The sequence below is a fragment of the Pieris napi genome, chromosome 6, assembly GCF_905475465.1.
Source record: "Pieris napi chromosome 6, ilPieNapi1.2, whole genome shotgun sequence".
Lineage (NCBI taxonomy): Eukaryota > Metazoa > Arthropoda > Insecta > Lepidoptera > Pieridae > Pieris > Pieris napi.
Window position 1 is genome coordinate 6,151,606 of NC_062239.1, and position 72,089 is coordinate 6,223,694.

Genomic DNA, 72,089 nt, shown 5'->3' on the forward strand with positions numbered 1-72,089 from the left:
TCAAAATCGAGTCCGAAGGAGTCGGTTACATACACACATACATACAGGTGAAGCTAATATAAAGCGTGTAAAAAGGTACATTTTATAAGGAAAATCTTCGTTGATGCTCGCGTGGTACAGAAGCGTGCATTCAAATTTGGAATCTGCGCACGCGTTGATCAAATGATCCCTGGTGGCTATCGTCAGCCTCGGCTTCCGTGAGAATTTCGCGTGATTCGACTCCCGGCTTAGCCTTTAATATTTATAATGGGTTTTGAAATTTTGATTGAGCACGAATTTTTAAGTATGGGTTTCGTTTCTAGAAGTTCGATTATTTCTTCCTGGTGGTTCAGATTATCTAGATTTATATATACCTATATATACCTAAGTATAGGCTGGTATAGTCTAGGTATACCTACGTACTTTTTAACTTAACATAACTAAATCAATTTATTCTACAAGGCTATCTAAGTACCTATGTAAGATCACAGTGCCAAAAAACCGTGGGAAACGAGTAATACCTATCTAGGTACTTGATGGTATGGTACCTACCTACCTACTGGGTTCGGTTCCTGGTAAAGGAATAATTGTTTACTTTTTTAAAAAAAATATTTTTCTGTATATCCACCCCTTAATATTAAAAGTATTATTGTGTATGAAATATATCTCAATAAAACAGACGCTTAAATATATCTGTGCCATGCTTCAATTTCCCGTAAATCACTTACAGACATTGAATATTATCATAATCACTATGGTTATTTAATTCATGACAAATTTAAATCTTGTGGCATCAGCCACTTAAAGATTAGATAGGTACTAATATATACAGGTATTTTTAAATTTTTATTTTATAAAATTCCAAAGGCGTGAGAATCAAATAACGTGACTTTCTTTTTAAATTTTCAGAATGCTTACCGAATTTTAAATTATTGAAATTTGAATGGAATGCAACTGAATTTAGCAAATTTAATAATAGCTCCGAGCAATTTGTCATTATTCGGTTTTATATGCATTTATTCAAAAAATTCATTCCATATTCAAAATAGTTCGAATTTTGAATTCCTTAGTGACAAACCGTGAGAGAGAAATGTCGTGATTCGATATTTAAATTTTTGAGCGCATTTTTAGCATTTTTAGCATATTTATTATAAACCTTTCATTAAAACATGACTAAGAATTTAACATTTATTTTTGGTTTCATTCGATATGATATTAAAAACCATTAATTTGCTTTTTGCAAGATTTCAATTATTTTCTGAAGATTTTCGATACTTCTTTAATTTCTATTTAGATTAGAATAGGTAAAATACCTAAACTTTTAAACAGGCATATTTTTTATCAGTATTATTTATGACATAATTTCTTACTTTTGTATAAAACTAAATTACATTACCTAATAGGTGGGTAGACAAAGCAACTTCTTACTACTGTAATGTTGATAGCACCTACATGCAATATCGAGTTTAAAAGTCTTTAAAAAAATCAACCCATAACAATATAAATAACCCTTCTACAATTACAGTCAATCAATAAAATATCGAGTCTATTCATGTTATTTCAATTTCAGAACGCGTCGCGTGCAATATGGCGGCATCGCTCGCGGTGACGCTTCCAAATTCAAAAGTCGAGTTGTCTGAATTGGATTGTTCCTTTTTTAAGTCCTCGGGCGAAGTTTGCGTGATCGAGTCTGTGCCAAAAGTGGCCCGTGCTTTATGGTTCTTATGAGTTCGAAATACGAATTATGACTTTTTGTTGAAGTGGCCTATTTTTTAAATTATCAATGACATGCAATGACTGTAGATTATACGACATACATTGTACTGTAAAGTTAAAGACACAAAAGTTGTAAGATGTCAGGTTAGAAGGCTTCGCAAATTTCAGTTCACCGTAAGGTTGTCAGATTCTTATTCTATTATTAAAAACAATATGGAAAAGTATAATTTTTTGGATTTGCATACCCAGCAATACCGAACCATAAAATATATTTTGTAGGTATTTATTAGGTCTAATGCGAGACAGTTATTAGTAGGTCCTAGTTATTTAGGACCATTTCCCCAGGGCCCTAATAACGGGTCACAAATAACGGCCTATATAGATTTAGAAAGTAAGACTTCTTTATTCAAATGTGGTAAAGGCGCGATTAGAAGGGATTTTCTTGTAAGTACATATACGATATTTAAGTTTTGGATTGTAAGAGGGCAAATACTCCTGGATTTTCGTATTTAAGTTTGTACTTTCAGGGTATCAATTTAAAAACATATAGGTTCCTACGCTTTTAATATTTATAGATAAATATGTGAGAGCCACTTCAGAGTATGGTGTGGGAATCTATGCAAAAAAAGTGTCTTTTTATATATGGAAAATCACTTCAGACTTAATTGTATAACGAAACTCCTTACTTAATTAGCGTAGTTAGTGTGCTTGGTAAAAGAAAAAACTAAACAACAAACTAAAGGCGGGCTTATCAAAATATTGCATTGTATTTGATTAATTTTATTTTATTTGAAATTTTTTATAAGCAGCGATATGAATACGCCCTTAAAAGATCGCGTGACGGAACACTAAAACATAGGAGCGTTCTTTGTGAGTTAGAAGAGCGTCTTCAAAACAAATTGCTGACAAGTTCGTTCGAATTCTTATTTTGAATTTGAATATCGAATTCGATTGGCCACTAATAAAATAAGCCCTAACTATTTAAAATAGGAACTAAATTTGTTTGCAGTAAAATTGCAACATTTTCAGCCAGTATTTTGGCAGTAAATTAAGGGTTCGGCTACATTGTCAGATTTAAATGTCGAAATTCCGGTCGGTGCCAACTTTGAGCTATAATTACTAGGTAATTAAATGTGTGTTGAGTTACAAACGCTTTCTATTTAACAATGGAAGAAATATTAACTAGTTACTGCCAGCAGGTTACCTCTTTAGACTACGGTTTCAAAACTATGTTATATATTAAAAAAATATTGATTAAATGAAATAAATTGTTTAGGATAAAAGTTTATTAAAATTAATCGTCCATAGCACATGTATTTACGGCCTTATTATTTAAATTGTGTAACGTTCCAAATTCAAAATGTATTTGATGAGAGTGTATTATGTAAATGAAAGGACTGACGCTTTGCGAACATTCGAGGGATTGCTATGGCTACTGCTCTTCATAATATTGTGGGATTTACGTACGGATGACTTTTGTTCCATATCCGTTTTGGATTCAAAATTATATTCCAATTCCATTTTATTTCCAAGTCACATTACGGGATTGTTATGATAATTAATTATCTTAGAACCTTCTATCATTTCTGTGTGGAACACTCGTAGTTGACTCGAAGCCTTAGGCTGTTTCCAATCAATCCAATAAGTTTTTGACATAATAAACGCTAGAAAAGTATGCTTCCTTAAATAAGTCCTTAAATTTGCTGAATTGCAACATTCTTTAGATAAAATCTAATATGTATATAACATTCTCGTGTCGCGGTGTTTGTGGTTAAACTCCTCCGAAACGGCTCGACCGATTCTCATGAAATTTTGTGTGCATATTGGGTATCTGAGAATCGGACAAAATTCATGCCCCTAAATATATATTTTTTTTAATTTTTAGATAAATTTTATTTTTTTTATTTTTTTATGATAGGTACAGCATTAAAAAATACATACAGCCCCTAATTTTCACCCCTCTACGATCAACCCCTATTTTTTATTATAAATGGTATTAGGACATGGCAAAACGACGTTTGCCGGATCAGCTAGTTGTTCATATAAAATTAAATTTCACAACCGGGATTCAAACACACGACCACATTTTTGAGAATGTCTTAACCACTACTGGTCATACAAAACCTGTGGCGATATTTAATTCATAATATCGATTGTGTATCAAGTGTCACGTGTCACGTTGGGGCGCCGTGACATTTCGCTGTCGCTTCACTTGTCACATCGCGTGCGTGTTCCATTTTTAAACATCCTATTATCGTTGGACTTTAATTAATTGTTGACTCAGCTTTAACTTAAAACCCAAACAAAGGTTTAAAAAATTATTTGATCTTGATGAAACTGCCCTAGGTTGTAAATGTCAGTTTCATAATTAATCTCCATATATTATTTAGAAATTTTACATATAATCTTGGAATGTAGGAATCTATATAGATCACACTCATATGATTAATTCCATAAATAAATAAGTCAAACTCATTATCTTCCTTTTTGAAGTCGGTTAAAAACACTCAGTATCTAGAAGGCATTACGATTATAACAAACTAGATATCTTTTTATAATTGACCAGAAAGTTTACCACTTGATTTGAATATCAAGATGTCGTAGGTACCACATAAGCTTGTGTTATCAACTCTACGCCTACGTATCTATTTAATCTATATCGTAATTGCTTTGTCGTTACGACGTCATTAATGTTCTCTATTAGAATTCTATCTATTCAGGTATTTAATTATCTAAGTAGTGCTAGTTGCTTCAGCGTGTGACTCACATCCCTGAGGTGGTAGGTTCGATCCCCGATACAACGATTGAATTTCTGTTTACGTGTTTATTTAACACTGGAAACTTTTGTCAGGCACAGAAGGCTGATCATCGAATTGTCTATAAAAAAATAATTGATCAAGAAACAGTTACAGAAATGAGACGTAGACCTAAAAAGTTATAGCCCCATTAACTTTTATTAATTTAAATAACTATTAGCTATTACCAACATGGATAAGATGTCCAATATTATATTCAAGTCTATAGAAAAAGGAGACTTTAAAATTCATTCTATATACAACACTACGACTCGTAGCAATTACGGTTGGTATTTAAAAGGTATATAGGAACCGAGCCGTCCACGTGTTGCTCCATCCTCCTTTAATTAATTATAATGGGTAAAATTCAGGGTAACGTGTTGGTGGAAGGAAAAAAACTAATGGCTGCAGAAGAGTTCTTGCATCCAGACAATCTTCATGACTGTCGGCCTCCAGTAATGGAGAGAAACCAAAAGAAGAAGGAACCGAGAATATATATGTTACCCCACCCTCAACTTCTTTGGTGTATATTTCTTATATATCGTATAGTTTCAGACTGTAAGTGATTTAATTCAAATTAATTTTACAAATATTGTAAATTTTCCATTTACAATACATATTTCTACTGGGTGTATCAATTACCATTATCACATATTTTTGTCGTAAATAAAACGAGAACATAGGAAACTTGAAACTATTTATTATGCACTATTTGGCAAAGAAGTATTTTAATATACACAATAACCTCACAATTAATAATACTTTTTGGTTCTTATGATTAATAATTACATCAAAGCTTTACAATACAATTTACTGATGAATTTATTGAATAATACACGTTAGCACCAACTTTAAATAGAAGAAATTTTATATAATTCAATTTATTTACTATATTTACAAATTTATTGCACAACATGGAATGTTACATAAGAACGTTAAATAACGGTTATTGAATTTAAAATACATTTTTACATAGACTAAACTTAAAATATCATCACAAATGCATAGAATCTGTACAGTCAAAATATACGGGAATCACAATGTAATCTTTTCGGATCTCTGTGGGTAGTGAGATTCAGTATGGGAATTTCTCTTTGTCCGCGAAAAGAACGCTGCGTTGCATCCATTTACCGAGCATCGATGCAATAGGTGCGCATGGGCCGATTCACAATGCGCCTTCAAACCCATCAGATCTTTGAAGCTCTCTCTACATCCCCGACATGGATAATACCCATCTCTATTCGGCCGAGGTGCTTCCTCGTCTATGTAATAATTCAGTTTCGGTGGCGGGGAATAATTCTGAGCGAACGTACTTATGTTCGGTGGCAAGAAACTAAATGGCAAAGGAGCGAAATTTGGTAACATGCCAAATGGTGTGAATAGAAATGGATTTTGATTGAACAAGTCTCGATTTAAATACGCTTCCGGTAGCAGCGGTGGGTAAGTGGCACTTAGAGGTATATGATTCAAATTTTTTGGTTTTATATCTTTAACTCGGTAGTACTTCGAGGATTCTATGTAGGGTATAGGTCGCTCGTCTTCGCTGTATTTCGTCATAAGTTCTATCTGCTCTCGTGTTTTTTCTACTATGTTGTAATCATCAGATCTTACGTCAGATAAAACTCGTTTATGTAAATTGGTGTTTGCGCTGTGTCTGTCTCTGCTTCGTCGTGTTGAAAATGCAGCTTTGCATCTGTCATTATTACACTTGTACATGACTTTTAAGTGCGCATTTTGGTAATGCGTTTTTATGATGAATATGTTTTGAAATAATTTGTCACATACTTTACATTTCAATGGATTTTCAGCGTCGATGGGAATGTCTGTTGTTGTAATGAAGAACCCATCATCAAAATGGCCGTAGATTTGGCCTTGGTTATCTTCTGTGTTGTAATCGTAACTTGAGACAGATGAGGATGGGGATCTATCAGAGAAGTCAGTGAAGTCGTTCACGCAGAGGTTGTAAGGGCCCACTGGATTCTGTAAGTCAGCTTTCTTTGGGGTATTAGGAAAATTGCCTTTGGATAAACTTTCTAGCTTTTTCAGAGAATTCTCAGATGAAAAATGATTAGATGAATAAGAGATGTCCTTATTACTTTCAATGTCAACAGGTTCCTTTTTAATACATGGTTTTTCAGTTATGGATTCGTTGTCAATTGGCTCCTGTTTGATTTTTAAACGTTTTTGAGATGGGGAGCCACTATCTAATGAATTACGAGTTTCATTTTTTCTACCTTCCGAGTCATCGTACTTTACTTTCTTTAAATTAAGAGCTTCATTTTCATTCTTCTCATCAGTGTCATCTCTTGCAAGTTCATTTGAAGAAAAATTATGAGGTAAACGAATAGGATTTAAATTTTTTCTCTTCCTCTTCATAACTTCTTGGTTGGTATTTTCATCTTTCTTGCCATCGCTATTTTCAAAACTATCATTATTATCACTAATACTCCCATGATCATAATCTGTTTCAGAATCGTCATGGGTTTTACTTGTTTTATTCAATTGAGAATAATAACCGTCCTGATTTATATTATTATCGTTGTCATATTCATCATCATCACCTGCTACGACAACGATTCCGTCATCTTCATCAGATTCACCTTGCATTTCGTGATCTTTCATTTCAACTGAGCTTGATTCTCTTCGTGAAATATGAGTGTGTTCTAATGTAGGAAAGTTCACACTTATATTGTTTTTATAATCCACATGCATATGATGCGAAAACTGCCTCATATTTTGTGAAGAATTAAGAAGTGGATACGAGTTAAAGGTGTGCATAGGATTCATTACAGGTGGTATATTTAATCCCGTAGTATGTGGTGATATTAACATTGGGTGGGATTGAGCACTTCGACCATCATGTGGAGAAATTTTTCTTCTTAAATGCGGCGAGTGTAACTTCGGATTAGGGTTGGCACTGTGTCTATTTCTTGATCTTCTAGAACTAAACATCATACTGCAACCCTCAACAGTACATTTATGCATTTCTCGAAGATGGACAGCAGAGAAATGTATTTTCAAAGCTCCCTTGTCGCAAAAGGTTTTGAGGCAAACATTGCATTGAACTCTTTTCTTTCCCGTAGTAGGATTGATAAAGTGAGTCCCTAAATTTAAGGGTAAGTGTGATGAATTCCATTGACGCTTTGGTGGGCTTAAGCATTTGTTTATCATCATATCTCTTGTTTGCTGAGCTTCGGTGTATGCATCTTTGCTAAGATTCAAAACGTTTTCATCATCAGACCTATCTTTGGTTACGTTCGACTTGCTTTCAGTGCGGTCACTTGGTTTTGCAGACATTTGTGGCAACAGAGCCTGTAATGATGCTAATCCCATAGGATTTTGACTAAGTGCCGCTACCATCGCTGCTGGGTGCGAAAACGTAGACGGCATGTTCATGTTGGGAATTGGTAAGTTGGATGGAAGTTGGAAGTTAAAAAATTGACTTCTCATGAGATCTGCTGCCTCTTGGTGGCTATGAATTTCTTTGCTTGGCGTAGCACCGTTTGCATTGTGAGATGGGTTATTATGACTATGTTTTCGAAAGTCAAAAGGCTGCATGTTTTGAAGATGGTTCAATGGAGAGGATGTGACAGGATTGATTATAGACTCAGGGCTGGATGAGGTAGATTGGTGACCGGGTCCAGAGGTTTCGGTGGGAGAACTTCTTTGGGGAGAGTGTTGTTCAGGGCTGTAGCGGTTTGATTCTGGGGATAAAGTCTCTTTCTTGACACTGGCTGCATTGCTTTCGATAGAATTATTACGTAATTCTTTCTTTTGAATGCTGTTTAAGTAGTCTATATTTTGCTTCATTTCCAACATATGCTGGAAATATTTGAGGGATTCTTCATTTCGTACATCATTTCCGGTTCTCTCTATAAGTTTACGGAATTCGGCTTCTAACTTCAGTTGTTCAAATGCTCGTACGTCTGCGTTGTCTACATGGTTGTTTCTCATTTCTTCGTAATTTTGACTAGGAGGTGATGGCATATCATTCTTCTTATAAATAGGAAGCAAAGAGGTTTTATGCAAGGCTCTTGCTTCCTGAAGTTTAAGTATCTGTTGCAGGGCCATATTGTGCTCTGGCCCTCGCCCGCTCCATCGTTCTGAGGCACTTGATTGCGATTCCTGGAAAAAAGAAAAACAGCGTTTAGTACAGATGCAATAATAATGAATAGTTTAGACACTTTGATTAGAATTCAATTTGTATTTCAAAAAATTCAAAAATCATTTATTCACGTAGGTAACACAATGTACACTTGTGATTCGTCATTAAAGAAATAAATATTAATGCTTCTAATTTTACATTTACTGCCAGTTCTCAAATCAAGGGCGTAGAACGGAAGAGAAGAACTGGCAATAAACTCTCCGCCACTCTTTTTAATCGCCATTACATAGGTTCTTATAATAACATTCTCCGTACTACATAGTGTTTCAGAAATTTCTTGAATATCAAAGCAGATTGCAGAATTTCTGGAAACTTACAGCTGGATAGTTCCTAAAATAGCTTCTCTTCATTTTCCATAATTCAGAGTAATGTATTTCATACAATCTAAGTATTTAAGCATAATTGCACGTTAGCGATTCTAACAATCGAGTCCACACCTTGCGTTCAACCTAATATCAAATTAATTCCAAGAACCAAGAGCAATTGGGTAAAATTGTGTAAAATGAAGGTTTCGAGTCGACTCGAAGAATAGAAAAGTGGTTTGTGTCGCGTGTTTGAAACGATTTAATCAAAAAACTAAATTACTATTAATTTGTTAAGTATTTAGGGCTGGTTCTGCTGTCAAAGTCTTTCTGTTTACCGCTCCTACGTTTTCAACTGGGTAATAAATGTCTAATTTGTTTTATTAAATATTCATCGATAGCCGCTTTGATTGTACATATAATTATCAATTTATTGCGACTAATTAAGTATTGGTATGTTCACTGCTTATAATGTGTTACACAAGTCAGCTGCCTGTTTATTACGATAATACTAATACCCATAGACTATGTCAAATATCTTAAAACCAAAAAAACAATCATAGATTAAAAACTAGCTGAAATATCTTCAAATCCCTTGTCTATGTTTTGTCTACATTCCATAAAGTATAGAACCTCTATTTATTTAAAATGCCACCCTATTCGAAATTTAAAACCGTTTGTCACTCGATTATAGCATGTAATACACCGGCGCAGCCATATTATTATGTCCTTGAGGAAAATTAAATAGTCATTTGGCCGACGCGTCAGGCAATTTCAAGACATTTTTAAATTTTCTTTCTAATCTCACAAATTATATAATAAATTGTCGTTTATTATAAGTATACCCTTGATCTGCATGAAATGATGGGGTTTTTAATGTTTAGAATTTATATTTTCGTGTTTGTCATTATGCCGTATGAAAGGGTTTTAGACGTTTTAGAAAGATTGTTATTATCTTATTAGGATCGTTTCTAAGAGTTTAAATAACAACAAATGATTGGATGTTTATGATAGCGAATAGTTTTGTTGAGTTTTTATAAAGCTTTTTTTGAACTTCAAAGTTGCTTATTATATCAAACTTCTAAACAAAGTTACTTAGTATTAAGTAAAAAAAAATCCGCTTGGGAATTAGATTGAGATGCGAGTTATGCGAACATATCTAAACCATTTCAACAAAATTTAATATGCAACATAAAAATTTACGTCAGTCGAAATATGGATATACAAACTTGTATCTTACAAAAAATCGAGTAATGTCAGTGTAGGGTCGGTGACCGGTTACTTCTTATTACCTTGTAATAAACGTCATTTCTCCATAACAAGCTAAAAATATTCGCAGCCCACGCCTACGAGCATATATCACAGTTTTTTGTCCAGAGGACACTGAGCATAATTACATAGGCATACAGCCTATATTGGCGCGTATTTATCATAACATGGTGCATGTAAACAAAATTGAATCGCAAAATGCGGTGCCATTTCACGTAATCGTTTGAGCCGGAGTGTCGTGTGGGAAAATTGAACAAGTGTATCAATAGCATAATTTAAAGGCTGTATGCTCAGGTTGCATGGGTTAATGCGAGGTCTTGGGTGCGAATTTCAAGCTTCGGTAAAAATGCTGGATTTAGACATAAATGAAAATGTCTATTTCGTTTATGTATTTGTTTTTCAATTTAGGCATGTCAAAATGCAAATCTCATCTAAAGATTGTATTTGTTTGTTATTGTTAAAACCTTTCGAAACATTATAACATTAGTTTTATCAATTTTATAAGTTTTTAAAAAAGCATAATAGCTGTAAAAACGTGTCTAGTTGTAAGTTTGTTACATTCCAGGAAATAATGTACACTGGATATTTAGCACTATAAACTTTTGTGAAACAAAATAAAGAATTTTTGAAATTGAATTATTTCGTTTATGAAAAAAAATCAGATGCGCCACAACCTCTTAAGGTCTGAGCCTCCGATTTCTGATTCTGTTTCATGAGCATTTTTTTAATCTAATAGGCAAGTAGGTGATCAGCCTCCAGTGCCTGACACAAGCCGTCGACTTTTTTGGTCTAAGACATGTCGGTTTCCTCATGATGTTTTCCTTCACCGCTCGAGCAAATGTTAGATGCACATAGAAAGAACGTCCAATTCCATCAATGGATTAGAAAGAAAACTTTACTTAAAGTAAAGGGTAATGTTATTTAAATATCGAACATCAAGAAGGTAAATCTAAATTCTAATTTCAATATTATTTGGGTAGTAGTCTACCTCCCTAAATCTCAACTCCCGAACCCTAAATCTTTTGACTAGTAATAGGTCTACATTTATAATGAAACTAGCTGACCGGGCAAACGTCGTTTTGCCATGTATATCATTTATAATAAAAAAATAGGGGTTGATCGTAGAGGGGTAAAGGTAAGGGGTTGTATGTATTTTTTTTAATGCATAAAAAACAGAAAAAAATATCAAAAAATAAACTACCCTTAACATTTAGGGGGTTGAAAAATAGATGTTGTCCGATTCTCAGACATAATCAATATGCACACAAAATTTCATGAGAATCGGTCGAGCCGTTTCGGAGGAGTTTAACCACAAACACTGCGACACGAGAATGTTATATATTAGATATTTAGCATTTGGAAATATAATCGATTTGGAAGGCAATTTTCAAGAAAAGGTTTTAGCTTATTACTTATAGGACAACGTGTACAATCATAAATATTTATTATTTTTGAAATATATACGCGAATCTGTAACATTCTTCAAATACTATTATTTTTACTATACAGATATTATATTAGGTACGTAAGTGTATGCGAAGACGCAAGCACTTACTTACATTTTTTGCAGTGGGTAAAAATCTTTTGGCTAGTCGATGTATTTATTACTTTTGAATAATGAAATAAGACGTGGTAATGTCGACATTAAACACTGAGAGTAAATATTTGTCGTTGGTTTAAGAATAGCCACCGTGGGTGGGTTGTTTGCTAGTTTTAATTCAATTAGCTAAGGTTTTAGATCAATCTATCGTTTATTTATTCCAGAGACTAGAGAGAATTTTACCCAGTTTGTTTTTATATAAAAAATACTTCTACTGCTAATCAAAACTAAACAAAGCATACACTAAACGATCGATTTTAGTCCTAATTTATTAGAAATATTTATTTATGAACACTTCGTCGCATGTACAGAAACATAATACAATGGGCAATAATTGGATAAAAAAGAGGGCAATTGGCCGCCTTATCTTTTCAAGGCAACCACATTAAATATTTAAAAGAAATGAATAAGGTAAACAAGAAGTGCATATGTATTGAAACATAGATTAATATAATTTAGGAAAGGAATGTTTGTCACGGATGTCTTCTAATGTAGTTTGTTTTCAGAGATATTTTACTTACAAACATTTTCTACGAATTAGATGTTTTTGAGATTATTGAGGTTATAAAGAGTTGTATTTTGTTTTCCAATAGAATACAATTCTTTAAGTGCGAAACCTCTATCTATATAATAAATAGCGGTAAAATATATTATTGTTCCTATACATTGAAGTCACCGCTTTTGAATAATGGGAGAGAGAGAGACTATGACCGCAAGCAGGTATGTATGACCAAATATGTATCTAGTCCTTGTGTAATTTGTATATACATATATCTCTAAGCTGTTAAAAACACCGTATCGATCTCGTATATGTCTAATATTATGTCTAAGTAAATCTGTCGATCACTGTTCCAATGTGAAATATTTTTTTGGAAATTGTTGCATAAAATAAACGTTAAATTGTTATAAAGTACCTATTACTTGAATAACAAATTATAAAACGGACCGTAAAGAGTAGGTTATATGTGAAAATCGTAAAAGATATTGTCAATTTAGATTCCATACAAAATTGTTCATGTTTAATACGTAGTAATGATATAGTGTGGACAAGAATGGCGGCTTATCTTAATCTCGGCTTAGGGCACCTCATGGCGTCGTTATGGCTATTAATAATAATTGGATAAGCCAGAGGTCAAATATCGATTTGGAAGGCAATTTTCTTGAGTTTTTTTAGCTTATTACTTGTAGGAAAACGTATACAATCAGTAATATTTATAATTTTTGAAATATATAGGTACGCGAATCTATAACATTCTTCAGATAAGTACTATTATTTTGATCAAACGGTATATTTATAATGAAATATTTGGCTTTAGCTAATCTATAAAGATATTATAAGTGTATGCGAACACTAAATTGAATTATTGAAAAGCTCTTCGGTGGAACACGGTCTCAAAACACAGGCTTTTTTTTACGGCTACTATTGACATTTTTCTCTTAAAAATCTCAACTTCAGTGAAATATGAAAAATAACCTCATTTATAATTGAATAATAAAATCAATAGCATGAAACAAATTTATATTAAAAAATGTAAATTTAGAGGATTGTTATTATAGATTGATACTGTCCAATTACTAATTTATCTAGCAAGCCAATAAGATCATTACCTATACTAAAAAAATATTAGTTCATAATTCTATGTCTTTGGATTGCTTAAAGTAAGGGGTAGTTGCTATAAATTATAATAATTTTTTGGTCACCTTTGAACCATAGATAAATCTCAACTCGGAATACCCTAAATCTAGTAGATCTATGTCTTTGAATTACTCAATTATAATTATAAAAAAGTCTGTGATACTCTAAGTAAAATCCAATTTGTTTTAACACAGTTAATCCGAACCTGAAGGTGAAAGTTTAAATAAGTTTTACCTCATAATAATCATCTTCCCACCACCGCTTAACGAACTGAGTAAGCTTGCTTAAACTGTCACTCATTTTCACTACACATATCACAGTAATCAATTAACAATTAGGGTTAACTGCCCCAAACGCCGACTGTCACAAGACTGATCCTGCAAATCCCTAATTAAAAATATACCGCCAGAAGGGTGGGGGATGACCCGTATATTACCTGAGTTTAATGATAAGTAGAACAATAGAAACAACCCGTGCCACTCGCTTAGGATTAGTGGTTTATGACCTTTTGTGTAATTTCAAAACGAAGGCGGAAAAGTTCTAACGATTTAGTGACATTGTTATATTTGGTTGTAATGTTGAAAATGTTATCTTGAGTTTAATATATTGTTTTCTTTTTTGGTAAAATATATTTTTAAATTATAATGAATTCTGTAAAAGGCTAAATTTTAAATGTAGACTACATACTTTATATTTAAGTTTTTTATAATAATGTTACAGAGATTTGTTATATCTAATATATAAAATTCTCGTGTCGCGGTGTTGGTGGTTAAACTGATCCGAAACAGCTCGACCGATTCTCATGAAATTTTGTGTGCATATTGGGTATGTCTGAGAATCGGACAACATTTATTTTTCATCCCCCTTAAGGGTAACCCCTAATTTTTTTTTTAATTTTAGATACAAAATTATACTTTATTTTTTTATGATACAGCATTAAAAAATACATACAACCCCTAATTTTCACCCCTCTACTATCAACCACTTTTTTTTATTATAAATGATAAACATGACAAAACGACGTTTGCCGGATCAGCTAGTGTTGATATAACTTTAACTGAAAGACTACTGAATTAAACATTTGTAGGTACCTTTGAAAATCTGCACCAGGGTGTAACCTAGGTCATGTTTTATATTTAAAAATCTAGATTTAGATATTAAAATTACTTTAAATTGTTTCTTTACCTTAGACAAGGTAGATCTATATGAAACTTTTATATTTCTAGTAAATTCCAACTATTATTTGGTAATCAATTAATATCGTGCAAATTGTTACTATATTTTTAATTAAATATGTTAATTTAGCTTTTTATGTACAAAAGATTTTATCCCCATATTATATACCTACTATTCTTTTCAAAGAAGCTTTTTTTCGAATTCAAAATACCAGGTGTATTTTGCATGTGTTGACCAAAAAATTACAATTCTTTGAACTCTCCGATAAGGTACAAACAAAAATATTAGCAAACTTTTATTACCTAAAGACAATGACTTCCAAAAGGCCGCTTTCTTTGAACAGGCCGTATGTGAGACAAATGAATAAAAATTCGTGCAGAATTGCGCGAGAACAACAAAAGGTGCAATAATCCTACCGATAAGAGAACAATTCCTGTTTTATATACAACTATTTTCAATGGGGTTTTTTGAAGTACTGACGTTAGCTGTTTATACAGAACTGGAAAGACGTTTGGCCACAACTCCACTTGATGTTAAGTGAGATGTGGCCTTCTGCCAGGGCGCGCTTGTCCAGGAGATGCCCATTTAATCGCCGCTCAAATGAACCCATATTAAACTCTTTAGGGAAGATGGAAGGGAGCATGGAGTTGCTCTTTTGCTGTTTGTATAACGACGAAACAAATCGTGCATGTCTAGTTATGTCTACAACGAAGAGGTACAACTCTAGCGAGCTTCTAGATGAGCGTTGTTTGAAAGGAGATGACGGAATCGGGTTGTGTAGTTGTGGAGCATTCTGAGGAGTGCAATCTATAGGAGGCCGAACGGCGATGGTCAAGACCAAAGTTTTTAGGACATTAAAACTATTGAGCCGAAAAAAATACAAAATAAATTATAAAATAATAATTAAATTAAATATTATATCGCCTACATAGGCTTTTAGCCCTGTTATGCGAATATATTGCAAGTAAAGAGGTTCCCTACCTAATTATGACCAATGTGAAATTAAATGTAAATTATTCTTTAGTTAGTTAAAAAATCTAGAATAGACTACAAAAATGAAAGATTCAATTCGATGCATAATATTTTTTTATATAATGGAAGGCAAACGGCACCTGAGCCAGAGGGCTCGCGAGTGCGTTGCCAGCCTAAAGAATTGGTATGATCTTGCTAAGTCGAATTTGTTCGGAAATACTTCAGTGGGCAGCTGTTTCCATATAGTGGTAATGACAAAACTAATGTCATGATGATAAATTCAAAGCCCTCGTTAAACGAAAATTAATCAACAAAGCTTTTTATAAATTTGAGGACTACTTAAATGATCCTAATCCTTGGGATTGATTTGCTCCAGTTCAAACAATTTGTATGACAATACTTGGCGATTAAAAAGAGTGGCGGAAAGTTTCTTGCCAGTTCTTCTTACCCGCTCTACGCCCTTGACTTGCGAACTGGTAGAAAATTTACGATTAATTTAACTTGACGATTCAAAAGTGTACTTGGTTACCCACTTGAATAAAGATATTTTGAGTTTGATGACTAAGGAGGGGGTTGTCCAACGAAATACAGTAGAACCTCTATAAGTCGAACATCAAGGGAGACGCCAAAAAATTCGAGTTATAGAGTTTTCAACTTATGGAGGATTTCGACTTAGGCGGATTTTGATTCGACATAAAGAGTTTGAAGTTTATTCTTATAAATTTTGCAAAGCAAGCAAACACGTGTTTCCATGAGTCATAAATTTATTATTGTATACTCCTAAAATGTTTTCTAAGAAACAATAGTGTACTCACATTGTCGGCAAGTTCTTAAAGTCGGTAATTTTTTTTTGTTTGAACAATAGAGATAATAAATTCCAAATGATCAAGTTGTAAAGGTTGTAAAATAAAATGTTCCTATGTTCGAGATACAGAGGTCAAATTTAATTTTTCGAGTTATAGAGTGAAAATATGTACCAAAATGGCTTGGAGGGACTCGGTGATTATTTCGATTAACAGAGGGTCAAGATTTCAAGTAATGGAGGTTTTGGTGTTTTAAGGGAAGGGAACAAAACATTTTTTCGAGATTTGGAGGTTTTTGACTTATCGAGGTTCGACTTAACGAGGTTCTACTGTAGATGGATAAATATTAAAGTTATCATTAGATTACCGTACATATACCCTGTATATACATAAATAATCGTATTATACATTTGAGTCTCTTCGTGCCAGTCCAATCTTTAGAAATATTTTTTTTATTTTTAGAGCATTTCGTCAATTATTTTTTTTAAAGGAATTTATTATAAAAACAAAATTGCAAAACCCAAGTTTAACATTTGTATATGTTTATAATCACCATAATGCGAAAATTAAAACCCTTCAGACGAGTTGTATCACTCGGCACATCTCCGCCCGCGGCCGAACCTATAAAATTACTTTGCACCTTATAATTCTGTTTGGTGTTTATCAGTGGTCATTCTTGTGTAAATTAAAACGAAAATATATTACAATGTTTTCAGGAATAAATTATGTTTTTTATATATATATATGGAGCAGTGTTGGCCTAGTGGCTTCAGCGAGCGACTCTCATACCTGAGGTCGTAGGTTAGAACCCCGGCTGTGCACCAATGGATTTTATTTATATGTGCACATTTAAAATTTGATCGAACAGTGAAGGAAAACATTGTGAGGAAACCGACATGTCTTAGACCCAAAAAGTAGACGGCGTGTGTCACTGGAGGCTGATCACCTACTTGCCTATTAGATTTAAAAATGATCATAAAACGGATTCAAAAATCTAAGGCCCAAATAGGTTGTAGCGCCACTGACTTATTTTTATTTACTCAGCCCCATTAAATATAATTAAATAATTTCGCATTACACGGTTCTTATCTATACTAATATTAGAAAGAGGAAAGATTTGTATGTATGTTATTTGTAACGAGTTGGTTCAAAACCTACTGGACCGATTTTAAAAATTCTTTCACTATTTGAATGCTACATTCTCACTGATTACTAAAACTACAATAATATTAAGGTATTTGTTTACTCATGTTTGAGTTACCTTTTTATATAAACATTTCTTATCTATTTTACTTTAACTCCTTCAATTACCTGCTTATTATGTATATATCCAGAAGAGTACATTATGTACGTATAGTGGCATAGACGAGCATTAAAATTAACTAAAACATGTACTGCAAACTATATCATGATCACATAGAAAATCACACTAAATATCTAATATTTTTTTCTTTGTACCTTTCGCTGTGTACGTGTTTCAATTGCTTTGCTTTGTTCCATTCTTTTTTGTCTAATTGTATATCTTATGTATTTTTGCACTTCTTGCGCTCCTTATCTAAATACATTTTTGCCTAGACTAGATAGAAAGCAATAAGGCTGCCAGTTGCCGCTCTTTATATTTAATTGTATTTCTGTATGCAACGAACGAAATATACGGACCACGGCGAAGAGGTTCCGATCAACGGTACCTACTGAAGGTAGCTAGGATATTAGCTGATATAACAAATCTAAGCTGTATATTATACTTTTGTAATGATTGCAAATTAAAAGGGTTTTTCTAATAATTATTATTATTGTGTGCAACGATGTGTAAATAAATAAATAAAATCAAACGGAACAAGAAAGAAGTCACGGCTGATTTCCTCTTAGGTCATAAGTTATTTTGCCAGGAATCTTCTTACACGTGGAGCCTGATACTCTTGACTTTTGTTTATAGGAAAAGACAGGAGTTTTCCTGCTCCTTACTTGGAAGGTAAGATACAGGCTATGTTGGTAAGTCACGCCTGACAATACATTTCCTCATCTTGACTAGACGCAGGGAGGGAGTTCCATTATTTAGATGTTTAAACAAAACCAGTTCAACATAAACCACTCCTTATATGGAAATAGTATTCGTTTTACAACAAACTCCCAAGCGAAATTAGAGAATTATCACTAAATAAATTCAAAGCTCTCGTTAAACGTAAATTAATCAATAAAGCTTTTTATAAATTTGACGAATATTAAATAATTCTAATACTTGAAATTGATTTGCTCCAGTTCAAACAATTTGTATGACTCAAAACTTGGCGATTAAAAAAGTGTCGGAGAGTTTATTGCCAGATCTACTTGCCCGTTCTACGCCCTTGACTTGCGAACTGGTAGACTACTACTTAGAATCAATTCTATTTTTTTTTTGCTACAGGGACCAAACTTTTTAAATTTGTTTTGATTTTCATTTTATTTATTTTTAATTATTTTTATTATTACTTTATAGGTTAAGAAAATTGTAAATACTGTATTTGTGTAAATAAAAATGCTTTAAATTTTAGAATCAATTTAACATCTTTTCTGTTGACATTCATAAGTGTTTTTGTTACCTATATGAAAAAAGTTATGTTGAGTTGAGTTTGAGTTTAGTTTTTAGGGGTCGGTTAATGTGCGACGCACTGCTTAAATGTGGTTGGTCCCTTGACTGGCAGAAATCAATAAAATATCGTAGTATGAAATTGAGAAACTTAGAAAAACTCCTAAGTTATAGAAATGTTATTGTCAAAAGTAAATAGTATGATTTCCGAACAAAATTATTGACCTTTAAGTTGGTTACCTTGACCCCGGCCTTCGTGAGATCACAAAAGACTATTAAATTGGCAATTAATCATATTCGTCAATTATTTTTATAAATCAAGCTTCTAAGTCGTGAGATAATCTTTATGTTCGAACACTTAATTTGGGAGGTCCTCAAAAATAACTTGACTAAATAGGCCGCCATTATAATAAAACAAACTTTTAATTGAAATATATTTTTGTTACAATATTTATTAATTATCGCACACAAACGTAATACGGATTTATGTTTGTGTGTATAAAGTAATCTACATTCAAAAGAATTATTATTGTAATAATTTTGACGAATTGTAATTCTGAGTACAGCATTCAATAGTTCTGCAATTTTTAAACGTTTTAATTATGCCTAGTATAACCGAATTACCGAACAATAAAGATATTATTTATTGAATATTATTACGGACAGTTCTGTTATACAATTCCTTAGTCATTTAATTTAGTATTCATAAACAATATTGTCCTTGTCAAACTTAGGCTGTCAGACTACTATTGTTAATGGTTTCAGGGAGGTTTTTAGTAATCTGTGCCAAAGTCCAAGCTAAATAAATCTATTCAAACCCTAAGTGTTTGTAACTATAAGGAGAATTATAATTGTAAGGGTCTGTTTCACAATGTATGTATAAAGTACCAAATAGCTATGCAACACATAAATTATTTGGAAGATAAATTGTGCTATTTGACATTTATCGGACTCATAACTTATGATGGACTTTATGTGACGAATAGCGCTATCTGACAGTAGTGAAACGCAACAATAGTGTTTATCCTACCAATAAGTAATAAATAGCTAATTCGGAACTTATCCGTACATTGTGAAACAGACCCTAAGTATATTATTTGGCTTAAAAGTAGTGAATAGTTATTTATAATAAAAAAGAGAAGTTTTAAAATTTTAAGCATAAACATAAATAATATAGCGTGATGAAGTTCGAATTTACATTAACCGTAATTTTTACGAAATTGTCCGTTTGGTGGCGCCACATTCGCAGCTTAAACTGGCCCTAAACAACGCCAAAGTTGTTTGAGCTTTACTGAATGCTTATATATTAAGTCTCAACTGAATCTTATCCCTAGATCCAAACTTAAGTATAACTTATGCATGTCAACAACATATTGACATGCGGGAGAGATAGCACTAAGTGTCAGTACGTATTAAATATTTTGCCAGGGTTACTTGGAATTTATGAGTAAGATGACATAATTTTATGTGTTCATATTTATAATGTGTGCTAAAGATTTTAAATACCAATTGGTACATATATCTTTATGTATATTTAAACAATAATACATTGGCGCTGCAACACTAAATGGGTTTTGGCTTCAGATTGAGTTCATTGGATCATTTTTATAAACAAATAGGTACCTACATTCTGTGTATGACATGTCATGTTGGGTTTGATAAATGTCGGTTTCACGGTATTTGCTTTGTAGCTGTAAAGTGCTAGTTTCTATTTAAAAGAAAATCCCATTGGTTTCTAGCCACGAAGTCAGGGTAGCAAGGCACAAAACTATGTGCAAACTGTATTTGATAAGGTCAACTATCGCTTCGAAAATAACTCGATTGACGATAGATCACCAATGTTTACTTTACACACCTCAACGTCTGTTTCGTCTCACACCGGACTCATCATTCGTTTCACTTTAAATAGATTGAAAAAATAAACAAATCCAGAACTGCGCCACTCTGGTGAACATTTTATATATAAGATTTTGTATCAAAGATCGCAATCTTAATCGCATAATCAAGTATTATTTCACCCTTTCAATGAGTGATATTCAAATTCAGGAGAAATTTTGTATGAAAATTTTTAGTTAAGCGCCTAGCCACTAGATAGCGCTGTGTTATTTGTTTTACGAATATACCGTGACGCTAGCTATACTTTAAACTTGTAAGGAACGGTTTGCCTAAGTTTGTATTATTTTAAGAACGCTTGGTACAACGCAAAGTAGCAGAGTAGAAGACTCTTTCCGTCAGAATTAGCAGTGTAATCTGCTTACACAGGACCCAGAAACGACACGGCCCTGCGATTCTGTAACTCACTTTTCGAACTCACACAGCGGTTTTCGCATCGGCGGTCGCTCTCAAATCAATCGTGAAGCAGTCATTTTATGATTTGGCATTCATCAGAACTCACTTTTCGAATGTTTTTGTTTATCAAAACAAAAACATTCGAAAAGTGAGTTACAGAATCGCAGGGCAGGTCAGTTATCACTACAATTTAGGTAGGTAAGCCAATGTTATACTTGTAATCAATAAGAGTAAAAAATAATATTTATCGAAAACTACCGAAGTAACTTGTAATGTTTAAAATAATTGTTCTATAATAATTTTTTCTTTCTTTCATTATATTCATTTGAATGCAATGCTAAATAGAGTCTTTTTAAAGGTTTATTGGGTGATTGGTTATGTATTGTATACCCAGTAATAGTCCATATTTCTAAGCAATTGATGTTTTCACTAAGTACTCGTTGGAATATGTTTAAAAACGCTTTAGATAAATAAAGCGGTTGAATTCAAATACACATAATGCTCCTTACAAATCCTTATATTGAATTTATTTAGAATGTACGAAGTATTGATTCAATTTTGTGTGAGCTTTTTGTTAAGCGAGTTGTTTGAGATATCAAATTAATTTATACGTTGTAATATGTTTTAGATAACAAAAACATATTCTTCCGTCGCACACCTAAATGTTCTAATTGTAGTGATAGTATTAGATATATTACTGTAGTGAAATAGCTTAGGTATTTTATTTCAAATTAGAAAAATTATATTCTTTGGATATATAACATTTGTAAAACAAATCAAACAGATTATAAAATACATAAAGATCTATTTACAAAACTATAGTTTAAAAACATTGACTCATTCTTATCAGGAAAATATAACAAACCTGAATCATGAATGCGATTTTCTATTCACAATTGAAAACAATCCACACAGTACATCTCACAAACAGTTCCTCGTAAGCACTAATATTATTTGGACACAACACGACCGTCTGACTCCCAGGGCGACCGGACACTGGCTATAGAGCGGGATAAAAGATGCCAGGCCATGCGAAGGATGCCAAAGGAGCTGGGCAGATGCGACAGGATCTCACAGAAAAGAGACGACTACATTCGTGACATTTAAAAACTGTGTCTCTTTTATACGCTTTGCTTATACCCTGGTGATACGGTTCACAATCGTCCACCAAGGAGTTAGGCTGTTTTCGACTCGATAGCGAGATGTCCTCTAATGTGTCGCACAATGTGGAGCGTGGGCCTTAAAACAATGCAATAAACGTGGTTTTAGCGTGGCATATGAAGGCGCTTGGGACTGTTAAGTTAGTTTCGCGTTTGTCGCATTGTGTCGCTGCGGTGTGGGCAGTGCTAACAATTAAATAGAAAAGCCATAGAGCGCTTTAAGTTTTCCTTTAACGTTTTCATTTGGAAGACTTTAATATATTTTAAAATTGTGAATTGTAAAGTGATTTATAATCATATATAGGAATATTACGTAGATTATAACAAAAATCAAAATGACACAAATGTCGTATTTCTTTAAGAATTTCAGCGATTTACGTGCACATAATGAATTTTAGCTGGTTTTATGATACAAGCGGCTCAGCGCTATTATGCTGAGTTGGCGTTTTGTGCGAGCGAGACAGAACTTCGGGTGCATAAAAGGGAAGGGGAGTGGAGATGAGGTGTCACCGAGCTTTTTAGGGATTTGGATGTACGGATTATTTGTGTTAGAAGTATCACAGCTTACAATACGCTATTGAATGACGTTTTTAGCATTTAGAACATTTTTGTTACATTTTTTCGTAACATTTTTAATTACGAAGATATTCTATATTTAATTTTTGCATCTACGCGAGTTCTGCCAGATTTTTTAAGCCTCAGATTTCTGCATGTGTTTCATGATCATTTGTCAATCCAATAAGCAAGTTCTGTGCCTGTCACACGCCGTCGACTGTTTGGGTCTATAGCATGCCGGTTTTCTCGCGATGTTTTCCTTCACCGTTCGTTGTTGTTAAATACGCACAGAAATAAATGCCATTTGTGTACATCCGGGAATCGAACCTACTACCTGAGGGATGAGAGACGTACGCTGTTGCCACTAGGCCAACACTGCTATGACAGATATAAACTTTACAGTAGGTACTCTGGTCAAAACTGATGTAAATTCGTTCAGTCGAAACACAGCTGATGATACCCGAAAATTGCAAGGGTAGGTACCCGTGAAATGGTATTTTTAGTCCTGGGATCTGATTGCTAGGCTCCATAAATTTAAGATAGATGTAATATTATTTCTGTATAAATTGCTGTAATATTTTCGTTTTGTTTTTTGTATTAAAACAATTACAATAAATTATTTTTACTTTTTTTATGTAATTGACGGCAAACGGGCAAGATGTTAAGTGATACCGAAAGTGCGTTGCCGGCCTTTTAAGAATTGGTAACTCTTTACTTTTTAACTGGGCTGGGCTATCACTCCTCCTTAGCCATACCTGACTTTAAATAAACCGGAACCGATTCTTTCTTTTATGTAATAGGAGGCAAACGGGCAGGAGGCTCATCTGATGTTAAGTGATACCGCCTTTAGGCTTGCAAGTGTGTTGCCGGCCTTTTAAGTATTGGTACGCTCTTTTTTGGAAGGATCCTAAGTCGAATTGGTTATTATGTTCCGTACTAAATTATTTCGTGTTTATGATAGTGAGTATTGATCATAATTATCGCTATCACTATGTATTTCTGTAGTATTGAATTTTAAATATAATAGTTCCTATACTAATATAGATATTTTATGTAAATAAAATTTGATAAATTCAAATTTCGTATCAAAATGCGCCCTTTTTTCCCTTGAAGTTTGACACTTGGCAACACTCCTGATAATTGTGATACATTTCGGGAAACAATCCATAAATAATAGTGGCGCTACAACTCTTTGGTTGGGCCACAGATTTCTGTGTCTGAATCGTGATCATTTCTTTTTCTTAATAGGTAAGCAGGCTTTTGGGGCCGATGGCTGGCCATGCGTCACACTCGTGAACGGGTGCTACTTGTGGAGACTGGTCGTACCTACTTGAATTCGTGTATGCGGTGATGTTAGTTATTTCGACTAAGTATTTGCGTGTTGTTCCCACGAGAATGTAAGTGCGTGCTCCTATTTCACCATGCCTCCTGCTGATAGAGGAAAAATGTTTGTTTTTAATTAAAAAAAATTATTATTATTTATGACGGGAATTTATTACCAGTTCTTCTCTTCCGTTCTACGCCCTTGATTTGAGAACTGGCAGTAAATGTAAAATTAGAATCATTAATGTATATTTCGTTTCTGACGTCCATAAGTGTACATTGTGTTACCTACATGAATAAATGATTTTTGACTTTGACTGTGTCTGTGTCTGTAAAGAAAATCACACAAAATTGTCTGTTTTATAATAATAATTGACTGTACTTAAGTCTACTCTCTTCTCATCTCAATGCCACAAACATTTGAAATTAGATTACAATAGTAAATAGTTTCATGACAAAAACGTTTAATTCTAAGCCCATTCTTCAAAACCCCATGTCACTTATAATTATAAGTCAGTAGACCCTAAAATATGGGCAGTGCAAAAAATTGGAAAAAGTTGACTTCGGATCGAGTAGCGCCACCGCAAAATCGTTTGACAATGAGATGGTGACATATGTATTGTGGAGGTAGTCGGTATGGTAAAGTGAAATTAATCTTTTGTTGCTTTGTCACTGGCCACCAACGAAGACGGGAGCTGTAATAGGATTGACTATGGATTACTGGAGTAAATTTAAATTTCGAATTTCAAATTTTACACTTGTTGCGTGCGAGCGCAGACTAAGGATTTTTGTTGTCATGTTATACTCTGAAGAAGGCCTTTTATCAATCCATTTATAAGTTTTATTTTAGAAATGAGTAATGATCTCTAGTAAGGTTACGTAATTGGAAAGTTAACTAATTAACTAAATTATAACTTCATGGTCGCATGGTTACTGGTTTAATTGTATCTACGACTCTCAACCTTGAGGATGTATGTTCAATTCCCGGCACTAAAATATCCATATCCATACTTTGCATACTTTATTATTCACATTTAGTTTTAGTTAGTAGACCACTACTTGTAACAATAACAACTAGTAGTTTCGTTCGTCGCTGGTCTGATGTTAAGGACTTTGTCTACTGACACGAATCAAGCCAATCAATAATCGAAAAAGCTATAAAAACCAGTTTTAGAATTTCAAACGAAGACATAACATGTGCGTAAAATTAAAAACGGCCAAATTAGCTAACAGACATACGGACACGCAATAAAATGTCTGACAATTCTTTTGAACCGCCCCTCTATAAAAAAGTCGATCGTCACCTGTCGTGTCATTCGGTCCCAATAAACGTACCGACAAAGAAAACACGAAATTAGAAAAAAAAATAGGCAACGCCGAAAAGTGACCCGCGTTGTCCCATGTTATTTTACAACACAATTAAACTACACGCTATTTTGATCTATCATAGTATTGCTATAAGATTGTTTTTCGTTTAAAGGTTCTATTGAAGGACAGTTTTTTCAACTAATCGTTTTGACTGACGGATATTTACGATGTGATATTTTACTAGATATAAAACTTTGGTTGGACTTCATTAGTTGTTTTTGTTGAAAACGTTTCGCATTATTAATAATAGGCCTGTCCCTTTGATGGTACCTTCCGAATTAATAGATACCTGTTTAAGACGCATGATTATTAAAAAGTATATATTATATATGTCGGAGAAATATATCGTCACTCCATCGATATGGACATCGTCATTAGGAAGAAAAGAAGGAAAGGAAGGAATCTCAATTGTTAAGCAATTACAATAATAATCAACGATCAGATAATTTCCTGATAATCCGAGCATTCCCCGACAGAAATATTTGTATTTAACCGGATTACTCTGGTTAAATAGAAATGAGGCATTGTGTCGTTCACAGAGACATTGAAAATTGTATTAGAAAATTCTAGGATGTTTAATAGGAGATTCTTGTTACAATAATAGGTATATTGTAATAGTTCTTGTGTAATGTTTTGCTTTCGATCCAGTATGACTATAAATAATTGCCTCGAATGCTACTGACATTACGACACAATCAATATTAATTATTTTATCTGGCAAGACTTAAAAAGCTTTTAGAGCAATTAAATGTTATTAAGAAAAGTGTTATTTAATTGATACGTCAGCTCAATTCAATTGTGAGGTTTATCTAAACGTTCTATTGTGAGTGGCCTTATCAGTACAATTAGATAGACAAGTGTTATTTATTAATTTCGACTTGCGAACACGATTGTATCAAAATATTGATTAATCACGAACTTTGTCTCAAATATAACTCATATGTATGTTGAGGTATTTTTGTAATGTGTAATACATTAAGCTTTAAGATTTTCGAGTGAGATGCTTAATTAGTTTCGTATAAGACTTTAACTTTCTTACTTTGACTTTATAAGATTTCTATCAATCAAATAATATAAATAAAAGTATGGCTTTTCCATCAACATCTCCTATCCTACAAATTAATAAACACGTTAAATTCTCTGTTCACTAAATAAAAAACTTTATTACAGATCCTTAAGCTAAATGTTGTCGCTGTAAATTATCGGGACATCCAATTATTGGCCTGTGTCGTGACAAAAGCGTATAAATTTTGCCACTTTTATAGACAACGAGACATGCCGGGCCTAGATGGGAGCCTTGAAGGGTCCTGCGATGTTACAACGTAATATTTTTAATCATAAACTTCACAAATCATTTATGATCCTATAACAAGGTCATAAATGAAATGATTAATACAATGTTAATAGTCTATTAGCTTGACATTTATTTTGTTTTAATAACTTTAGAAGTTAAATTCAATATAAAATAATCATCTAGATAGACAAATACATATTATTCTAATACCTATTACGATATTAATATGAATGCAATTATAAAATCACCACAGGCTTAAATAAATATAATTAAAGAATTATAACTAAAGTCAATTTAATAAATCATCCAGTAATAATTAATGTTCCCGACATCAATGGTATAAAATATCCGAACAATGTCAGTCACAGTGGTTGTCACCACGACCATGTCGTACCCCGGGTGGTCAGCGAGTTCTTTGGCACCGATAATACTAATAATAAATATATGGATCTTATTACTGTTTCATATGCTAATATGGAAGATTTATTTTATGACTGTGATGATAGAAATATAGGTTAGATGTTTAAAAAGCATCCAGGTAATTCATTTGTTAAAGAAAACACCAGATTATACTGTTTATTAAAATTTAACACGATAGAGCCTTTCTGATATATAGAGAATCTAGAGCTATAAAAAATAAATCAATGGCGCTCCTTTAGAGGTCTGGGCCTCAGATTTCTGTATGTGTTTCATAATCATTTGTTAATCTAATAGGCAAGTAGGAGATCAGCCTCCTGTGCCTGACACAAGCCGTCGACTTATTGGGTCTAAGGCAAGTCGGATTCCGCACGATGTTTACCTACGCCGTTCGAGCGAATGTTAAATGCGCACATAGAAAGAAAGTACATTGGTGCAGAGCCGGGGCTCGAACCTACGACCTCAGGAATGAGAGTTGCACGCTGAAGCCACTAGGCCTACACTGCTCAATCTAGAGCTATAATTAAAGACGAGGGGCAAGACTGAAGTTTTATATTAAAGTTTTAAAAATTAATATATTATGTATTACTAGTTTTAATTTAGAAAAAAAAAACAGTTCATAGTTAAGTGTAAAACACAAAGTATCATATTAATTAAAACCAATGACTCCTTTAGAAATCGATAAAACTTAAATCCTACGACAACGTGTATCACTGTGTACCATGTTTAAGTCGTATACCCAGACAAAGCTATACAGCATAACTAGTGCACATTAAAAGGATATTAAAGGTGTATTCCGTGTCGACACACCGTGTTGGTTTAGCGATGAACCTCCGCCCAGCGGGGATTCCGGTCGCATCTTTTATACCTTTTTTATATCTTTTGTTGTTTTTTTTTCTTTTCATCCGGCACAAAGGATCGCGACGCTCTTGTCTCACCGTTAATGATTTTTACGTATTATTAATTGTTCGGAGAGGACGATTGAAAAATGATCATGTGTGGATCGGAATTGTAGTTCGGATCATTTAAAGTGGGAGTTTTTATGTCAATGCTTCATGTATATGTATTGAAATTCAGACAGCTGTTATACTAATCTCAATTATAAGAAAGACCTTTTGATCTCCAACATCACACATATTAAAATGAGGAAAATCGGATACTTATGAAAATAAGTTAAAGAAAATACACGTGTGAAAATGACATGAGAACTTATAAAGGCGCCAAACCAGATCCATGCAACTTCCTCACAATCGAGTAGATATATAGATATACTAGCTGTCCCCGCAAACTTCGTTTCTCCTTAATTTGATTTTACTTAGCCTACCTTTTTAGTACATACCAATATGGAACATTTTGCTAGGCTTCACCAGACTGTTCGGTTTTCTGGAATGACAACTTTTTAGGTTTTCCTGTGAATTTTTCTCTATATAAACCGCAGAGTTCAAATCATAAGATTTTAGGGGTTGTATATATTTTTGTATGCTTCATATAAAAATAAAAACAAAAAAAATTTTTTACTTATCACTTAGGGGTTTGAAAGATAGATAGTAGGCGATTCTCAGACTTACTTAATATGCATTAAAAATTTCATAAGAATCGGTGGAGCCGTTTCGGAGGAGAATGAGAACGAACATTGTGACACGAGAATTTTATATAATTAGAGATAATCTTACATTAATTTTGTCTTAGCTCCGTGGAGTCACAGACACGAGCTTTCTTTAAAGTCCTATACTAAAAATCAATTATAATTTAAGAACAGTGCATTTTTTAGCTCTCATAATTTTAAGAGACAATATATCATTTAAATTATCACTAAAGCCTTTTGTCACAGTATTAATTGTTAAATACCTGTTTTGGTAATAATAACCGATAAAAAGCTAGCTAGTTTTATCGAGCAAAATGACTGAAATTAGTGAGTTAAGCTAAGTGCTATAGTAATTTCCTGGACATGATATATGAGGGACGGTAATAGGGGGCGTGGGCCAATGTTTTGGGACGACCCGGCTATTTCGTTTTGAAATAAATTAAATAAAATCGCCTTTAATAATTAAGTTTCGTTTTGATTAATGTACAGATTCGTTCTGGGAAGTTGACAATGGGACTGTTATTACTGAAATTAGATGTTTTATAAGGATTATCTAAGTATAAGTTATTAGGTACCAGTGACTTTGCTTAGATTTTTTTTTAAATAACTGGGGCAAATGTGCAGGAAGCTCACCTGATGTAAGTGATATCGCCGCCCATAGAAACATCAAACATACATTGCCAGACGACTAGGAAGTTCATTCCCTTTTAAGAATTGGTACGCTCTTTCTTGATGGGCCCTAGTCGAATTGGTTCGGAATACTTCAGTGGGCAGCTGGTTCCACATAGTGGTGGTGCGTGGCCTTAAGAAACGCTTAGTTGTGGAAGGTGATACGCGTGATATTTTTTTTAATTAGCGTGAATTAAGTTCGGTCATTCCAAGGTATGTAATGAAATGAAATAGATCGTCGCCACTTAACAGGTCATAATTTTCATTTCAATTGACACAGTTTAATTATTGCAGTAAAAATCACTTTTCGCTCAGGTTTAAATAAAAGCGCCATCATCACATTAATATACATCGTCCAGTGGAGTCTAGAATATGGTAGTGTCTAAATTACAATATTTTAAGTAGGATTAAAAAAAAACACACTTTACTGGGACCTAACTTTTAAAATGTGTATTAGTTTTCAATTTTAATTATTATTGTAGGGTTTTCTATGTGTTATTAAATATATTTCATTAGATTTTGCTTATTGTAATTTTGATGGTTAACATTTGTAACAAAGAAAAGCATAATCGTTTAAAGGTTTCAAAAATTACTTACAGTACAGAAGAAAAGTCAATTAATTATTTATTGTTTCTGACCTTTATATTACCTAGTGAGTTGCCAACATACGAAACCAGGTTAGAGTACTTTAAGATGTTGTCATTGGAGAATCATAGAAAATTAATTGATATGTAGTTTCGTTGATTTATGAATCAGGTTGTTTGAACTACCCCAACCTTTGAACTAAATTTAAATTTCACTTTAGATGAACTCACCGATATCCAGATTGAGCATTCTGATTTTAAACGAGATAGGTCTAGATAATTAGTCCATAGTTGCACCCCTCACTCTTCTTAGTTTGCCCGTTACACTTATCTCGTTAAATACACTTGTCTCGTTAAATCTAATCTTGTATTGTATTTTTCTTATATACCAATGTAACAGTGTCCCGAGCGTAAGCAAGATTTTTTTTGAACACGAATACCAAATATCCTGACAATTATGACATCTAACTGTGCTACTGTTTGAAATATACTGTGATAAATCGGTGTGATCGTAAAATGGCCTGTGACCAATTAGCTAATTATACGATTGCATATAAATGACAATCGATACTAATCACAATAAAAGTTAACGATATTACTTTTATTACCTCTGAATTAGTATGAAGACAATTTGTAAGAATGCGATTTACTTTTCTTAATTTTCATTATTGCATAAATATTTTGTAATTTGTAATTTAAGGTCTTTGCATGTGGTCCTATAGTAAAGTTCTGTGTAGACATATTGTAAACATTGGTATGTTATAAGCACTATGTTTGTGCACGTCGTCCGCACCTATTATACCTACACACTTTGGTTGCAAAATGTATAAATTCTTCGCTCCTGTTTTTATTATGTGTTACCTTGTTTCCGGCTATTTATTAATAAATATATATAAGTTAAAATAACTAACTGCCTGATTGCCACAGTATCTAAAACTTCCTTTACTATAGGTACCTACTTTTAAATATTAAAGTTACGCCTGATAATTACGAACTTTCCTAAAGGCCCTGTTGTTTCACCCGTTAACTCGTCTTTAGGGCCTTCCTTCATACATTTATTTAATTTAGAAAACAAAGATCTAATTTTGTTAGTAACAATTTTCCTTTAACAAGATGGACAAACAAAAACCTATATGAACTATCCCATTGAACCTACGTCATCATGAACCAAAACAAAAAACTTGGCGATTAAAAAGAGTGGCGGTTAGTTTATTACCAGTACTTCTCTTCCGTTCTATGCCCTTGATTTAAGAACTGGCAGTAAATGTAAAATTCGAAGCATTTCATATGTATTTATTTTATGACGTTCATAAGTGTACATTTTGTTACCTATAAAAAAATGGGCTGAAATTAATGGTGAAGGAAAACTTCGTGAGGGCACCGGCCACCGGTTTAACAACCTTATACCATTTTAACCTTTTTCCCCAAAAGGACGACTTAAGGCAGTTTTTGCCGCGCACCACCATGTGCAACCAGCTGCCCTTAAGTATTTAAGAACGAATTTGACTTAGGGTCCTTCTACAAAAGAGCGTACTAATTCTTAAAAGGCCGGTAACGCACTTGCGAGCCTTCTAGCACAGTAAGCCTGGGCGGCGGAATCCCTTAACATCAGATGAGCCTTCTACCTGTTTGTTATTTTAAAAAGGTGAAGTGAAACGGCCCAGACCTAGAAGGTTCTAGCACTTCTGTTTTAATTAGCCGAAACAAAGAAATCTGGTTTATAACAAACTTAGATAATGTTATCAATTCAACTTCTAGTAGGTAGTATATTAAATATTATTAAAACAAATTCAAGCGAGCAAGTTTTATGCTTGAAGTTGTATCCTTAACAGGTAAAAATCTGAAGTCGCTTAGAATGATTATCAACTGTAACATAATCAAGTTGTTAGTAAAGCATTTTATGTTTTATTTTAATATGCAATTGATACAATAATATAAATGACGAATATTTCTCAGAATTAGGATAACTATTAGGATCTAATTAGTAAATAATATTGAGCCATGTTTGTTAATATCGTACCGTCAATTCGGACTTTGAATGTTAAATTAATTTAATTTGGTCAGACTCGATGCTATAATGCAATTATTTTTTGTAACTATTTTGTTACATATTTGATTAGTAATTTTAAAAGCGTTACATCTATATATATAAAAGAAAGTCGTGTTTGTTACAACACTTATAACTCGAGAACGGCTGGACCAATTGCCATGGTTTTTGATTTGTTGGATTTGTTTCCGTCCCGAATAGCAGAATAAGCAATAAAATATCGGATAAGTTATCGAATAACAATGAATTAATTAATTAATTTTACGAATGCAAAAACCATATGGTGCCATCTGTTGACAAAACTACGCATCATTTTACGTCGAATTCGTGTCAGTTCAAGAAATTCCGATCTTGAGGATAATGAGGAGATGCATAACCATGCTTTGATCCTGATCAAAAGATGTTGGATATCAGAAAGTGCTTAACATGCAGTATCGCCATATTGACGCTAGAGAGAAGATGCGTAATGTGTAAAACTGCCATTCTTCTTTCGCAATGGCAAGCAATAAAACATTTCTGTATTTGCAAAAAAGTTGTATTAATGTAATACTTAACATTAATGAAATCCTAAAATAAGTTAAATTAAAGTAACAACGATATTATAAGGTTGTAGGGCGGAACGAAGTTAGCCAGGTCAGCTAGTTAAATATATTTATGGAGAACGCAATAAAATATTTTACCATTGTTTAATTTTACTTGTAATACAACAAAAGTGTTACATAAATTGGTTCAAAGAATGACGCTTTTTAGTAATGACATTTAATATCATATACATTTTTGTTTAACAAAAACAAAACATAACTATTAAAATATAAAATTGGAAATGTATTTTTAATACTTTTAATCATGTATTTTAGAAAATATAGCGCGTACCATATACCTACTGTAGATTTAGCATTAGGTACCTATATTATGTGGTAAACTTTAATAAATAAATATATGTCGCTAAGGATTTTATATGTACTGCACATATAAAAAACAAAAACTAAACTAAGTTCCTTATATAATTTGCTACGATTTGAAGATATCGTACGACTAATTTTAAACGTTCCCGAGCTGTCATCGGATACTATCTGTCGGTGACCCATGTCAGTGATCTGCGAATGGCCTAAAGACACAGTGACGCATGTCAACGTGTATCTAATCATACTTCTTAGAAATTGACATTATCACTTGACAGTTGCTTTGCTAATTTGCCGGCTATGTTCTAGTTTCAAGACTATGCTAAAAAGTAAAATAATTATAATGTTGAAGCTTTTAATACGCTTGGAATATCTAAAGAGCAAATATTATTTATATAAGATATTGAATATTTGGTCAATTTGTCGAATCACTGCTTTAAACAGCTCCAAATTTTTTTCTATCGTTCTTTACGACTTGTATCTAGTACCGCGCATTGCTTTGGACCCCTTAAAAAAATAAAAATCTGATAATATTACATGCAAGGTGTAAATGATATTGTCTCATTTTCCAGTAAATTACATTAGGTTAGGATAGGTTAAAGTCAAAAATGTGTACCTTTCATTCATTTCACAAATCATGATGTTTTAATTAATTTCTATTGGGTTGAAAAGCATGCGCCACCATATTATTGCATGGTACCCCATTCCCGAGTGATGAAAATATGTAGAAAATCATTTGTGAGTTAAGGCGTAAGTGGCGGTTGTTGGATAAGTTCTAATAAAACATTTTGTTTGAAGCTGGGTAACAACTGACGTTAATGGTATAAAATATGTGCTTATAACTAACATAGAATTACGGGTAGTGGAGTTGCGACGCTAAAAACTATCTTGGCTTATCGAAGGGTACACAAATCTAAATGACCCACTTATGTTATTGGACATTATCGGAAACGAGAATGTTAAAATACAATTTGTGAGTGTGGTTATAAGTAAAGGGCTCAATATTGGCTTCAAATGTGCGATGATTGTTTACATTACGCTTCTAATTATTAACTAAAATATTTATATCTAACTTAACTAAAGTTTGCATAACTCATGATTTAATAATTTTACCAAATATTTAACAAAACATTATGTATCGTCGGAGGATGTATATAATATGTTATTGCACAAAGACCCGAATATCTCATCCGTGTCATCGAGATGTTGTATGGAACTATTGTACATGAACGGAAAACATGATGGCTGAATAGAAACATAATACATCTTTTGACAAAGCACCTAATTGGATTACCAGCGTTTAATACCTCCGAAAAACCCTAAAAATTTCATCTCAAAGCCATGGAAAACTCGCATCTAATACAATAGGCTAAGGATCAAATTTCAATAGAGGAATATTCATAGATTAATAGTGGGACGAAAAAAATATCACCGCTCGAAAAGATGTCATATTAACAAACATGTCAATCATATTTTTATGATGGTATTGAATGTACTTGAGGATATTTTTTCAAAATTTACGCTCGGATTGTATTTGTAAAGGATGGATTATAATTGAAGTTTTTGTTACGAAATGTATTTGCGCAATTATGTACTTAATTGTACAATTTTGCGAATTGTGTGGTTGAATTTCAAAGCCTAATAAAGCGAGGTTCCAGTGTAATATCCAAAAGCGGTACAAGAATCATACAATTATGAATGATTAATAACTCAAACAATATTTTACTGAAAAAAATGTAAAGATACTTAAGTATTCTAAATTTAAAATTATTTAAACAACTGTCCCGATGTTTCTTGTGCTTGGGGTACATGGATAGTCTGAATTATTCATAATAATTTCCGACTTCAAGTGCATGATCATTTTTGAGTTCATTACGACTAAAATAATTGATTTACCTGATCGCCTAGTTGTCTGCAAAACACCCTTTGAAATGCCATAAAATCTATAGAACACACAACTTAGTGATAATAATACAAAATTGATAAATAGAAAATTAAAACTAATTTTAAAAGTTTGGTCAAGTGGCAGTGTACCTATAATGCTGGCATTTCTCGCTGTATTGCAATACTTATTCGTTGAGCGAGGAACCCAGCTCTGGGGTCACCGGTACTATGAACTATCTACAAGATGGCAAATTAAACATTTAATTAGACCCCCATGGCCGAAGAGTCTCCAAAGGGAACAAAATCAAAGTTGAAGGAAAGACTCTTATATTTGAGCTGTTTGTTATTTCCCGCCTGCTCTGTGGCCATTCCAGCTTTTGTGCTTTTCCGATGCAGGCAAGGGACTAACGTGTCCACACAAGTAGTATCCCATATCGAAGTCCGTCCTCCAAGGGATCAATCCCATCCGCTTGCCATGGTCTCTAGCGACGCCTGTTGGCTCCAAGAAAATCTGTTATTCAATAGTAGGTTAAAAACTTGCTTCATTATGACGTCATTTTCATACACAAGGGTAACCATGGTAACGAAAACCGTAGGACTTTCAGTCATCTCATCCGGCCTATTGCCATCGTCTGTAGCGAAGCCTGTTGGCTCCAAGAAAATCTGTTATTTCGTTTAATTCAATAGTGGGTAAAAACGTGCTTGTGACGGTATGACGTCATATCCATAAGAAATGAACGGTAACCATGGTAACGAATACCGTAAGACTTTCAGACACTTTATATCGCATATTTCAACATGCATTTGTGAAACAGATCCAAACAGCGGCCTCGTTCCCTTAGCGTACCGTCAAATGATCATGCATTGTCTTGCAATTACCACGTTTCACAAAATTCGGTGGACCAGTCAACGTTGACCCCTCATTTTGAACGACAATCTCATTGTTCCTTCACTCGACAATTAGACACGGCTCATGCAAACTGGTGGACAATTAGTATGTTGATATTATGCGAAGTGCTGCTAATACATGGTGTTTTGTTTTTGCCTGCCGAACAAAGGGTGCCTTGTGGGTGGTGAAATTCAATCGCACGCGACATCGCCGCTTAGGGAGATAGGGTTTGGATGAGTATTTGTTGAGTTTCAAATAATTGAATAACCCAAATATAAATTTTGACAATTTAAAATGTTTGACACATTAAACGGTTTTAAAGGCTACTTGTACGTGTATATTTGACTATTGACTAAATCATTTTTGCTTATAATCGTTCTCGATTAAACAGTTCTTATCCGGAGCTGGATTCCGTAGTGGGCTGATCAGATTTTAAAAAAAGCATTGTTGAGTGCCTATCTCATACTTAAGCCGCTGTTTCGTGTTTTTTTGTTCTTTTTATGTTTTTGTAACATTTATGTTTACCAAAATTGTCATATCTTTAAGAAAAGATAGCTTATACTTAAACATAGTAGTATGTATGATGTGGTAAACTTCACTAAATTAAACTAATTATCACTTTTGCGTTTAAATATAATAAAAAACACTCAATTATTCATTTAAAAAAAAATGTTGTCTTAAAATAAGCATTAGTAAATTTACTACCTAGAACAATGACCGTATTCTGTTACTAAGCTTAAAAGGCCAGTAACGCACTCGCGAGCTCTCTGACATTGAGAGTATCTATATCACTTAACAAAAGATGAGCCCACTACCCGATTGCCCCCCGTTCTATAAAAATAAGCCTAACAAAGATCAAATTATAACAGCGAGGTAAATAATATATATTATGGTTCATTATAATACCATCCATACCGTCTCTCCTCCAACACAAGGGATCGTTGTGCGCGACAAGGCAGCTTTGTCCGCCGCTAATCACTTTCACGTGCCGCTGTCCCTGCGCCTGCGCCGCGGCCTGCACTTCCTCAATGTGTCACGCTTTAGCCCACGCTCCTCTGAAGCTTGGAAATACTTGATACTTTAATCTGCTACTTTTATTATAATTACGGTAAAATAACATTTTCGCGCATAATTAATTGATATAAAAATCAAAATAACGATAAGTTAGTTCTCGTTAAAACGTGATGTTTATTATATTTGAGCATATAAAATGTTATTGACGTAACAACTTATCATTGACGCCCATAGAGAAGAGAGTGTACCATACCCTCAAAGGTCGGCAACACACCCCCGACCTTGCAGGTCCATGGACGGCGGTGAACACACGTATAACCCAACATATGACCTGTGTCTATTGACTTGAAAATTACAACTACAAACTAGAATTCTATAAAAAAAGAGCCTTTCATTTCCAAATAGGCCATTTTTCCGTAATTATCATTCCACAAAGCAAAAATTTCCATACATCATCCGAGCAGCATTCCTGGACCAAACACGGCAATAATAACGCAATAGTACTCAATAGCACGCTACCATCGCCAAGACAACGTCTCTGTTCAAAGAGTATAAAATTAAAATAATAATAGAAATGCCAATTTTACTTTGATGAAAAAAGTGTTTCAAGTTCCTAAACATTGTTCTTTTTCTAAAAATTTCTTATTAAAATAAGCTAAACTGATTAATTAATATTGAAATAAATAATGCGAAGCCACTCACGCGCGTTGGATCATAGTCGTGAGGGAGATTTTTTGACGATTGTAGTTTGAAATAGAAGCGTAATAACGATAGACAATTCCACAGATTATTTTCATAAATACAGACTGTCAAGATAGCTAGTTCTCTTCAATTAAGAACGACATTTAAATGTTTAATATTTATTAATTATAAATAAAGAGAAATGAGAATTCTTAGATAAAATTAATTCATTTGAATTGTCTTAAGGAATTAAATAAGTTATATAGTTAAATATACTAGTTAAACTAATAGTTAAATATACTTTTTTTAAAATTAGATTACGTTAGATATTAAAGACAACATAACAAATACAATTCTAACATAGTTACATCAAAAGATGTTTAATAAAAAAACAATTTTTAATGAATTTTCTTCGAAAGCTTTTCGCGAATATGCAATATTCCAAAAGGCGCATCTACACTAATCTATGCGTACAAAACTAGTCTAAGAGTAGACAAAGCGAGCAGACAAAACGAGGAGTAATATAAAAAGTAGCTGTCAGTTAAGTCACGAGCACACCGTGGGATATGAGACACTGCACCTTATTTGTGCCGTAATTACAATGCATACATACATCGGTAGTAATAGGTACTTGGCAAGAGGTGTTTTTAAGGTTCTATTTTAGTTACCATGTTTTGTTTTGACTATATTAAGCGTTCTTATATTGGCTTACGTGATTCGTATAGTCGGAATTGTATTTCGGCAGTTTTTGCCGCGCACCATCACTATGTGGAAACAGCTGCCACTGAAAGATTTCCGACCCAATTCGTGAACCAATTTATAAAAAGGCCGGCAACGCACTCACGAGCCCTCTGCCATTGAGAGTGTCTATATCACGTATTAGATGAGCCTCCTGCCCGTTTGCCCCCTGTTCTATAAAAAAAAAATCCCTCAATATGAGCAATTTTACCGGAAATAAATCAGTGGCGCTACAACGTTACAACGTAGGTCCGGGCCTCAGATTTCTGTATCTGTTTCATGATCATTTGTCAATCAAATATGCAGCTAGGTGATCAGTCTCACACACGCCGTCGACTTTTTACCTAAAGCAAGCCGGTTTCCTCACGATGTATTAGCCGTTTAATACTCAATAACACAGAAACAGAAAGAACAGACAGGTGCACAGCTGGGGATCGAACCTACGACCTCAGGGATGAGAGTCGCACGCTGAAGCCACTACGCCAACACTGTAATGTTACTATGGTGGCGCTAAAATTTAATTATGTTAAAATAAATTATTATCGGACGTATTCTACAAAATATCTAAAGCTAGTAGACAGTAGAAGCAGATATTGAATAAAGTAGACGCGATAACCAAACCAGAGCGCATTGTTAGTCTTTTGTTCGCATTGTTAGTCTTTTTGTTATGAAAGTTATACATGTAACATGGTCCACTTATTTACCAAAAACACTGATGACATTTTGATGCGATTCAAACTTGTGTACACTTATTGCTTCGCAGCAGGAACGCCACTCAGTGTCTACAATGATATATTGCTGCTGGATGTGTCTAAAATATTTTTACATTAAAAAAAAGCTTTTTATTGGAATATAGAAGTATTAAGTCCCGACAGAACTTTATTTTGCAATTAAAAAAAAGAGCGTGCGTACAAGGTACATATGTCAAAAGTGAAACTTCTTGGTAAATTAATTATTACTAAGGTAAAAGCTCCAATAGATGATCATGTACCAGTATATGACCACTCCATGTATTTGTATACTTATATTTGTGAATAGAAACTAATATTTCATAAATTCTCTTTACGAAATTATAATTTTACAAATAGCATTTCTTCATCCTACGTTCGATCTTTCTCACTCTCTCTCAATCAGTCTCAATCGCTCTCACCCTTTTCTTCGACAAAAACGCTGCACATCTTCGTGACGCATATTATTATTGTTGCCTTTCATCCGTAAAAAATTACCCTCATGCGCCTAAAGAAGTTTCACTTCAAAAACATAAACATGAATTACATTATGGGCATATACATATGGATCAAAATGTGGCTCCATAATGAAGTAAATGCATCTAAAATCTGCGTGCAGAAATCCTCGGAACAGTGAGGTCGCTCCGGGAAGCCTGTGAAGTGCCCAGGAGACTTCTGTGCTTCTGGAAGGAGCTAGGCTGGCTAAATTAGCCAGGACTTTAACGCACAACGGACCAATCAGGAGGCTAATTGCGGAAAATGAGTGCTACAACCAACCAACCATCTAAAATCTGCACTAACGATGACGTCACAGTCTGAAACGAGCTTTTAAAGTTATTCCGGTAAGGAGCTAGAGTTTCTCGATCTTAGCCATTGGGGGTCTTCGGGCCAGTCAGTCGTAAGACTAGGCGAGGATTATTCCTTTAAGTAGGAAGTACACACATAAAACTCCATGTCCTCACCCATTTTAATTATTTATTTCTAAGACATATCCAATATCTATAAATCAAACTCAATATAAATAGACAAAAAAGCGCTACGACCATTGCACCTCCGATTGTACCGATAATTTTTCAACACACCATCTCCTTATTACAATCTTAGACGAAGTATTAACAAACTAACATTTCCTTTAATCAAACAAAAATCAACCTTAACACACCGACTCAAAGTATAATTCCCACAATCGCAGATCGACATAACATTACACACGTTAGAGAAATACAGTACTAGATACACAGGAAATAGAGTCGAAAATTCATTGAAAAGAAATGTTAATTTCAAATAGACATTGGTCAAAGAATCGTGACCGGACAGTCTCCAGCACCTGACGTTCAATGTACATCAATATACTTATAAACTACATCTAACATTAATTGTGAAAGCTATAAGGGATCTAGTGAAAATATTACATACCATTTGATAGTAGGGAGTTGTACTCAAAGCTCACTTACTCAAGGTAAGTTGCAGGCTTGATATTGCGAGAACTATGACACCCGTCTGCCGAAAGCATTACGTATGCGCTAATTTTCAGATCATCAATATAGAAGTTCATGAAGATCCAACCAGCTGCTAAAAAGGTATGCCCTGACCACGTTCTTTCGGCGTTTTATAGACCTGTTTTCGGTTTATGAAATTTTCATTTGAATAATTGTAGATAATGTAGAGGGAGGGTAAAACTTGCTAAGTTTCTTGTCCGCTCTTCTCAGAACAAGACCTCCTGGTAGATTTGCGAACCGATGGCGTAGTCTTGCTCTTTCGTCAATTTTGTAAACGTTTTTGACATTCACAAGCATGCCCTAAGACGAATGAATAAACTGATTTTGATTGATTGATTGTCAATTGGCACCTCATTGCAAATGATATAAGGTGCTTACCTATGAAATTTTGTTTTAAGTCATATTGGCCACTTCGACCTCAAATATCTAGTCTTTGGTTAGGAATTCCAAATTAAATTTTTACAGCATTACTCGTGCATTTGTTTTTAGAAAACCATGATTCATTTCATTTTCCCGCTTTAATTTGTTTTCCTTGCGTCACTCTATTTATAAAATAGAAAACATGAAATATCGCGTTATTTACGAGTAGGGGAGCGAGGGGCTAGTTGTAACAATTTTAACAAATAATTGAATATCATGAAGTGTATTGGCTAAATTACTACCAAATAAACTTTGATCGATACTCTAACTATTAATCTATGAAGTCGAATTGAAATATTATCAAATCTACAGGTAACTATCTCACAATTATGATTTTTTTGAAAAAAGGGAAGTGTTACAACTTACCCCGTGGTTGGGGCTAGTTGTAACATCTGTTGGGTCAAGTAGTAACAACAAAAAAAACAAAAATGTGACACCTTCAATCTTTATTTTTCGCAGATTTTTAACTTTTCCTCTCCCCTTTCGCTTTTCTATATCATCTTTTTTTGCTTTTTCTTCATCTTTTCTTCATATTCCAGTCTCAAAGCTTCTTTTTCAGGCGTATCTGTCAGAATAGGAGACTTCCTTTTGCGTCTGCAAATTATATTTGTTTTTCGTGGTGGCGCCTTTGGTAATGGTCTAATCTTTCATTGGGAAAATTGATTTTGACCAGAGCAACTTGGAGTTGGTTTGTACGCAGTTTAAATGTGGCGTATATTTATGTTGTGCTGATATCCACTTCAGGAGCAGAATCTAATAAATAGTTGCGGATGTTCAAGATTCAACGATAAATTCTCACTTTCATTTAGAACATTTTCTGATTGTTCTGTAGGATCTGGACGATCAGTAACATAAGAGGGCGCAAAGTCACTATCTTGGAAAATATAAACATTCAAAGACCAAATACCAGAAGCTTTAAATCCACTGATAATATTTGCAGGGTTCAAGGCAAGTGATAATGACTCCTTCACTACACTTTGGATGTCATAAATTGCCATCGTTTTTACTGGATTATTATCCATGCAGTCTGTGCTCTGTTCACGTGGTTTTTATAAGGGCCGTAGACTCCTACAACCATAGGTAGCAAATTGTGGGAGCAATGGGGGGGAAACCATAACTTGATAACATTGTTTTCTTTGGCTTTTTCGACAACTGCAATATTCATACGTGAGCCATGATTATCGAGCAGTAACAGAATTGGCTCTTTCTTGGTAGGTTTCGCGTGTATAAAAATCAAGAATTCTTTTTCAGTCATCCACCCTGAAGAACATTTCCGAGTATTTAAGCCGGGGAAAAATAAACATCGGTCGTCAGTAACTTACAGCAATCTGGGGGCAAATTGTAACATGTTACAACAAACCCCGAGGTTTTGTTACAACTAGCCCCTAGATATAGTTCTTAATATTTATCACGATAACTATTAAATCAACTTAGTAATCTCGAAAACTGTTACACATAATCATAAATAGTTATATTTGAGCATAAAATAAAATACATAAAACTTCAAAGCTACGAAAATAGTAAAACTAACCAAAAATTTACGTAAGTAAAATTATAGGTTACCTGTCAACAATAAAGCGTTTGCACACACCCACTCACTGAGCCGCCTGGCGGGACCCTGGCTGTGGTAAAGTGGCGTGGCACTTTATAAGTTTAAGATTAGGTAAAAAAAAAACGTGAATTAAATTCAAATTCCTATTGTAAAAGGTCTGTTACTATTTACCCCTGTTACAACAAGCCCCGCGCTCCCCTACGAGTTCCACCGTGGCACCAGTGCTGCAGAAACGGCTCGAAGGATTAAAGATATGATATGGCGGCGGCGCGGTGTCGCAAAATAAAACAGTGCGTTTTTCAAATACACTTCCTATAAGATGGCAAAAGTGCATAGATAGCAATGGTACATACTTTGATTTATTAAATATAGGTTAATTCTATTTAAATAAAATCTACATTTTGTTACTCCCATACAAAACGCCAATTTTAAATGTAAGAACCTAATATTATTTGCAATGACGTGCCAATTGACAGATCTAAAACGCCAAAAGTGGAAATGGGTGGGCCATAGCCCCGGAGGGAGCCGAGTCACATTGCCAAAGCATTACTGCAGAGGCGAAGGAAGCTGTAAAAAAAAGGCTGGTTTTCTACGCTGGGTTCCCTCTGCTCCACTTGGGGGACATAGGACTTTAAGTCAAGTTATAAATCGAGCATTATATAGCGTTTATCTATTAATCGATATTCCAAAATATTTTTGAGCCCACGATCATCACTCGGTCGGTACCTATAAAGAAAAAGATTACTAAATAAATCATTTTCTAACAAAGTATCACGTCAGTTGAACAATTTGAAAGTGGAACATAGAAACGTCAAACAACGTCAAATGTCATGTCCCGAGACCACAGGGATCACGTCAACTGTCACGAATAGTAAAATTTCGTCTCAGCACGATATATTCAAATATCTGTCTGTATGTCATTTGCTTGACGTCTTTATGAATAGACTAAAAAGTACTAAATAAATACTGAAAAGTTAAACGTATCTTGAGAGCTATAGAGTTGAAAGTTTGTTGGCTATGATTTTTACGTCATATTGGAATTCGTCATGTGTGGACATGATATACGAACGTGCGACAGTAATATTGATTTAGTTGCGATAGTTAAAGCAAGTAAATTGATTTATATGTGTTTGTGTTAGCTTTTATTTTAATAATTACTTAAGACGTAAATACGTGAACTCAATTATCTTTGACTGTAAAGCCACGGATTACAGACTCAAATATTTTTTTTTTTAATATAAACATTTTAATACTTTAAACCAACGTACTGGACTGTGTATTCTATGTCCGAAAAAATAATACTTATTGCCTCAAAATATATAATATAACTTATAAGATAAAAAAGAAATATAAATGTGTGCCCTAAGCCTAGTATAATTACTTTACAGTTACGCCTATGACGCATTGTACTATTAATATAATAATAATATCTTATATAGGCCATATTTTGTCGGGAGGTCTTCTCAGAACTGGCGTCAAAATGTTTCAAATCGGTCAAGTGTGATGACTTCTTGTTAGCAAGTGTTCTGTCACAGATAATGGTTTAAGCTCTTTGTCAGTTTGACGTGTGACGTGTGACGCCGCGTCACGTGTGGAAATGGTTGCCTTTTTAAATGTGTGATTTATAGTCGTAATATTACTTAAAAATTTTCAGTTATTCAGATTTTATTAACAAAAGCTTGCCAACGCTCAACACACTACATTGGTTCATAAAGAAAAATAAAATGTGACAAGTACTTACTTACGCAAACATAACAAGCATGAACAGAAAAAACAAACCCGATTCATAAACTCTAAAAACTAAACGATAATTGTTTCAGTGTAAGTGTTTTATTTTATAGTTCTAGATAAAATATTGCGAAAAATTATTTATAAAAGTTACATTTACAGACAATTTGGTGTGCGAATTATTATTTTCGCCATCACATGACATGTATATAACTTAAGCGAAAATACTATTTGTTATTCTTTGTTCTATTCATGTCCCGTAAAAATAGCGTGTGTAATTCTTAATGCTGAGATCGCGAACCCCGACTGATCACCACAGTCAACAGAAATAAAATATCATTGATTGCAGACCTACATCAGTGCATCTAAAGGCTGTTGTGATTTCGTACGAAACGTATATGTAAACAATATGATACGTATGGTAACGGCGTATTCTCCTACATTAGCCTAGATACAATAAAAAATAATCACCATACAAGCACGACTCATGCCCATAAATCATAGAGTCGTTACATCGTGTTAGGTTTGACATTCCGTCAAATTATCGGTTCACACGAATCGAAATCATCGGTTACGAGCTTGTTATCATCTGTGTAGTTATGTATGTGCTTTAGTTCAAAGGATTTTTATTCTTATTATTATGAATATGCAATTAGATAGTTTGTGCAGACCAGTTTGAGAGATTTTTTTCTCCTTTTTTTATTTTATATTCATTAACTATGTTTACTATTGTAAATTCTACTTTAGTTAACATTAATTTATTAACTATTTGTGATTGCTGATAATGCATTTTATGTCTTCTTCTATAGTTTTTAAAGCTTCTGTGTCTTATTTAAATAAATAAATAGATCTGTATTTCTACGTCAATTTTCAAAGATAAGTAAAAACATACTTCCTAGAAAATAGAGGAAAGAGGAAGGAATTAATAAATATTATTTCCACCTCTTATATATTTAATAAATAAAAATAATATTCCCGTTAATTTATTTTCTTTCTTATTGTCAGTTATATCCTTTAGTCACGTACGTAACTATTATATATTACATTTATTTAATAGTATATTTCATTACAAGTGCGGAAAGCCTGTTATTGCAAAGAGTTCCGACAAATGTCTACCCGAGCCGAGGCGCAGCCGAAGGTGAGGGTTGACAGTCGGAACAAGTTGCAATGACGGTTCCGTACGTGTACTGAACGACTATTTTTAATACAATTGCGAAAAAATTTAACAATTTAATAAAATATTAAAAACACAATAAACTCAACTAACTAATCATTTATTTCTTAAAAAAGTTATAATTCACATATACATTTAAATTGGTACAGTTTTTTTACGAACTGGGGAAGTTTTAGGTTGCATATTTACTGTTTGAGACAAACTATTATTAATTTCGTATGATTGTTCATGTATATTTAATATATAATATAACAAACAACTAAACTCGCAAAGAACATTTTTGGAAAATGGCGCCAACTGTAAAATAATATAAGCAGAGATTTTTTTTTCTTCACCCGTTCTGGGTAGGCAAAGGGAAAAGGGGCTGCCCATACAGCCAAGTCTTCAGTAGAATTTTTTTATTGATATGAAATTTAATAAGATGAAATGAAATGAAACCTAACCTAACTCATTGAATCAAATCATTAAATCTGATATTGAAACAAATTATTAGCTTCTTTTTTGAAATATTTGCATGAGTCATAAAAACTTCTATGATTTTTTTTAGTAAAAACTTCGTGGTTTTTTTTTTCTTTTTAATATACATTAATCTGACAGTTGGGAAAGAAAACGCACTACTTCGGAAAAGGTAAAGAAAAAGCACGAGTGTGTAATAGCCCACATCCCGAACGCTATACGTCCCTGCAATACGCCACTTTTTGAGCAACTGTATTAAAAAATTTATTTATAGCATCACGCCTTTTTCCAAAGCCTTAGGCAGAGACCACGGCTCTTAACTTGCGACGGCCCTGACATATCTCACTCGCTTCATCCACTTTCATGACCTTCACCATGCATGCTTGTCGGTTATGGGTACTTTTAACTTGTCCCTTCTCTAGTACCTCCTGGATTTGCTGGTAGGTATGTACGACAAGGGCTGCCCAACACGAATATTCTATTGATCCTTATATAATAGCGATGATGATAATCTCGCCCAATAATTAAAGGTACACGGTATCGACACTAACACGTCATTCAAGAAGAAAAATTACTAAAGTATTGTTTGCCGTTTCTGGAATATAATTTCAATTTTTTACAAGTTGCTATTTTAAAATACTTTTGTTTAACGTTATTTAACGTGAAACTTCTATATTCTCACTCACCTTTGTTCCACTGGAATTCCTTTGCCGATTGAAGTAATTCACTGTGCGATTAGATTCTTCGCGATATACAATTTCTGTGATTTTTCTAAAAATTAACCCAACCACAGAATGTTATTACTTGGGAGCATCGAAAGTGCTGATGGACTTAATGGATGATGTTTCTCTAAAGTGAGATTTACAACAAATGTTCAAGTGTATAAAAAGTTTCAATATATCACAGTTTTTAAGTAAGCTGCGAGTATTCAAAATGTGGCTGTGCCGTCAACGTCAACTGTCAGCTGTCAAGTCTGGCGCCATTTTAATAATAAGTATATAGCGTAATGCACGGCGTAGTTAGTTGCACTTGACCAAGCATTAGAACCACAGTTAAAAGATAGTAAAATATAGTTTGAATTATTGTTATCGTATCGTAATCAAAATTGATAAATTCGGTCTGTCAAGACTATGCTGTTACATTTTGACTTTTTAAACACACTTTTACCGGATTTAAACGCAGAATACGTTCAAAAATCGAAGCAAGATGAGACATCCTCCATCCCTCAGTTTAAAAATGCATTATTTTACGATAGATATAAATTGACTGATATTATATGAAATTCTACTTAACTCAATTTGAAGCCATAATCGAAAAGCAGACTCACATTTCAATTTACTTACAAGTACTAAGAAAATCACTTTTTCACGCAACTGTATTCCGCAATCACGACATAATGACGTTTCGTACGTGTCGCAATGACGTCATCGTGACGTGCCACTGTACAATGCAATCAGGATAACAATTTCTGTGCGATTGTACATTACCGGTTAATACTATTCTTGATAGTTACTCACAAGATTAATGCGTGGTATAATACTATTGTAATGGAAATATTTTGAGATTTTTTTTAAAACCAGCCTTAATCATTTTTATGTAGGATTTTGTTTAAAAGGCGAATTGCGGAAAAAAGTAATGATTTTACCATAATTAAACCATACAAAGAGAGTCTTCCAAATACTCTTATGTCAATTCTTCGCGAATAATGGAATAGAAAGAACGGTAACTCATTCCAGAGCTTATCTACTATATTCGGTAGTGGGCTAATTAATTAAAAAAAGAGTAGTTAGGAACCTATCAGGCAATATTAGGCAAACAAATATCTAGTAAAGTATAAAGTTACTCTTCCTTCTCTTTTTTGGTTCTTTATATGTCCACTGTAATTGTCATACTTAAGAACATTACCTTGTAACTGAAACTATAGCGTATGTGAAAGAGAACATTCCATATTTAAATTCAGACATATCATAAAAATCCCATAGATGTTATTATCATAATAAGTAACTTTGTAATCTGTGGTATTTCATCAAAGTAAACTCACCCTTACCGTGCTTGTAACTATTCCCTAGCGAAACAATTTCCATATTGTCATCGGTGGCGCCCTCTGATCGGCCACGCGTGAAATCCTTTAAGCTAATATTCCGTGGCCCGGGGTAGGACTTTGACTTTTAATCAGTCAGCAAATATTTAGCCAGTTCAATGCGTCTGTGCAATTGTATTAAGCCAGTGGCTCTGCTATTGTTCACGCGTGGTTGGGTACGTTTGTCACTGATTCTATATTTGAATAAGCAAGAGATACTTTGGTGAAGAAAAATTAACCGTAATGGGAACCCAAATCAAATGCAAGGTTATAAGTGCGTAAATTTAAGTACGGTACGTACGGTATAAAAGTACTATCATTTATGTGGTAGAATACAATATTTATTTATTGCGCTATCGTACACAAACATGACAATTTATATTACATTAAATACACCGCGCCAGCTGTCTACTCTCCATCCGTCTTACGAATTTTCGATCAGGTCACGTGTCCTGACGCGAGTTTAACATTTTTTACCCATTCCAAAAAATGTGTACAATGCCGCTAAAGAAGTTTTCCCTTGAAAAAATTGTTATTCACTTGAGAAATTTAAATTATAGGTTTTAGGAAAAAACCACTAGGAAATTGTTAACGAACAATTAAAGTAAATTAAAAAAAAAATATATGAAAAACTGAAATTCCAAATAATTTTAATAAAGTTTTTTCTATAGGTATTCATTTAGAGAGATCCTAATCATAAGGATATAAATTTTATGTTGCGTTCATAGTTTAGCTTCAGCCTCAAGTCTCCACGTTGTGCTATATCAAGCTGATTTCGATTGCCCCCTATGAGTGGGCCCCACATTGGGAAACGCTAACCTAAGAAAAATAGTCTTAATCTAATACAACTGTCAAAATTTCATTTCCTATACAATTATCGTGTAAATAATATTATAGCTTGTAACATATTATGTATATAAATTGGATACCCAAGAAAATGACTAACATAATGCACATGCAATAAGTCATAGTACAAGACGAAAGCATCACGTGCTCAAATATTGATGTTCCGTCGCAAGAACCTAATTCCAAGTGTAATAAGGGACTGTAATGCTGCGCTCATTTCGCTTGGCACTCGTATTTGTCCACGTCTACTGTGATTGACGCACGTACACTATTATATGTGTGCTGTTTCGTGGGACTTTGATATATAATTATTATAATGAGTAATGGATGAGCGATGAACGTTTAGTTTACAACAACACGAAACTACCAAAATTTTGCAACTTTTATTACACTTGCAAATTTAAGTTAATTGTTAAAGTTTTAAGGAAAACAGGCTGGTTAAGTGGTGTACCGCAAAGAGAGCGCGTTGTTGTCCTATTGAGACTATTTTCTTTTGTCTAAATCGAATCTATAGGCAGCGTTGTTTTGCGACAAAAAGTAAATTATCTGTACAGTTTAATCTGTGTCTGTGATTATAGGGCGTAATTTTTCTTTAAATATAAAAACAGCGTTTGTTTTACCTGTTTATATGCCTAAGTATAAAAAACTAAGATATATAAAATGTATATATCTGCATGATTGTTCGTCATTACGTTGAATTATTTGGAGTGTGAATAATCTTGGAATTGTGCGTCCCACATACGAGGGGTCATCTCGAAATGTGTTTTGCATTATGTGTGTTCGTTTAATATGTGCGAACACTTTGATTTATTTAGAACTCGTTTGATTATAACGGGACAGCAGGTCACGTGATTTCACGAGGTTCACGTGATAGTACGTGGAACGTCGCTAGACGAAAATAATTAAGATAGGTGTAAATAAGAAGGATAACCCGATTATAAACAAAGAAAAAATAACAGATCGAAACTGGGCAAAAAGAGCATCGAAATTAGTACAACCGTTCACGTAAAACAATGAACCAATTAATGTCTAGCATCCGAAGGGGAGAAGTAATAAAAAGAACAATCCCTCGGGAAACGGTAAAGATTTTAGCGCGAGGGGAACGATACTTTGTTGGGATGTTTTTAAATTTAATGCGACAAGCAGACTTTTTTGTATTAACTTTAGCCTCTGCAACGAAGGAGAAATTTTAAAAGTACAAAATTTTCTGCTGCTATTTATTTCAGGATTCTAGTTTGTTTGTGTGTGTACATGTATGTCATCATTTAATCACAAACATATAAATATATGATATTTTGTGTACTTCGTTATACCAAAAATTAAGCTCTTTAAATATATAGCCAGCCAGCCTTTGAGATTTGGTACGCTCTTTTCATGAAGGACCCTAAGTCGAATTGGTTCGGAAATACTTCAGTGGGCAGCTGTACAATATAATTAGATTAGTTGGTTTTGATTAAGTTAAAGATAAACTTTGTTAAAGGAAATGTATTAATACCTAGGTCGATGTCAGAGAAAAGGTCTTTAGAAATGACAAGATCCGCAACACTACTGGTTATATTAAAAATTACTATTTTGAGCAGTGTTGGCCGAGTTTAGCGTGCGACACTCATCCCTGAGGTCGTAGGATCGAGCCCCGGCTGTGCACCAATGGACTTTCTATGTGCGCATTTAACATTCGCTCGAACTGTGAGGAAACCGGCTTGACTTAGACCCAAAAAGGAGACGGCGCGTGTCAGGTACAAGAGGCTGATCACCTACTTGCCTATTAGATTTACAAATGATCATGGAACAGAATCATAAATCTGATGTCCAGACCTAAAAAAATTGTAGCGCCACTGATTTATTTTATTTTTAAAGTTATATTCTGTGATCTCTCTCCATAAATTTTTTTAACACGCTAAGATATAATTTCGCATGACAATTGTGTTTTTTATTAAAAAGCCTTTAACTTTTAGAAACACGTAAATGAACCATACATAGTTTTCATTAAGAGATCTTTATAATAAAATATAATTTACACATTTAAACTATTCATAATATTTTTCGTTTAATGATTGTATAAATGACATCTTACAACCTTAACAGATCTTAATTGTGATCCACTTATTCAAACAATTGATAAATTAAGACGTCCCCTACTTGTTGAAAGATCTCCGGGGATTGCGAAAAAAATGGGGAGACGTTTTTTGCCCCGGGCGTCTGTGACAGATTAACAGGTAATTCCCCTAAATTGATATTTTCCGAGTTTTTCCACTTGAAATATTGTTCGTCACCGCTTATTGGATCAGAGGGAAATCTTCGACGTCAGTTGCGTTACAAATTGTTTTGTGGGTAGGGATAAATAGAATAAAAAGTTAACATGCGGGTATTTACAATTAGATTCTAACAGTGTTAAACATTTTTCATAGGATAGGCAAACGAGTCTACAGGATGCCAAAAAGGCCAGTTATCACGGCCCATGGTCACCCATTTAGTAGGTAAGTTGCCGGCCTTTATCGAGGACTTCATCTCATAACTAAATAGGCACATGCATTTTCGCACGATCTCAAATCGATCGAATAAAAATTTAAATATGAAGTAAAATTACTATCTTAAAAATCTAAAAAAAAACTCGGACAGTTTCAAAAATAGTATTACAAGATGAAATGGCATTAATTTATAATATTACAATATTAAAAGATTTGCATTTTTATGTTTGTATCTCTCTCTTCAGTCGATAGCTCATGTGTTTCCAGCGGTTTCTGTTCACCTCCTCTCTTTTAGCAGTGTATAGTTTTAAGGACGATGAGTCTTTTACTTGATCGGTCCATCTGTTTTATGTTTGTATCGAATACATTTAAATACTTATAAGGAATAATAATAATATCATTATAATGCTACATTATCCCTGGGTAATATAGTATATTATATATTTATTTTTAAGATAAAATAATTTATTTCTTTAATTAGTTTCTAAAATAAGCAGGACAGCCCTGCGATTCTGTAACTCACTTTTCGAACTCGCACAGCGGTTTTCGCAGCGGCGGTCGCGCTCAAATCAGTCGTGAAGCAGTCATTTTACGATTTGGCATTCTGATAAACAAAACTACAAGCTCCCTCCTATTCGAAAAGTGAGTTACAGAATCGCAAGGCTGGTCTGCAATAAACATATAAGACGAACTTGAAAAATTTAAACTTTTTTCGTAATTTAGTACTAACCACATGGCATATATATCCATGGTCCTGAGATAATCATTTTTATTATCAACGTAACACACAAACTACCTTTCAAACAATGAAAGAAATATTAAAAAATATTCTGTTAGTTGGAATAGTTGGGTAAAAGATTACTTATAATGCTTATATAAGCAGTGAACAAATTTAGTTCAAGCAAATGAAGAGCCTGAAGGTACCTTTTAACACTAAAAAAACATAATTAAACTTTTAGAAAGAGTATTGGTAAAGCAGACAGGGCCTTGCGTGGGCGCAACAAATTTTTTATAGGATTTTAGCCTTTATTGCCTTGCATTAATATGAGATTTTGCATATCAATTACTTGTAATCTAGAGCACAATGCAAATGGTGTCATTTGCGCTTACCTAATTAGAATATAACAATACTTTTAAATTTGAAATAATATTCGTTTAATAATATAAGATGAAAGTACGTAATGTTTAGGAAGGAATTATGTGTCAAGTTTCTGTTTATCTGTAAATATTTTAATGAAGTTACGTTTTCGTGTTTACTTAATTTTGTGTTACTTTTCTTTTATTAAGTTTTTCGTTTTGGTTTAGATTATTTCATAGATACATTGTACGAAATTGTATGATAGTATTAGTTCCCGAAGTCACGAACTGTTTTTGAAGGTAAGATTTTCCGCAAAATACGAGTAGATACAAAACCCTAGATACAATTTATGTTTATCTTATTAAATATATATTTGATTACTGATGATAAACATGTTACAGGGCGTTTTTATTACAAAATATTCAATAAAGGTCATAATTATCCTAAGGGCAGAATAATAAAATCTTATAGTTAGATCTTCAGGCGACAGTGAGATCTTAATTGATCGTAATTATATAAATAAAGGTCAAATTCAAGTGGTTTAAAACAATTACGAAATTAAAGTATACGTTCCAATAAAACTTAATTAGGGAAATATAAATCGAAATATAATTACAAGTCGTTCTATGGAATCTTGCACTATTTGAACAAAATCAACTACTTGCTTGCTTACTTCTATGGTGTTAGGTTAATATTAACAGATTTACTGTTCACAGACAATATGAAGTGTGTAGAGGTGTGTGAGTGCTCTACACATTCACAGTCTTCATTTGGTCTGCTTGCAGGTACAAATTCTAGGCTTTTTGGAGTTGTGGACGCAGTGGGATAGTTGAGTATATGTCATATGATATATCACTGAGAACCTAAAAAGTGCTGAGACATACGGCAAAGCTTTTGTTTCTAGTGTGGGGAGGTGAAACAATGTGTCAAAATTGGTCCTTCATAAAAACGCAACTGGATGTGAGAGCTATTTCCACTTTCATAGACGGTGAACACTGAACATGTGAAACGTAGTCGCTTAATTAAGTTAGTTAAAACAATTTGCATTAATTAGTATCTTGCTTGACGCAGTAGTGACTACGGATAAGTCGACAAGATGACATGTCGAAATCGTATAAACTTTTGACAAGCGCGTGTCGAAGCTTGAAAGCGCAGAAATATTTGTCCAGGATATCGGATTTTCACATTAAAATTATCTATTAAATTACCATTTATTTTGAATTGTTTTTATTTTGGTCCGTTTTAGAGATTTTGGGTCATTTAATAATCAAAAACTAGTCCTGAGATAGGATTTAAAGGGCAGCCAATCATAAACCAATATTAATTTACGTTTTTCCCGCGCCACTAACGACCTCTGTCGGTAGCTGTGACCTCAAAGCTTCGATTAATCACAAACACCATTGGGTACGATTAGATTGAATATAATTCTAAAGATAAAATAGTAAATTTACAAAACCAACAATTAATTTATTTATATTTTAGAGTATGGAGAGATCGAAATAAGACAAAAGTATCGTCAACCCTTCTATTTTATTTTCCTCTATGGCACGGAAACATGGCCCGATAGAAAACAAATAGCTGACGCATTCGAAGTGTGGTGTTACGTATAATGGGCTGTCATAGGACCTCTCAATTCTAATGGACCTGCATATTACTAAGAGGCTTTCAAGCTATTGTCTCCAGAGAGAGAATACTGCAAATATGGCCACATTGCCCGGAAAACTTATAATGAAACTAAGTTATAAAAAATGGAAGGAAAGTGACCAAGGGACGCAGCCCAACACGATGGCCTGAAGAGGTATGAGAAATCTAGGCACTGAGGTTTCTGACGCCGTTCATCTAGCTGAAGAACGTCAGAGATGGAAGCAGCGGTGCTGTAATGGCACAACGGGGTCAGCAGCATCACACTAAGCTCGCTTAGAAAGTGATTGGAGGAAGAGGATATTATCTAGGTTACTTTGTAACACTTCTTACCAACCCTGGTATTTGAAAAGAATTGTTTTAAATTATTATAAGAAAATTGCTATAGATATAAGATATTTTAAAACATTTTCATTTTATTTTATTAATAAAAGCTTGACAACGCTTGGCATACTGATACATCGGTACAATAAAAATAAAATACAATTTTCAATGTCACAAGCACTTAAAGGAAAACATAGCATACAATTGATAATAAAAAGAAATTAAACAAAACAGTAATATAATTTATATAAACGGATTTCGATAAAATGAATAAAACAAATAAATTTAATCGATTTTAAAGTATGAGGGGAGCAGCTATGGATATCCAGACCCAACTCGTTGAACAGAATGCTCAGTCTGGACATCGAGTTTTGGCCAAAACGCGTTCTCCGGAAAAGAGAACTAGATGTATACATAACAAACACGAAGAGAAAAAATACATTGATTCATAAATTATAAAACTAAAGGAAAATTGATTTCAAAGTGTGAGGAAAGCAACTTTACTTAACTTTATTTGGATAATATTATCACATTAGACTCTTTTAATAAAATCATGTTTAAATGTTAATTAAATCTATTTTAAGATTATTTTAAAGTTTCAATTTACAGTTTACCATGTATAGTAAAAATTGGATTTTTATAACAAATTCTGGCACCTGTCAAGTTTATTACCCCATCGGTATATTGTCATCTCTTCTGGGAAGTGATTATGGTGTGTAAACCCACCGGACGGCTGTAACGAGGTAGCTAATGAGATATTTACGATATCGTTATGCCGTAAAGCCTTATTGTCGCTGTAAACCTGAGACAGACGGGCTAATTAGGATACTGTTTTATCGGATTGAAATACGTAAGATTTTGATTCTTTTATAATATGAATCATCTGATTGCGTGGTACTTTTCTGCATCCACCACATTTGATTGACATTCAAAAATGTATATTTTATTTTTCTGAAATTTTTTTTTGTGTAGTAGGTAGAAAGCAAACTGGCAGGAGGCTCACGAGTGATACCGCCGCCCATGGACACTTACATTACCAGAAGGCTCGCAAATGCGTTGCCGGCCTTTTAAGAATTGGTATGCTCTTGTCATGAAGGACCCTAAGTCAAATTGGTTTGGAAATACTAAGTGGGCAGCTGGTTCAACAAAGTGGTGGTGCTGGGCAAAAACTGCCTTAAGAAACTCTCAGTTGTGGAGTTAAACGTAAACTATCAATAAAGCTTTTTATAAATTTGACCAATACTTAAATCCTAATCCTAGGCATTGATTTGCTCCAGTTCAAACAATTTGTACCGACTCAATACTTGGCGATTAAAAAGAGTGGCGGAAAGTTTCTTGCCAGTTCTTCTTACCCGCTCTACGCCCTTAACGGTAGTAAATATAAATTTACAATTAATTTAACTTCTTTTTTACGTTCAAAAGTGTACTTGTTTACCTATTGATCATTTGACATTGATCCAAAATAGTATCAAAGTGAAAATTATATATCTAAACAAAGAATAGGTAGAAATAAAGTTAGTCAAACCACTAGTTAAAACGTTTAATTAAATCCTACCCTTATGTCATTGTGGCGAAGTGACAGGCGCCTCGGGCATCGGGGTTTGATGCCTGTCACCTGCAATGCACATGTAAATTAGGCATTAGCCGAAATTAATTCAAACCAGTTTGTATGAAACTCCTTAAGTATTTTTTAAACGGTCAGCGACTAAACTTGTGTTTGTGTATTACCGCTTTTATGTAATGGTGAAATAGTACATGGTGTTAATCGGTCATCACTTGTTTTATTAGAAGAGGGACTAGTACGTAATTAGCTGGTTATGAAACTGAAACTAAGTATACACAAAATAAAAAAATAAATCAATAGTTAAACAAAATAAAAAAATAAATCAATGGCGCTACAACCTCTTTAGGTCTGGGCCTCACATTTCTGAATCTGTTTCATGATCATTTTAAAATCTAATAAGCAAGTCGGTGATCAGCCTCCTGTGCCTGACACACGCTGTCGACATTTTGGGCCTAAGACATGTCGGTTTCCTCACGATGTTTTCCTTCACCGTACAAGCAAATGTTCAAGGCGCATTGAAAGTCCATTGGTGCACAGCCGGGGATCGAACCTACGACCTCAGGGATGAGAGTCACACGCTGAAGCAACGGCTCTATACGTCGTTGTTTGTAAGGTAACCAAATATTACCCTTGAATTTAACTTAAGATAATAAAAGGCTACTTTTATATTCGACTCGTTAATTTTACACCAAAATTGAACCATTTTAAAACGCTCTGGGTGGCGCAACCAAAACCGCACCATTTATTGAGGGTTTTAAATAACTCGATACATTATGTAAACACACTGAAAATAGCCCCCTCACGTCGCGTTGACAATAACATTCTGTTTGCGCGTTTATTATCGATGCCATAAAACGCCGCGTTTATTGGTGCAGTGTGGGTGGTCCTTGGGGGAAAAACAGAAGCATGTTTTCACTTTTAACCACTTTTATATACTAAGCCTCTTCGGCTTAGTCGTTAACGCATAGACGAGATCTTGGATTTGATTCCAAGCGGCACATCGATACCTATATGAAACATGCCCTTTGGTTACGATACTCCAAGTATATGATACTAGACGAACTCCATTCATGTACATAGTTCTTTATATATACACATATGTATATTTAAGTGGTCATTTTAAATTCTTCTTGCAGTAGAGTAACTTGCAAAGGGAAATAACTTCACGAACACTTATATATATATATATATATATATATATAATATCTATACTTATCTGAACACGTATAATTTTATTTTATTTTTCTTTTAGCCAAGGTCAGGTTTCTCTCTTACTCAAAAAAGCGATCATCCTAATTTCTGAATAGATGACGTCCTTGGAAAGTAGAGAAACAAGACATTGAAGTAACATTGAGTCATCTAAGCAAATAAAATCACATCTAGTTCAAGACACAGAGAGAAATTAATAGCATAGAAATACTTTATTCGACAATTATGGTAGAACTTATATAAGTGTAGGAGATCACCCGTTCCTGACACACTAGATTTTCGGTTTAAATCTACTGGTTTCCTAACGATGTTTTCTGTGTTTTTTTGCTGGCCTTTTAAGAATTGTTGCATTGAAGACCAATTGATTCGGTGATAGTTTAGTGGGTAGCTGGTTCCACATTGGTGGTGCGCGGCAAAAACTGCCTTAAAAGACGCTTAGTTGTGAAACGACGGACGTCGAGGTGATACGGGTGGTATTCCCTATTCAGCTGATGTTGAAACTCAGTTGCAGGTATTAATCCGAACAACTCCTCTGAACATTGTCAATGGTAAATGCTGTATTAGATGCAGAGAGATCCCACAACTCTACGGATCATACAGCTCGGAAAGTGTTCTAGTTTGGGGGGTGTTTGAACACGTGCCTTGGATGAGCAAACATCAGTGATAGATCTCGCAATACTCCACCGAAACAGAAATTCTTGGACCTGAGTCTAGGGTAAATTCTTCTACAGTATAGAGACATACATGACAAGTTTACGCATGTCATCTTGACAAATGACAATTCAACGCTCTCCAATAACACTTGACAGATAATACATTGTTTACTCTATGATGCCCACGTTTGTAGCAATGTACCCATCGTGGGTGGTCGATCAATATCAGTTAATTAAACTATTTGGGAACAGATGGATTAAAAGCAGATGTTAACAAAACCTTCATTGGTAAGACGAAAACTCCTTCGTTATAACGTAACATTTATAGATTATTGATTGGCCCCGACTGTTTATTTATTTATTTACACTGCGTTACCTATACAAAAACATACATATAAAAAAGCAGGTTACATAAGTTATCAGGCAAGCGGCCTTATCGCTAACAAGCGATGTCTTCCAGGCAACCCTAGTATGAAACATTAAAAAAAACACATGCAGAGGGTAAAGTACAAGAAGTGCGTAATTAACATAAAACAACACTAAAATTAAAATAAAGTAAAATCTAAAAGAAATATATTAATAATAAACAAAAATTTAAGAGCATTTACAGTTATGCAAATAAAAGAAAAAGGAATGAATTTCTATATTTTATAGACATAGGTATATAATTTTTAATACTGGGAACAATAAACATAGTCCTTCATGTTAAGAGTGTAGCAATTCTTTAAAGGCATTTGCGGGCCCCTTCTGGCAGTATGAGTCCAGGAGCGGCGATATCACTGTCACTTTCAGGTGAACCGACTGTGACCGATTCACGGTCAGCCTCCTGTCCGTATGCCGCCAGTTATATGAAGAAAAATATAGTTACAATTGCCGAATCCGGCGTTGGAACCCGAAACCTTCTGAACGATACTTAAATTTTTATTTCAGTATTATCTTAGGTGTACTAACTTAAAGGCGAGTTAAATGTTATGTTAAGGACAAAATTTTTGTTTAAAAACATGCCAAAAATTACATCATTTTTCAAGCAATTTCAATACATTGTCACTAACAAACCATAACAAGGTGATTACTCCACAAGTTAATAAAAGAGTACAATAATAATGTTAATTTTGTCCCGCCCACAGTTGACGGCACTTAGCGACACGCGAGCGACGATAACATCGCTTAAACTCGTGTGAAGTGCCTTTATCACACCATCGTCGTATTTTGACATTTACCTTACTCCATATTAGATCGAACATAATTTTTAATTAAATTTAATTTGATTACACACGAATTCTTGATTAGGTTTTCAGGACTTTTCCTGTAAATCAGGCGTGGGAGATGTCATTTTAGTGACTTTTATTAGATTTTGTAGTAAGATAACGCTCAGTAGGATGTTTTAGCGGGGATTGAATCAAGACCTATAGGTTACTGGCCTTTAAGAACTAAGCCTACTAAACTGATCTTTAAAAATCATTGATTGGTCATTTAATTAAGTTATAAGAACTTATTATTACAAACGCAATTGGAAAAGAACATAAAGTCTACCGTCAAAGCCTACCTTAAAGCCTTCAAAAGCTATATTCACGTAGAAATATTAAAAAAATATCAAATAAAGATCTATTACAGTTGTTATCAACATTTCAAACCTTACATTACGTTGCGTCTGAATTTCCCGCCCACGAAGGTATCACGCGAAGCCTTCACTTTGTATACAACTTCCGGCGGCGCTCTACTTCCGCTGACGTCACTGACCGGAAGTGTGCCGTTCCAGCCTTATGTCACCTTAAGTACCTGTTGTGATTACGTGAAATTTATTACTTTCGTGCAACAAATTGTTGTAATTATATACCTCTAACGGCTTAAGGCAGAGTTCGTTAACTATTTCTATGATAAACCTAATAAAACAATATTTTTATAAGTGAAGCTTCTAAAGTAGAGGTTACTAATTCATTGATTAATACTTCTTCTCTATCTCCCTTTCAATCTCTACTGTATAAACATTACCTGCCCATATAGTATCCCTAACTATCCGTAACTAATCTTAAATTATCGTGATACATGTGTCCTTTTTTATTATTGTCCCTTTCACCGTGTACATATGTTTAGATTGCTTTGCTTTGATTCATTCGTTTTGTCTAAGTTAGTTTATGTCCTACGAATCTAATTTCTTTTTTTACTTTACATCACTCGCATCTTATTTGTTATTTTATCCCAACTATTATAAATCTAATTTATTACTCATATAAAACAATAAAATATAATTTAATTCATTGTAATTCTTGATTAATTCGTGTTGTTTAGACTTTAGCTAAAACCTATTTGTAATTTGAGGGATTTAAGAATATAGCTTAATTACCACAGTCGTGAAGTATCTAGTATTTTGTAAAATAAAATATGTATTATACTAATAACGTTATAGGTTATATAAAATATTCTAAATTAATATTTTATATATTTGTAAGTAATCTTACAGATACACATATACCTATATATCATAAAAGAAAACACTTAGACAAAATACAAAGCCAAAACAGATTACATTGACAAACAAAATATACCACCAGAAAACATACCAGAAATATAACAGAAAACATAAGTTAATTAAGTACATAATTAGATATTAAACAAACTAATATTTAAAAAAAAGGAAATTATTACTGCTAAATAATGTTAAAGTTTTCCTGCTTCTATTACCTATAGTGATGCATATTTGTTTCCTATAATTAAATTAATTGACGAACAGTTAACTGAACCAAATGTTTCATACGATAGAGATTACAGATATAACTTTAAATTGCGTCGATTTGTCAAAGAAATGTGCTTTTTAGGTTAGTAATTAATAACTTTCATTTACACGAAATCGCTAAATTATTTTTAATTATTGTAATTATCCGTGTTTTGAAGGCGACGACTAATTGCCGTTTCACGGTGATTAAATTTTAATTATAATAATTGGTGTGTAATTGTCAAATCATGTATTTGCCAATATTAATATACACGTGCGTCAAATGTGAAAATATGCAGACAGGGCCATCAACTTTGCGAATGCCTTTATATTAATCGGTTGGATTGAACAATGAATTTTTAAATGAATTTTATTATTAGTTTAGCTAAGGTATTCTATTGATTACTTAATTTAATTGTTACACAAATTGTTTATAATAATGACAAACACGAAAGTGTATTCATTAATATACCAGCTTGTAACAATTCGTAAGAGTAATATTATATTTATATTATTCGCGTTAATGTAAAATTTCTATAGAATCTAGTCATAATTATTGAATCAACTTCGTCAATTATTTTTTTGCAATTTGAAACAAGAAACCTAAAAAAAGTTAGTCTAGTTTCTAAACTTCTTTCGAATGCCTGAAGAAGGCTATCAATTCGACGAAGCAAAGGTTCTCTAACCTTGGACCGGATGGATGATGATCAGATACAGTAAATTTGGGTTATCAAAACATAACATAAGATCCCTTGCCCCATAAGCTAGTTTGTAATAAACTAACTGATGCTTAATACATTTAATAATCTTAGCAAAGCCAAGAATTATTCTATAAATTTCTATTAATAATATATAGGTAAATTTATAGTATGATTCTCTACATAGATCTAATCGATCCAAAATCGATTTAAGGCAAGTTCACACGATACAATCGATTGATCAAACATCGAGAACTTCCGTGAGAGTGTCATGTTGTTTATACAACCAATATATTGAGTTAGAACGCACATGATCTATCGTTATCGTCCAGTTAGTGTTTTGTCTACTTTGTACTAGTCATTAGTATGTTCGTTAGTTTGGAAGAGGTTTATGTGTGAGTTACACTTAAAAGACGTCATATTAGCTATGTACCTATATGCGAATATTTACGGTTTAATAACTGTAGTATATAGGTTGCCTACGTGTTTTGATTCTGCAAATTGATATATGAGATAATTATTATTTCATTTCAATTATTCTTAATAATTAATTTACTTAATCTGTTTATGTAGTAAAATAATAGTCATATTATATAAAAGGCTTAAAAAATCGATATATATTTAGATAATCTAATAGTTTAAGAAAAACAACAAAGGCAATCGTTGTAAAACATTTGGAAACTAAAATTGCACCTGGGCGCACTCCCTTGTTTTAATTTACTTGCGTCGCGACTCGCGACCACGTGCAATATTGAATAGCTATATTGAGGCCGCTTCATTATCTATAAAAAGGCTTTTCAAAGCTTTGTTCACTTGTTCACTTTCTGTTTCTTTGCCACCGACAATGTAAAGAGTATTTTAAGATTTAAGAAAATATCCATGATTATTGTATCTACATTTTTTGTTAAAGAATAATGAAGATTTTGAAGTTGCTTATATTTACGAGTAGATTCAATGAAAATATTTTGTGAAAATTCAAAAACTTACATAATATGCTGCCCCCGCGATCTTCGTTTCGCTTTAATATGATTTTGTAACTTTTTTTCTGCGCATATTTGGATGTAGCCCTAGTAGGCTATGAGCGAATCTGTGCTGTGTTGCTGTCATGTGCAGTGGCTTCACATTGGAAGCTTCTACTCATCTACTGTCTGGAACTGCCGGTCTTCTACCTCTAGAATATGGTGACATGGTGAGTTGGCGAGCATTTTCGTTCAGGTACAAGATTAACCGCTCTTTGTATTAACTGCCAGTCTCCGGATTTTCTCTTGATTGTTCTCATTTTACGGTGTTTGTGAACTTCGTCGACTACCATGGTACTTTTGCAATTGCTCTTAGGATCTTGTTCTGTTGCTGGAGTATATTTATGTTGTTATCACTTGCGCTGCACAGTTGATCACATGTCCAAATTTAAAATGACTTTATATATAAGGAGTTTGTTGTCTATAGAAAGTCTCGAGTTTCATTCTTAGCATCCAGTATAGGCGGTTGTACTTAAGCTGTAGGTAATTTTTTTTATTTTAAGCTGTTTATTAGCTACATACCAACATATGGAACGTATGGCTTTGCTACGCCATAAAGACTGGTTTACTTTTGCGGAACAAAAACCTAGGTAGGTAGGTACTAAATTTTTCAGTTATTATATTTTTCCAATTTCTCTCTCCATAAATACCTTTCTTAGATTTTATACAATAAACAAAAAAACATTCCTGGAATTTTGGATTTGGAGGTCCAGCCGTCTTCGTTTGAGCTTACCAACAATTTTTTTGGATTAATTTTTACTTTTTTATGAAATGACAAAAATATTGTGTCACATTACAGCAAATGGCACTATCAAGTTAAATTGTTAGGTATACTTTATTAAAGGTTTGATACTCATGAATAACGTTATATTGGATATGTAACGGTTTCTTGACGTATTTAAAAATAATTCCCACAAAACGTAAACTAAAACACGCCTGTAACAATTCTTCAACATCTGCTATGTATAATTAGCGTAAATAAATAAATACACCATGTTTATTGTGTCACAAATTTATCCTCAACCGACCAGGTTAACGTGAGCTCTTACGCCCCTTTATCAATAGTAATTGTCTACCATGTACACTTTTGTACTAAGTATTGAGGGTCAAGTTATACCGGTCACCGTAGTCCTTGTCACTGCCTGTCGCGACATGTGGAAACCATTTGTTTGCTCTGTAAATAAAGCTGTATTCACATCAACCACATGCTGTAGTTTTATGTACGTACAATTATAGCACACCTACGGTGTAATTAGGTGTAAGATGAGATGTCTTTTAGGTATGTAATATATAAGCATGTGTTTTACTTGCTGATTTAACTTTACATAGCTTAAGTCCCTTATATTAACGTAGATATAGTTCTACAGTAGCCAATTTATACCAGCTACTTTATTCTAGATAGTCTTCTCCAGCTAGTATATTCCAGCTATACCTATATAAGCAAGCTGGTATGTTTTCGCTTACATGCTGGACCAAATAGCTTTGACAAAAATCTTTATTTATTATTTAGAAAGAAAAATAGAACACAAATCAAGCTTAACATTCTTGACATTACAGTTAACATTCTAGAAAACGGGTTTATTCGATAGATATAACTAATATGTGATATAAATAATATTTGAAATTGCTATGAATCAATTAAATTATTCACCTCAAATCCAACCCCAAATATAAAGCGTTGAATTAACCTTATCAAACATCAATTTTCGTGTCAACGCAACAATTTGTCATTTGTTATCGTAAAATCTTATTGGGCTTTAAATTGCGTGAAAATAACATTTCATTTATTTGATAATATGAGTTTTTCCTTAATTTATTTAAATAACCTTTGGTTTTGGCGTCTGTGTCTGTGATGATTCTTTTTCAAATAAGCAAGTAGGTGATCACCCTTCAGTGCTTTACCGTGCGGTCGTTTCCTTCAGCGTACGAGCGAGTATTATATGCAACCATAAAGAATAGGACCCATTGGTGCACTTTAAAGGTTCGAACTTACGACCTCAGGGTTGTGAGTCGCAGGGGTGTCCCATAAATAGGGGTATAAAACTACCTGCAGTTGGTATGTAATTGTTTAAAATTACGTATAAAATAATGATAAAAACAATGAATAATGTACATAATATGATTAGTGTAACAGTGAGAAAAAACAATGAAAATAAAGGATGTGAATTGGGAGTCTCGGCGTGTGCTCAAGAGGCTGATCACCTACTTGCCTATTAGATTGACAAATGATCTTGAAACAGATACAGAAATCGGGGGCCCAGACCTTAAAGGGTGCCACTGATTTTTATTTTAATCTAAAAATTCATTTGAAACACGTATTATCAATCCAATTGAAACCATACCAACGGCCAAACAGCTAACGACCGGCGAACTTCGCGTGAACGATATCGGTCACAGGTCATTATCGTTCATTACTCGTGGCGATCGCTGTTAAGATATCATTCGCGACGTTACCCGGTCAAAACACAAAATGTAGTGTATGATTAATTTATTACGAATTAAGGGTGTTTTGATGTAATAGATATTAATTGGCTTATGTTAGACATTTCCATATTAAGAGTATGGGAAAAAGCTTTAAATATTAATATTAAAATAAAAATAAAATACCGATAGAACGGAGCATGCCCAAAAGTACCTAATAAAAATCCCTAACTTTTGTACTAACTGTTTGAGACTGATCTAAAATTATCGTGATACATGAGTCCTTTTTTTGTTTAGTTATTTTTTTGTCGTTCCTGTCTTAGTTTTGTCTTTGTCTTAATTATGTAGGTATTTCTGCACTTCTTGCTTACCTAACCTTAGTTTTTTTCACATAAAAATAGTGTAATTTGTTTTCATTTAAAAATTAAATACATATAGGTATATATATATATTGATTTTGCAAGAAATTTGTTTTATATTCAAAAAGTTCAAGTGGCCGACCATATTACCCGCGTTTGTGATGAATTTCTGCACTTCTAGCTTACCTAACCATATTTCGTTTTTCACATAAAAATAGTGTAATTTATTTTCATTTAAAAATTATATATATACCTACGAGTATATTGATTTTGCAAATTTGTTTTATATTCAAAAAGTTCAAGTGGCAATAAGCCGACCATATCCGCGTTTGTGATGACAGATGGGTATTCAAGACTCTTACATTGAATAGCCCAGTGGGAAGAAAGAAGAGAGGACGCCTGTCAGTAACCTGGGAAGATAAAATAAAAGGGATAGCAGAGCATGATTAGAAATAGTAGCGTAGATGAGAGACAAATGGAAGAATTTGCCTTCACTCCGTCAGAGGTCGTACATAAACTTAATCTAATCCTTAAATACTAACTCGAATATAGGTCATTTTCATTTATTATGCGATTACCTAAGTAGGTTATCCTTGGATATATAAACTTAATATGTAACATAATAACATTATTGCGGTTGAGTCAAAACATTAAAAAAAATCAAACTATAAAGCCATACGTAATAAACCTCCCACGTAAATACTATACAATATCATTAAAAGTACATTAACTTACAAAAGAAATTACCTGCACCAGGGAAAATGATCACATACCTAATACTACAGTTACTCGTCTCCGATTGGTTTAACTCAAATCTATGTCACCCATTTGTCACCAAACCTCAGCCATTCAGCGTCGAGTATTCAAGAATGGAACGAAAGTGTCATTCGATGTCGCCTATGTACTGCGTTGCATTGTTCCCGTTCCATTTATGAAATAAAGGAATACTTGTATGACAAACTTTTTGAATTGCTGTTCTTATGTCATATATATAAGAGTTTTTTTTAAATATTTATTACTATTCAGTATGGTTAGGAAATTTTCAACCCTAAAATCGTTGGATCGAATATCCTATTAACTTTTCTGTAAGCGGAATGAAATCACTATAAAATGGACTTTTGTTTAGTTTTCTGTAATTTAAATTTTTTCTTTTATTAGTATTTTGTATTTGTTTGTTAGTAATTGTTTTTTTTTTGTAATGTTTGTTATGTTTGCCTGTAAGTGCTTGTCACACTAAAAATTGTATTTTGTGTTTGTCTTTACCAATGTGTCAGTGTGCCGAGCGTTGGCAAGCTGTTTCTCAATAAAAAAAAATAACAAAAAAAACTCAATAATGAAAACCGTTAGTTTTGTCTTAAATAGGTACAAAAATCAACGACACTTCTGACCCGTACCACATCTGAGATTTCATTTAAAGAACAATCCTATGTAAAATAAGCTATATTCAACAGATAATATTACGCAACTCTAAGGGTCTGTTTCACAATGTATGGATAAAGTACCAAATAGCTATGCAACACATAAATTATTTGGAAGATAAATTGTGCTATTTGACAATCATCGAACTCATAGCTTATGATGGACTTTATGTGACAAATAGCACTATCTGACGGTCGTGAAACGCAACAATTGTATTTATCCTACCAATAAGTAATAAATAGCTAATTTGGAACTTATGTAGAACTTATCCGTACATTGTGAAACAGACCCTAAAGGTGCTAAATGAAAAGTATGACAGCCGTGAATAACATTATGAAAACACGAATATCTCCGTTAAAACGTGATTCCGAACAACAATGAATAATTGTTCCACTCATCATCGGGAATGAAACAACAAAAACGACACAATTTCGCCCCAAATCAAGCGTGACTTTCAACAAAAGGGTGTAATAACGTGCGTTTAATCCCGCCATTTTCAAGAGGCCTCATTGCCGTAATCATCTGAGGGATACGCGCGCTTTTTATTTGTCCGGATTATGTGCCAATTGCCCCAGGTTGGAAGGTATCATTGTTAAAGTGCAGCTGTTCTCTTCCCGAGGGGTAAAAAAGATGTTTTGTTTTTATAGCCTTTTAGCGGTCACCGGGACGGCCTTTTTGATACAATGTGTTTAGAAACAATGTTCGGAATGATATAATGATAATATTGTAGTATCGATTGTATTGGTTCATTTGTTGATATCTAAAAATGATCGACAAGAGTTCTAATACACTTAATAATAATACAATACACAATACAATTAAGTCAATTTATTAGTTATATATAAAATATGATTTGTCCTGTGTATTTATAATTCATCCTTTATAACCTAAGTAACTGTTTGTGTTCCGACATTGTGTGTAAAAATTTATATATATAGGTATCGCACGTAGAAATATTTTTGCACTATGCCCCAATAATTAGCGGTAAAGTAATTTTGTGTACCTAGTTAATATTTTTGATTTGTATTTAACGTTTTAATCTACTTTAATTGTCTATGGTATAGATATCTAGGTATATCTCTTATATATAAGGGACTTAGATAAGTTAGGTTTTTTGTTATAAGTCATATAATATGATAATAGAGCAGTGGTGGTCTAGTGGCTTCAGCGACTCTCATCCCTCAGGTCGTAGGTTCGATCCCCGGCTGTGCACTTATGGACTTTCGTTCTATGTGCTCATTTATCACTCACTCGTACGGTGAAGGAAAACCTTATGAAGAATCAGGCTTGCCTTACACCCAAATAGTCGACGGGCATGTGTCAGGCACAAAAGGCTGATCACTTACTTGCCTATTGTATTTAAAAATGATCAGAAATCTGAGGCCCAGACCTAAGGAGGCTGATTTATTTTATTTTTTATTTAAAGTCATATAAGCATCAAATTCAAAACTCAATACTTTAAGGTTCTAGGGCATGTCGTGTTTCTTTTTGAATTTATTCAATTCCCATTCATCGAACCACTTAAAACTCTATTATTAATATAATGTCCCCTTCAAGTAAGAATAAGAGGACAACTATTCAAATGAAAAGGGTTCAATTTGAATATTGTGCACCCAAGCAGCCATCTTGTTTTTATTCGCCATTTTGAAATGTCTTTTTTAAGGTGAGCTTTTACGACAGATGTTCGATAAACCTCTTCTTGTTAAGTGTTTAGTTAAGATGATTTATAGTCCGGATTAAGTTATAATAAGTTAATAAACATCTGTTTTAAAATACATTGGTTATAAGTGGATTTCCTCGATAGGTTTTTTGTCATTTTCAAAAACGTTTTCTTAAGTTAGTACTCATGTGTGATAGTGTTATGTTAAAGACAATTCTTGCTTAGGACTCAGGTAAGCAAACTTAACAAATATAATAATATATGAACTTACTAAGTATCAGCAGGTAGGTCTACTTCAATTGACGCAAATTAATACAGCTAACAAAACTTAGTTTGTCTTTGAGAATATGTAAGTGAACCTAAAAAGAATCGACTCTTGCGACGTAATTTTTCAAGTCCTGTGAATGTTTGTGAGTGTATTTTAGGTAGATAATGAGGAATAATATACTATTTGTTTTACTAAAAAAAATATTTCGTATATAGGTACCTATATATAGGTACCTTCGACAAAATAGTCGGAGAATCAGCTGGTTCTCATTAAAATAATACAAGAAAGTAAAATAACAATACCTGAAGTCATTCCATTTACGACATTACAATTATTAAAATTGAAAAAAAGTTATCGCTCTTAATATTAATTAAAAGTGAGTCACACAAAAACTTTACACTATATGTCGAAAAAAGAATACGAAAACTCTATTAAAGCACTGAGTCTAAAGTAAAGGCAAAAATATAGGTCACATTTCATAACATAGTGGGTCGCAGACATGGGCACTGGGCACTGCAACACACACAAGCAAAACCTTTTTGAATGATCCTCTTTGCACGGTACTAACGTGCGCGTAATTGTTTATTTTTGTAATAATTGTATTTTCAAAAAATTTCCACGTCTAGGTCAGTGTTTAGTAAACTTAATATTCGAAATCAGTCTATTTATTGAAGTGTAAAACGGATTTAATTTGGTCTGACTTTTACGCTGATCATTTAATTATCCAATTTCTCAATTAACTAGTAGATTGCTAGGATTATTTCCTAGTATTCCTTATGTTTCCCTAAAACTGAATAAACATTAATTCAGCCAGTGAACAAAAATATTTTCTGTTTGTAATAACATGTTTAAAATAATAAAATTTAGTGTTTTTTTATTTTGCTCACTCAAAACAAGTCGGAGGACCTGACGTTAAGTAATACTCCCGCCCATGGACACACACACATTGCCAGAAGGCAATTGGTACGCTTTTCTTCCCATTTGTATTGGCTGGTACGGTCCAGTTATAAACGATTGTTCTTTTAAATAAAAGCACTTTTGTTTGCAACTGTCATGTCGACCGCTCCAGGGTTGACACCCTCCCTCTGATTTATGTCCGAACACTGCCAGCTGAAAGTTTGATGTGGGTGCTCACCAACCCTACGAATGATTTTTGTTTATCATGTATGTATATAATATATTGCCGGGGAATGCGATAATTTTAAAACACGAGAGCGATAAAGATTAAGCGTACAGATGGTGAAAGGTGTAACCATGTACATATGTAAAGTATCTTGAAACAAATATCTATCTATTGATAAGGATACATTTAAATTGTTTTTAATGGACCTATGCTTCTCTACTAAAATGTCTAGCTTAACAGAATGCTAAATGACAAATATCATTAGGTATAGGTAGATAAAATTAAAATACATATAAATTCAATTGATATATTTCATGTAGCGACTCGCCCCGGCTTCGCATAGGCAACCGCGACGTGTAAACCTTGAAAAGATTATCTAACCGTTTTCCCATGAATCTAAGTATTGGTGAAAATCGCAATTAATTTCGTGGAGTTATTGAGTTTATCGTGAACAGACAGACAGATAGACGCCGCTGCGGACTTGTTTTTAAATGATATAAAAGTAAGACATACCTATTATACCACTTAGGCATTATCAAACTCTACATATATTCTTTATTATCTTATTAACTCAATCATATATTTATCATCTTTAAGACAACGTTCGTAAGAAACGTTTTCGTTCGATATTTTTTTCTTTAACTACCATGAAAACGTATTTTCTTTTCTTTAACATATAGCCTTTAACTTACAAATAACGTGGCTTTCTATTGGTAAAAGAATCATCAAAATTAGTTACGTAGATCTTTAGATTACTCCCTACAACCTCACACATATTTTAATATTAGTATATACATTAATAATAATAATAATACGCCATTATTCATGCACATCTTATTGACTTATATTTAACAAACATAGATATACATATGTATATATGTAATATGCTGCCCCTGTCCGGGTGAAAGCCTCCTCCAACTTTTTCCACCAAATATTTTTTTTAAATAGATACATTAAACAAACAAAATAAAATAAATCTAAAATATTTAATTAAAATACATCTCCATAGGATTTAATGTATTATAAATATTTTTCAAGGTCTTGTCAAACAAAATATCAAATGAACGAAATGACGATTCATTAAACTAGAACAATCATACACCATCAGTCATCTTGCTATATCTAATTACAGAATTAAGAAATCGCGAACGATATCTCGTTAAAGACAATAAACCCATCATTAATCATTAGGAATTACGCGCAATCATTAATGATATTAGGTGTTTTGAGATTTTAGATGGTTTGGTGTAAGGCACAAGCAGAATTTATCACAATGTACCTATTACGTATTGGTTGGTCTTCAAAAGAAAGAAAAATATTAAGGCCAAAAACGTGTTATATATATATTACTACTAGCAACCGGCCAAGCGTTGCTGTGGCTAAGGTTTTTGTTATATAACATAGTAGTAAACTATTCAAGGGAAACAGAGGAGAACTTATGTGAAAGGTAGATAGCTTATGTGAAACGTTGGTACTTTTAACACAGCGCCATTTGTTAGAATTGTATAAAATAATAAACAAATATTTGAAATAAAATAATATTGCGGGTATAAATTGAGATGTAAGCTATCCTATCTTTTAAGTTAGATCAAACCGCACACGGTGTGCAAATTTGATTGAAATCGGTTCGGTAGTTTAGGAGTCCATTGCGGACAAACAACGTGACACGTAATTTATTTATATTAAGATTAGTGAACTTATAATAAAACATTGAATAATATATGAATTATAATAGGTACCTAAACGTATCTTGACTTTTTGACAATGGATTTTTATTAAAGTACCTACTTGATATTCAAATTTAAAAAAATCCTTTGAGAAGTTATATCTTTAACAAAGGCTGTACGCTACCAACCGCCTCTATGAAAACGCAAAAAGCCTGTACTCTGGACGTCATCACATCATGTATTTTGTAGATCTTGGCACAGCTAGGGTTTTTAGAGTTTGGGAAAGTTGTCTGCAATGCCCCTGATGAGCAGGGGTTTATGTGTCCAGGGTTTCACTATACGAGGAGACAAAATAATACTTAAACGCTTTCGGTTCATAACTTGTTTTAACCTTAAAGTAACGAAGGCGGATCGTAATATCGATTGTACCCACGTTCTGTTGTAATTGTTGATGATTACAACACGTTATGTGTGCACTGATTACAATTATGATAAGTGCACGACGGTTTTCTCGTGTTTCTATTTTAATGGCAACCTAGCACGGATATTTAATTATTAAAATATTTCACAAAATATTTGAGGATAAGGTCGCATTTTAATTAAAGAATTTTTAACCGCTTTATACTATCTTCACCTGTATGTATGTATGTATGTATGTAACCGACTCCTTCGGACTCGATTTTGACCCACTTTAAACGGACAGATTAAATTCAAACTTTGTACACTTATAAAGAATCAGCGACAATATAATAATTTCATTGGTTTATCTCTAAAAAAACAATTAAATTTTTTTTAAGTCCACAAAGCAATACGATTAAATTGAGACAACACGTATTGCTGCTAGGACTAAAAAGTGGAAAATGAATATAGTTAAAAAAAACTATAAAACACGCTTTTAAAGCACATCAAACTAAAAAGTGAAAAATAATTCCTAACTTAGGCTG

At 33.5% G+C, this 72,089-nt stretch overlaps 1 protein-coding gene across 1 annotated transcript; it reads right to left on the reverse strand.

Annotated features, from left to right (window-relative positions):
* Positions 1 to 5,312: 5,312 nt before the first annotated feature.
* On the reverse strand, positions 5,313 to 22,274 carry LOC125050608 (zinc finger protein basonuclin-2-like). Its single transcript, XM_047650559.1, has 2 exons — positions 22,134 to 22,274; positions 5,313 to 8,615 (listed from the first exon to the last, which is right to left on the reverse strand). The coding sequence occupies exons 1-2, from the start codon at positions 22,140 to 22,142 to the stop codon at positions 5,526 to 5,528; spliced, it is 3,099 nt and encodes a 1,032-aa protein (XP_047506515.1). The 5' UTR covers positions 22,143 to 22,274; the 3' UTR covers positions 5,313 to 5,525.
* Positions 22,275 to 72,089: the final 49,815 nt, after the last annotated feature.